Here is a 66,606-nt window from a genome sequence, read left to right as displayed (position 1 = left end):
CCATGATTTATCCCTCTCCTTTCTCTCCCAACAGCCTGGAGCAGTTATTGTGCCAAGTACATCCATGTGAGGCAGGGGGGACCTGCTGGAATCTCCATGCTCCTGGCTGGATACTGCCTGCTCAGCTATGGCTGGAACTATCAGCACTTCAGTAAGACTTCCTATTTCAGGAATTCTTCCTTTTGCAACACTTGGAAAGACTGTTTAACACCCCTGTTAATTAAAGCTCTGAAATAATTGAAATAATTACATTGTTTAAACACTCCCCATTTAATACCAGAGCTCAGAGAGCAGGATTCTCTAGGTGGGCAGAGGAATTTGGTCAATAAAAGTGCTGATAGCAATTGCTGACTCACAGCTTCTCCCTGGGGAGCCCCAGGATTGTCAGGAGCACTTTGAAAAGCCCACACAGGGCAGAGGGAGGAGAAGTTCCAACAGGAGCTGCATTTCCTGACAGATGACCTGGGCTTTGCTGGTGTTTAGGTGGTTCCCCCTGGCAGCACAGAAACAGAGAAGCTGCCCTTGGGCTGGTGACAGAACCCTGAGCTGACCCTGGGATTTTTTTCCTCCCTGTTCTTCCAGAGCAGCACCGCTGGCGAAAATACCACTGAAGGAGCTGGAGCAGCACTCAGGGAACAGCCCCAGCCCTTGGGGAGGCAGCAGAGCAGCCAGGAGCAGGATCCCAGCAGGAATTCCCAGCAGCAGGGGCCTGGCTGGGGCTGGAGCTGAGGAGGAGCCGCTTTGCAGGTCGGCTTGTGCGGCAGAGAGGTGACAGTGACAGCCTGTGGTCACCCCTCCGTGGGTCAGGCAGCTTTTAGTAGTGAAATGAGAAAGCTTTAGAGGCACCTGAGAGATCTGTGGGGGCAGGAGAGCTCCTGGAAGCTGCAGAATCCCAGATCCCTTGTTTGGGACAGGGGACAGCACCTTGTCCTGAGCTGTCATTAGAGATTCATGTCATTAGAGATGAATTGACAATTCTGCTGTAGCTGAGTGGACTTCAACCCCAAGAACCATTCCCTTCAAATTCAGAGCTATGCCTGGCCCAGCCCAGTTTGTACTCACCCCTTGTACTGGGAGGGCTGGCCAGGACCTGTGTGAAGGCACTGGAGCAGCAGCTCAGACCACAACACCCTAACTCTGGGGAAGAAAACTCCATGGGATGAGCTGTTGTGCCCAAAGGGCAAAACCCGTGCCTGCAGCAGGCAAACCAGGACAGTCAGGAGTGCTAGTTGGAGCCTGCCATTCCCAGACATGTCTGGGAAAGGGTTGCTCATGTTCCAGGCATGAAGGGCAAAGAAAAAAAGAGCCAAGAATTAAAAAAGTCTGAGCTCTTTTATTCTGCAGAGTGCAGTAGTGCTGTGACAGAGGTGTTGCACCAAAAACTCTCTCACCAGCAATAAAAACCTGTGTGGATTTTCCTTTCCTGCTTGGGTTGTGATCTCAAACGTGGTGCTTTGTGCCCCCTTCCCAAGGGATGAGCACATCCCCACCCCTGTGCCCAGGATCCTGGCCCCAGCCACTCCTGCACCCCTTGGGAATGCTGCTGCTGCCCCAGCCTGCCCACAGCCAGCTGTGCCAGGAGAGCAGCCAGCTGTGCCAGGTGCTGATTTTCATTGCATGCAGTGATTTCTGTGCTGCCTGTGCCAGCTGTGAGCTGGTGCTGGGCAAACCCTGCTGGCTTTCCTTGCCCAGCAGCTGCCCCGGTGCCGTGTCCGTGCTGTCCCGTGGTGTCCTCCTCCTGCCCTCAGCTCTGTGGAGCACTGGAGTCACTTTCCCAGCAGCATTTCCAGCCGAGTCCTCCTGCTCTGGCTGGCACAGGGACTGGCTGATCCTCTCTGGGGGCACAGGGAAGGGAGGTTGTGCTGGATCAGCCCCTGCCACGTCCCCGTGTGTTTGTTTTGACCCCATTTCCAAAGGAATGGGATCATGGAAACAGCACCCCGAGAGTTCCAACTACACCAAACCTCTGAGCCAGAGGGATGTGTTGTTCCCAGGGTTCTCACCACTGAAATCCCTTCCCCTGCTGGTTCCCACCCCAGCTCCAAGGGGACAGGGCCAAATACCAGAAGGAAAAGACACATTTCCAGTCAAAGAGGCTGTTTGGGAGCACTCTGGGAATCCCCACAGCCCCTGCTGCCCCTCATCCTCCCTCCAAGGTGTGACCACTGCTCCCAGCCCTCCCATTCCCCAAAATCTCTCACCTTGGAGCAGGTGTCTCCTTCCAGCAGGCTCTGAGGGCTCGGGGGGCAGCCACTGGTGTCCCACAGCTGAGCTGCCAGGTGCTGGCTGCCACGTGGAGGTGGCTCCTTGGCTGGCACGTGCTCACCTCCCCTCTCCTCTGCAGCAGCCAGATCCCTCTGTACCAGCCCCCACGGACATCCAGCTTCCTGGGGGAAAGGGGCAGGGGGGGCAGTTGGCAGCTGCTGCCCCACAGGAGCTGGGGGCAGCTGGGGCATCACCCCTGAGGGCACAGGGACAGCAGCTTCACCTTGGATGGGTCTGTGCTGCTCGTCATCAGCCCGGCCTTGAGGCTGGAGGGGACACAGAGGACAGGCAGTTACTACTTGGGGTGTCCCCAGACCCCCTGAGGCTCCCCCAGCCCCTCAGGGGTGTCCTGGAGCTGCTGCAGGCTCCTCCATGGAGACCAGGGATGTCCCCAGACCCCCTCTGAGGCTCCCCCAGCCCCTCAGGGCTGCCCCTGCTGTCAGCAGCACAGCTCAGGTGTGGCTTTGGTTAATTCAGACCCTTTGTGTCCCCATCCCTGACCCTGCAAGGGCCACAGCCACCTCAGAGAGGGGATTTTACCCCCCCAACCACGTTCCAAGCCCCCCCAGTACGTACTGCACGAATTTGCACTTGGGTCCCTCCGGGCAGAAGCCCACCAGGTAGTTGGCACACATCACCCTCCTCGTGTGCTTGTACTTGCACAGGGGACCTGCCAGGCAGAGGGGACACTCACAGGGACACTGTGGGAGCTCTGCTCTCCCTGCAGCCCAGAGCCCAAATCCACCCACCCCCCGGGGTCGTGGGCACCAGCCCCATCCCCGCTGGGCACCCTCTGCCCGCCCAGCCCTGCCCCAGCTCACCGTGCCAGCAGAAGCCTCGGTCGTACCAGGGACAGCCCGCGGTGCTGGCGGTGGCACCCACGTGCAGGAAGGGACAGTCCTTGGTGCTGCACTCCCCTGCGGGAGCAAGGTGTGCCACATTCGGGACAATGCCGAGGGAATCCCTCCAGTATGGGCCGGATGAAAGGAATTGGGGTGCCCTGGGAGCAGCCAGATTTTGCTGGGGTGGGGGGACAGTGACCCTGGCTGCGTGACAGTGGCGCTTCTTCCCGCAGTCAGGAGGTGGCATCAGCCGCTCGCTCGAGGCCGGCCCCGAGGGATGAGAGAGGGCTGGGAAGGGGCTCCCTGGCATGGCCGGCCCCGAGGGATGAGAGAGGGCTGGGAAGGGGCTCCCTGGCATGGCCGGCCCCGCACCTACCGAACTTGGAGTAGAAATAGCACTCGGGCATCCTGCTGGCATCGTAGTCGTGCAGGAAGCCGCAGCCTTCGCCCCTCTTGCAGAGCCCTCGCAGCCAATGCTTGCACACTGCGGGCTTGGCCCCGCCGGGCCGGGGGTGGCCCTGGACATCTGGGACAGTCCTGTCACTGCCAGCCTGTCCCCAGTGTCCCTGCACACCTGGGACAGCCCGGTCACTGCCAGCCTGTCCCCACTGCCCCAGCCCCAGGGTGGGGAGGGCTTCACCTGCAACACCCAGTGCTGTGCCTGTGGGGACACTGGGCACCCTGGCAGCTCCCCAATAGCTTTGCCAGCTGCATCCCCGAGGGAGAAATGCCCAGAGCCAGGACAAAAACCACCCAGGTTTTGCAGGAGGGCAGCAAGGGGAGAGCCCCAAAAGCTCCTGCAGCCCCACCACCCTCCAAAAACGCCACAGCCCCGTCCCCAACTTACTGTCCACCCCAGGGAAGGGCAGGGGCTGAGCTCTGAGCTCCTCCACATCAGCCTCCGAGTCAAACCTCATCTTCTCCACGCCAACCACCAGCTCCTGCATCATCCCTGCTGCAGGAAGAGCCCGCTCCAGCCCGCCAGGGGAAGGGGAAGAGGCAAGGGAAGAGGCAGGGGCACTCCCAGGGAAAACAGAGCTCTCCAAAGGGAGCACCACGCTCTGGAGGTCCCTGCAGCCACCCTGGGCCCCAACAAAACCCTCCTCCTCCTCCCCAGGCAGAGCAGAACCAGCCCCAGCAGCCCTGGAGTGCTGCATTTAGAGGGGGGAGTTGCCCACATCTGATCCCAATTTGCAGCCCTGATTGCCTGCTGCCGCAGCTGGGGAGCTCAGCCCCCGGCCCCAGGCAGCCCCTCTCAGCCTCCCCGCTCCCACATCTGCTTCTCCTCCAGGAAAGGGGGCTGGGGCTGGCTGGGAGCTGGGTTAACCCCTCACTTTGAGGCCTTAGATGGAGACAAATATGGCCAGAGTGCTGGGACTGAGCATTCCAACAGCACGGCGTGGATGCTGGATGTGCTTTCCTGTGCTCTGGGCACAGCAGCACCAGCCCCAGGCCTGCTCTCCAGCACCTGGCAAGACAGACACACATCCCTGGGCTCCTGGAAGGGGCCACACCTTGCATCCCAACAAATCATGGAATGGTTTCTTGTGGAATGCTCCTTAGAGCCCTCCTTGCTCCATCCTCAGGCAGGGACACTCCCACTGGGCTGCCCAGCAGCCCCTTCCACTCCTGCTATGGGGCTTCCATGGGCACCAGGCTCCAGTGGCACATTCTGGGCATGACCAGGGCTCTGTGGGTTTCCTGGAGCCCACCTGGAGCAGGATTTCTCCCTGGATTTATCCCAAAGCTCCCTCCCTGCTCCGTCCCGCGGTCACGCTCAGCGCCTGGGGCTGCCACGGCCCATGGAGCCCTGCTCCCATTCTGTCACTTGCCATCAGAGCACTGGACCAGCACTGCCACAGCGCTGCCCGTGGGTGCTGCAGGGTGCTGGGCACCCACCACCCACCCTGCAGCCGTGTGGGACACCCCGGGTGCCACCCGGCGGTGTGGCAGTTGTCACTGTGCCCACCCCGGGGGGGTGGCAGATGTCACTGTGCCCACCACCGAGGGCTTTGGGGAGGCTGGGGGTGCAGCCTCGCTGCCTGTGGCCGGTGCTGGCCGGACGCTGGCGCTGCTGGTGTCACTCCCCACCAGCCCAGCAGACGTGGCACTGTCCCTGTCCCGTGGAGCGGGGCGGTGTCCCGGCCGTGCTCAGCAGCCCCGCTCGCACTTTCTGCCCCATCAGCTCGCGGCACCGCGGCGCTGCCGAGCCCGAGCCTGGAGCCGACAGGCGTCACAAAGATCAGGGAGGCCGAGTGACAGTGGCAGGCGGCCCGTGAAGTGTCACCCCAGGGCTGCTCCCCGCCCCACAGCCCCGGGGAGCACAGCGGGCAAAGCCCGGGGACCAAACCTCGCTGCTTTGTGTCCGAGCACCCCAAAGGGACAAGAGGAGGCAGGGACAAGGTCCCCCAGCAGCCTGGTGACCTCCCAGGTGACAGTGACCAGGGTCATTGGCTCAGGGGATGGGATATGGGACCCTGGCACAGGGCAGGGGGCACGGTGACCGGGGCAGAGGCAGCCTGCTGAGCTCAGAGCCTCCAGCTGCAGCTGCTGTTGTTCTCCCTGTCCCAGACAATGGCCCAATGTCCCCTGGCCAGGGTGACAGGACAGGACCCCATTGTGTCCCCACTGTGGCACAGCATTTGCCCGCTCCCCTGGCTTCTCCAGGGAGATCCATTTGGGCGGACAGGGGCATCCAGTCCCTCCCAGGGCTGGGAGATGTTTGGGGGGATAAATCTCTCCAGTGAGGCAGCTGGTGCTCAGGGAAAGGCTGTGGGGCCATTCCTGGCCCCTCGCCCCATCTCAGCCCAGCTCCATCCCAGGGGCTGGAGCGGGAAGTCACTCCCAGCACTGGCAGAGCCCCATTTCCCCAGTGGCTGAGCTGTGGGAAGCTGGCTGTGGGATCAGAGTGACTCCCTGCTCGCTCTGCCAGCATCATCCAGGGCCAGGGCAGCCCCACAGCGCCGGGAACCCCCAGGGCACCCCTTGGCCCCCAGCCCGTGGGAGCAGGGACAGCCAGTCCTGCCCCCCCAGCACCATCCCCTCCTCCCCGGCTGGAGAGAGCGGGGCTGGGGGAGGAGAGGGCAGCGTTGGCAGAGCCAGCCCTTGGCAGGAGCTGCCTGGCCCGAGGGTCCCAGCCCTGAGCCAGATCCGGCCAGCAGGAGCTCTCCTGCTTCCTCAGGACACGGGCAGAGAAAGCTCGGCCCCGGCAGGTGCCCGCACTGCGGCCAGGAGCACGGCCGGGATGGGGGCAGCAGGGCAGGGCTGGTGGCAGCACAGGGACACTGGTCCTGCTCGGGCAGCAGGTCCCCCCACGTGTCACCCCTCAGGAACTCAGGCCACTGCAGTCACTACCATTTCCTTTTATTCCTTACATTTGTACATACACGGTATAAAAGCTCCTGTTCCAGCCGCCTGCTCCCACCACTGCCCGGCCCCACCAGGATTCCGGTGCCTTCCAGGAGCTCCTCCCACCAGGGACAGACCCACACTTCCATCAGCATCCCTGGAGCTGGCTGGGAACACCCCTGTGACCCCCAGGCTGGTTGGAGAGTCGAACATTTGGGATGGAACCAACCATCCATCCATCCATCCATCCATCCATCCATCCATCCATCCATCCATCCATCCATCCGAGGGACGGGGAGCGAGCACCTGCCACGGCACTGGGAGGCTCTTGGTCTGCAGAATGTCCCCAAGAAACCCAGGAAGCTGGAGCTGCCCATAGTCCCAGGCCACCTCTGAGCTCCAGAGCCAAGTTCTTCCTCATGGGAAATCTTCCCTCAGTTAAAACCAAAAGAGAGTAGAGAAAGGTAAGTACAAATCAGAAAACAGTAAAAACTGTACGGTGGAAAATATATATATATTACTAAAAGGGCTAAAACTCCAAAGGCTCGTCTTGTTGGATCCTAAATCGCTTTGCACGGGCAGGGGCGCAGGAGAAAGGAGCTAACATCCAAAGTCCAACAGCAAGAACCGAAATCGAGTCTGCTTCCCCCTCCCAGGAAGTGCTGGAGCTGTGTGGGGCTGTCAGGAACGGCCCCGGCCCCGGGAGCAGAGCGCTGTCCTGCCGCAGCACACAGAGGGAACGGGGCAGGAGTCGAGTCCTCCCCAGTGCCACCTCTTGGGGTGTTCAGCCCTGCGTCCAAGCAAGCTCAGTGAGAACCAGACCCCGGGCTCGGCCCTCCTTTATACCCGGATCTCGTCGTCATCTTCGTCGGCGAACGAGAACTCCTTGTCGGGGCGTTTCAGGGCCCCTCCCCGCTGGCTCGGTGGCCTGGGGACAGGGCTGCGCTCCTCGGGCCCCGAGGGGCAGCTGGACACCGGGCTGCTGTCCCTGGGGCTGCGGCCACCGGCGCCACGGGCCGGGCTCTGGCTCGGCGGGGCCGCCAGCGGGGAGCCAGGCGGGGCAGGCTCCCCTTCCTCCTCCTCCTCCTCCTCCTCGCGGCTCTCCTCCGCCTCGGGATCTTCGTCCTGCTCCCACTGATCCTTATCCATGATGCTCAGCACGTCCCCGAGCATGGAGGGCCCCAGGTCGATGTGGAAGGACATGATGGACTCGGCGTGCTTCAAGCCCGCGCCGCCCTTGGCCACCACCACGGGCAGGTCCGTGATGTCCCCGAAGTCGCGCTCGTCCAGGCCGGGGCTCAGCGGCCCCGCGGCCGCCCCGTTGGGGCGCTGCTGCTCTTCGGGGCTCCCCTCCTCGGGCAGCTTCTTCACGGGACTGGAGGAGAGGCTTTTGGGCAGCTGCCCCGCGCTCCTGTCCACGTCCTTCTCGTTGAGCTGGGGCAGGGACACGGCGTTCTTGACGAAGAGCGCCGAGTCGCGCAGCGAGCCCAGCATGTCCCGCCGGTCCCCGCGCGTCACCGACTGCGAGCGCTTGCTGCTGCGGAAGCGGCGGGACAGCAGGCCGGGCTTGGAGGCTCCCGGCTCCTCTCCCGCCTCCGGCACCGGCTCCCCGGCCTTGCTGGTGAGGAAGGACGTGTCCCCGAAGGCGTCCCCGGCGCGCCCCACGTGCATGGTGTGGCGGAAGTCCCCCAGGGGCGCGCTGATCATCTCGGCCGTCAGGTCGGCCCGCGAGCGGCGCTTGGAGTGCGCCGAGTTGGACACGAGCTGCTTGAGGATGGGCATGGTGGCACCCAGGGGAGGCCGTGCCACGCCGGGTCCCGCGTCCGGTGCTCGCAGATGGGGCTGCGCAGCCGGGATGTCACCGGCGGTGTCACCGATGGGTCACTCCTAGGGGAGAGGAGGGAGGGACATGGTCAGGCTTCGAGGATGTGGGTGGGGCACCGGATTTCATGCCAGCAAGCTGCAAAATGGGACCCTGTGCCCGCCAGCTGCTTGGCTGTCCCGGGAATTGGCTCCATGCAGGGCATCATTCCACACGGGACACATCCTCCGACCCCTCTGAGCTCTCCACACCCCCAGACCCATCCCCGGAGCAGAGAGACCTTCAGGAGAAAGACTTGGGCATGGAAATCCCTCGGGATGATCCCTGACTGTGCCCCCATGAATGGGCACCACGGGCACCCTCTGCCCCTCTCTGTGCAGCCCCAGCCCTCCCGAGCGGGGCACGGCAGCTCCAGCCTCTGCGAGCAGCATGCTGAGAAGATGCCTGGGATTTTTTTTTTTCTAATTGGAAGAAAGCGGGGAGGAGCAGACGCCAGGAGGAATTGGAAACAGACGGCAGGAAGTGTGTGAGGAGGGCGTAGAGCCCCCGGGAGGCACCGCCAGCCGAGCAGGGGGACGGGGGCACCAGGATGGGGACCCCTTCATTCTCGGCAGGACGGGGACATGGGGACACTGCTTTGCTGCCGCCCAAAACCCTCCGTGCTGCCCCTCGGAGCTGAGTCCATGTGTGACCATCCCCACCCTCCCCAGCCGTCTCGTGGTCACCGCTGTGACTCAGAGGTGACAGAAATGACGAGGGCTCTGCCCGACCGCAATGGCAACGGGCACCTTACTCCTTCCCTCGGCCACCTCGGGGCCACCAGCCCCGACCCGTCCAACCCAGCGCCCCTAGCCACGCAGGAGGGGACAAGGACAGCGACCGTGTGGCCGCATCCCGTGGCGCCAGGCGGCCCCAGGTGGTCCCGGGAGAGGCTGCCGGCGAGGAAGGGCTCGTGGCCGCCCTCTTCCTCCCGCCGGGCACTGCCGGCAACACCGCGCCCCGTGACACGCACGGGGAAGGGACGGACGTGTGGCCTTGCAGCGAGCCGTGGGACGGGGGCCACGTCCCCGCCGGTGCCCGCCCGGCCCCAGGGCACAGCTGGCAGCGAGCCCGGCCCCACAGCCCACGGGCAGCCATGGCCCCAGCACAGCCCGGTCCTGCCCGGCTGGACACCACCACCGGGAGCCACAGCACCCACCCACAGCTACCAGCATGACCAGGGGACACCTCCACTCCCCTTCCCTCCCCAGAGCCACGCTGTGACACCCCGCTGTCCCCCAGAGGACCAGCAGAAGCGCAGGCAGGCTGTGGCCGGGCAGGACGGACTCTGGCCCCACGCTGGAGCAAAGTCCTTTGCCCAACCCTGCCGTGCCTGGCTCCCGGATGGGCCCGGCCAGGGCAGGAGCACCCCGTGGCATGGCACCGGTGGCACATGGCCACAGTCCCTGTCCAGCCCTGCCCAGCACCCCACCAGCCCAGGGAGGCACAGGCTGAGCCCCCAGGGGGATGATGGCACATGAGGGACCAGCTGGAGAGCCCCCAGTTCACCCCCAGCAGCAGGGAGAGGCCATCCAGCAGCCACACCTCCTTCCCTGCACCTCAAACCAGGAGCCAGGGGAATTCCTTCCCCCGAGCCCATCACTGCAGAGAGGAGCAGCTCGCTGGGCCCCGCTGCCTCTCTGGGATCTCCCGCACGCGTGTGCATGGCACGAACGCTTTCCCCTTCCAAGGTCTCCTTCCAGGCCAGCATTCCTGCAGCCTCTGCTTTTCCATAAAACAAACACTCCCGGCGAGCTCCCCAGCTGGGCCAGGCAACCGTGCTGCTGATTTAGGCCATCTGGGGACTGTCCCTCCCTTGTATTTAGATTTCGGGGCCAAGTTCAGCATTTGTGAGATACTTTGCAAAGGGGCCACCGGGAGGTTGGAGCAGTCCCAGCTGGGCCAGCAGTGCTCCATCACCCTCACAGCCTCCCCAGCAGCAGCACCCCCTCCCCTAAACACTCCAGCCCACAGAGCCTCCTCACAGCAGCCAAAATCTCCCCCCATCCCTCGATGTTTCGCTCCCAGCTCGCCCCGAGAGGCGATGGCAGCACAGATGGACAGTGCTGCCCACACAGCCCGGCCCGGGGAGCTGGACACAGAGCCCTTTTCTCCTCCTGTCGCTCGGGGAGAGCAGATCCTGTGACATTCCCGCTGCCACTGGTGCTTTCACAAAGGAAACCAGGCCAGGGAGGCATCGCTGCCTTTCCAGCCACCTACCAGGGGAAGCTGCTGGTAACCCGAGAGACTTCGCAGGCACCTGGCAGCGCTGCCCAGAGCAGAGCCAAGCCCCAGCAGGGCTTTGGGGCGAGGGGAGGGGACAGGACCTGCACACACGGGTGGAGGACAAGAGGGATAACTGGTACTGACAGCGCTGTGCTGCCTCCCACCTGCCCTCTGAGCCCTGTGGGATCACAGGCTCTGAGGAGTGAGAACCTGAGGCGCCCAGGGACACAATTGTCCCTGGAAATGAATGTCTGCTTGTAGGACAGTGCAGAACTGGGACAGCCCTGGCCAGGCCCACGTGCCCTGATGGTGCAGGCTTCCCACGAGACCCCCCCCCCGTCCATCCTCTCCATCTCATCCTGCTCAGCATCAGTCACCCGTGGGGACCAGAGTGGAAGTGGCTCAGAGAAGGAGGGCAGTGAGTGAGTGCACACAGGAGAAAGGCCAAGTCCAGTGACATTCCCATGCATCCTGCCCCAGCTCTTCCCGCTCACAGCCTGGGAAAGCCAAGCTGGGAAAGCCTCCTGGCCGGCCCAGCCGGCTCCAAACGAGCTCCCCGGCTTCCCCATGCAGAGCCCCCCAGGCAGCACCCTGAGATCAGAGGGTGCTCTCCCTGCCCTGCCCTGCTGGGGCAGGGGCTGTGCTGGACCGGTCGGGTCCCCCACACTGCCCAGGGCCAGGGAGAACCCACACCCGGGCCAGGGAGGCCACCCCGCCTGCTCAGCCTCGCTCTGGGGTGCGCTGCCCCTCAGGGATCCTTTGATCCTTTGATGTTGGAGCCTGGCAGACGGCAGCCGGAGACAGGGCACGGATCACACCCCGGCCCAGGAGGGGACCCAGCCGCTGTCACACCCTCGGTTCGGCTCCCCAGCGAGTCTTCCCAGGGCCCGGGGGCAGGCGGTGCTGTCAGTGCGGGCAGCCCCGGCGCCCGGTGACCGCCCCCACCCCGGCGCGGTGACAGGTCTGGTCCTGTCCCTGGCACCGGGACGCCGCTGCAGCGCAACCCTGGGATGCACCGAGCGGCCTCTGGAAGTGGAAAAGGCACTGGCAGCGAGCTCTAGAGCCGGGGATGGAGAGATGGCACCCGGGGAGGGAGGAGAAGCTTGGCTCCCACCGGCGCTCTCGGCACACGGATCAGCACCAGGCTGGGAACTCGCCGCCGGTGCCAAAAGCAGAGAAGCGCTCCCGGAGGGGACTGCCAAGAGCCAGGAGGTAGCCAGAGTTCAGCAAGGAACCGCTGGCAGGACACGCCAGAACACGCACAGGGCCATAAATCCTCCAGCTCCGGGGCCACGAACCAGCCCGCGGCTCTGCAGGGCCAGGAGGGGACTTTTCCGGGGGGAAAGGTTATCTCCTCGCTGGCCTGGCTCTGTCTCTGTGCAACAGGGTCTGGCTGGGCTGCCACAGGACACCGGGGCTGAACAGACCTCCCGACCTGCGCCGGGCTCCGGATTCCTGCGGTTTCGCTGGGGTGGACGGGAAGTTAGCAGGCAGACTTCCCACGGCGCGGCCCCGGCTCCCTACCTGCCGGGGGCCCGGAGCCCGGCCCGGCCGGCTCGGGGGTCCCTGGGCGGCCGTTTGTGCTCAGGACAAAACGCAGCGAACAAAGGCAGCGAGCGGCACGGTCAGCACAACGCCGGCGGCAGCGGGGCTGGCGCGGGGGGCCGGGGAGGGAGCCCCGCGGCCGCTCAGCCCGAGCACGGAGCCGGGGGTCGGGCCAGGCTCGCTCTGCACCCCCAAACACGCTGAGCCTCCTCGGTGCTAAAGCTCAGCTGGAGTCGCTCCACGGTTTCCGAGGGAGCTGCGTCCAAAACAGATTTGTTTACTGCGTGCCCGGCTGGGGAACAAGCCCTGGGCTGGCTGCAGAGATCGCACGCTGTGACTCAGTTTCCCAACAGAGCCCATTAACGATCCCTTCAGAACAGCTCTCCTGCTCTATAGATCCCAACTCCCTTTGGAACAGCTTCCTGATCCATAGATTCGGCGCTTGGAAACATCTATACTGCGCGCTGCCGCTGCTGCCAAACCGGGGTCAAACCGGGGCGGCGTGGGACGAGTCCAGCGCCCCGCGAGCGCTCGCTGCCCACGGCCCCGCGGTTCTGCGGGCACCGGAGCGGGTCTGGGAGCCAGCCCCGTGCCCAGCGCCGGCAGAGCCAGGCACTGCCTCTCTCCGGGCACCCTTGGCAGCGGTGTGTGCCGCCCAGGGACGGGCGGCAGGGCGGAGGGCAGGCTGCGGTCAGCCGGGACCCCTGTCCGGGGCCACCGGGGAATGAGCGGGACGGGGATTTCGGGCGGCTCTGACTCAGCACCCGCCGGCGCCCAGCCCCGGCCAGCCCCGGGTGCCGCTGGACCCGCTCCAGCCGCCGAGGATCCACCTTCCCGACACGGGCTTCGGGCAGCCACCGCCCCGGCCGCGACCACCGCCAGCCCCGGCCGCCGCCACCCCCGCGCGGGGCTCGGCGGAGCGAACGGGAGCCGATCTCCGGTGGGGCGGGGTGCGGCGAGCCGGGCCGGTGCCCCGCGCTGGGCAAACAGCGCTCCGCATCCTGTTAACCCCTTCGCCCTCCCGCGCCGCGCACCGGCCCCACGGCGCGGCGGGGAATGAGGCGGGGGGTCCCGGCCGCCCCTCTGCCCGGTACCGGAGCGCGGCAGCGCCGGGGACCCCGCCCGCCCGCCGGACAATAGCTGAGCTGAGCGCGGCGGGATCCCGCCACGCCGGGACGAGCCGGGCCGGGCCAGGCCGGACCTGGCCAAGCGGGGCCGAGTCTCGCCGGGCCGCCGCGACCCCCGGAGCCCCCGGTGTCCCCCCCCCCCCGTACCTGCTCGCCCGGGCCCCGCCGCCACCGCCGCCGGTCCATGGCCGAGCCGCGCCGGAACGGAGCGCCCCCCCACCCCCGGCGATGACATCATCGCCCCGCCCGGACCAATGGCACAGCGCTACGTCACGGGGCGGTCCCACGCCCTCCATTCAAACCCTGAGTGGGGCGGGGGGGGGGCGGAACCCTGGGCCCCGCCCGGAGCGTCCCGGGGGTGGGGGGACAGGGACAGGGACAGGGACAGGGACACGGACACGGACACGAGAGGGGTCAGGAGTGGGGGCTCGGCACCCACGGGGATGGAGAGGCCGGGGGCTCACAGGTCCCTTCCTGCCGCGAGTCACGAGTGGGATCCCAGAGGCAGAGCGCGGAGCTGGCTGCAGCCCTGGCAGAGCGGCGGGGTTGAGGTGCTGGCGGGTGACCGACTCTAATTAATTACGGGGAATTAAGAACCGCGCTGAGATACCAGGAGGAGGCGGCTCCAGCCGCACGGCAGCAGCGATGTCCCCGTTCCACTCGTGACACCCACGAGGCTGCACCCACATCCCTCCACTGCTCCATCTCCCTGTCCCCAGCCAGTCCCAGGGCTCGATCCCTTTTGGGAGGGCCCTGGGGTCCCTCCAGGCCGTGAGTGGGCGGTGGCCGGGACACGATGGCGGGAGGTCGGTGGTCACCCCAGGCGCCCAGCGTGGGCGCTGGTGCGGGGCTCCGCGGGAGGGGCTCCACGGCCCCCGGGATGGGCTCCACGGCCACCGGGATGGGCTCCACAGCCACCGCGGCCCCCCCCGGCACTGGCGGTGAATCCCGAGATCATCCCAGCCCCACTGACAGGGAGAGTGCTGCGCTGCACAGCCGCTGCTCGCTCGCTCGCTCCCTCTCTCGAGGGGATTAAGACCAGACCTTTGTGGGAGAAAAGGGGCGGGAGAGCCCAGATTATCCCGAACCTGCCTAATGCAGCGTTTCTTGGCTATTCCGGGGAGTCTGGCTTCTCCGCGGAGGGAGGGGGTGGCAAGTGGGGTGCTGGGATGCTCTGGCCACGCCACTCGTGGGGTCTCGGGTGCTGGGACACGACTCTGTGGGGTCCGGAGGTTTCTCGTGTCACCGGTGCAAGGAGCGAGCTCCGGTCCTCGATCCCGTTGTGACAGCGCTGTGTGGGCAGCAGCGGGCACTGGGACGGCTCAGCTGGGGCTGACACTTCCTCCGTCGGAAGGAAGCGGTGTCACCACGGAGCTGGGCAGCGAGGCACTGCGGAGAAGCTGGGGTTGGCACCCAGGGCACAGCCTCTGCCCCCAGCCCCGGTGCCCGGCACCACCCTGCTCACTCCTGTGTCTCCATCCTGGGCTGCGCTGCTTCCTCCAGTGCCGTTTTCATAGCTCGTTTCATCGGCAAATTTTATTTTCCTTGCTCTCCGTACAGAGAAGCTGAGGCCAGAGGCAAAGGAGGCTGTTGAGGAGGGGCCACCTCCGGATGCAGCAGCGGGTTTTCGGTAGGTGAGGAAGAGGAGGATGGTTTGCCCCAGCCCCCAGCCTCGTCTGGACCCTCTCACCTGAGACAAAGTGGGTGCTGGAAGGCTGCTGGGAGCCGGTGCAGCGCTGCTCGCCTCACCTGACGCTGTCACGGGAGCGTGGAGATGGCTGAGACAGCGCAGTCGGCAGGGATTAACATCACCCGGCTGGTGGGAGCCGCCGGGAAGGCTCCCGCGGGCTGGCCTGGCTCCGGCTGGGAAGAGCAGGCACTCACTCAACTTGAAAAACTGCCTGGGAGAGACGGGCCCCCTCCCCTCGGGTGCCGGCGGAGCCCCGGGGAGGGAACCCGGGCTGCTGGGCGGCTCTGGAGCACGGATCGCTCCCACCCTTCCCCAGCCACCGCCGGCTCCTTTGCTGCCTCTTAGCAGCTTTTGAAAGCAGAGAAGAGAAAAGAAAAGGCTTGAAAAGCGCTTTGAAAAGCAGGGCAGGGAGAAGCGGCCGGGTTCCCGGCAACCCCATCCCCTCCTCCTGCTGCCAGCGCCTGCCAGCTTTGTCTGCCGGCGCTGCCGAGCCAGCGGGGAGCTACCCCCGAGCTGGGGGATCACTGTCCGGACACCCCAGGGTGCCAGAACAAAGCACTGCCCCCACACCTCCCCCAGATCCCCCCAGACCCTGGGCCCAGCGCTGCCTGCTGCCAGAACCGTCCCAGTAACCCCGCAGACACCCCCCAGAGCCAGGGGGGTCAGCCCTTCCCCACAGCGTTCAGGGCTGAACAGGAACCCGGAGAGTCCTGGCAGGATGCCCTGCCCCTCCCTGCTGGCACCTTGGCCAGGTGGGCACCGTGGGCAGCAGGTTCTCCGTGCAGCCTCTCCCCTTTCCCAGCTGGAACCTCTCCCGGCTGGCAGTGCCAGGGAATGGGGATGGTTCATCCTAGGAATCCATCACCTGGCTGGGCTGCAGCCTCTCCCAGGGCAGCTTTTTCCAGCCTGGAACTCGATGATATTTACAGCCCCTTCCAGCCCAAACCTTTCCATGATCCCACCTGGAGTGTGGCTCCTGCAGCGCCCATGGAAAGCCCTGCCCTGGCACGGGGAACCCTCCAGAGGGGTGCCCCGGACACAGGACAGGACAGGGGGCACAGACCTGGCTCCATCCTCTCCTCTGCTCGCCTCTCCTGCCAGCCTGGCACGGAGCAGTGCCCGGGGCACCGGGGCTCTGAGGATGCGCCGAGTCCCGTCTGGCCCCCGGTGTGGCAGGAGGGGCTGTCCCTGTCCCCAAGGCAAGGGAAAGGTGGGGACATGACACACTTGGCTCTGTCCCAGCAGCCGGCAGGGAACCGGAGATATCAGGAGGCAAGGGAGAGCCCAGGCTGCGGGGCTGCTCTTACAATAAATAAATTAAAACAAATCACAGATTTCAGCCCGGCTTTATCGCTCACAACCCTGATTTGGGCACATCAGCATCTCCTCATCACACCTGCAGAAGGGAACAGCGCCTGCTCCAGCGCTGCCCCGTCCATCTGGGGCAGCCTCACATCCCCTGTGCCCCCCTTGGCTCTGCCCTGCTCGGCCCTCGGGAAAGCCACAAGGCAGGAGCGGCGCTCGGAGAAACGTCAGGGCCGGTTTGGGCCGCGGAGAGTGATCGGCGCTGACAGCTCAGCTCAGCTCAGCTCAGCTCAGCTCAGCCTGCCCGGCTGCGGCACGGAGCGCCCGGGGGGGAACGGGAGCACCGGGAATGGGAACGGGAATGGGAAAGGGAACGGGCGGCCCTGCCCTGCCTGGAGCCGCCAGGATGGTGGGGAGGGAATTTGGGCAAGAGCTGGTTGGAAGTGGAGGTGGGAGAGAGGTGGCCGGGCTCCATGCCTTCCCCTGTGAGCCTGGCTGGTTCCACTTCCTCTGTTCCATGGGGAAACTGAGGCAGCACAGCTGAGCAGGAGCTCTCACCAGTGCTGCTGGCACCCAGCCCACACCTGCCATGCCCATCCTCTGCCATGGTGGGAGGTGGGATCTCCCCCCTTTCTCGGGCACTGCATCCCTCAGCCGTGGGAAGCCGCGGGCTCAGAGGGCTCCTCCCACCCTCGCCACCATCGCCACCTGGCACCCCCTGGCACCCGGGCACAGCTACAGCGTCACCTTGGGGCAGGCGCCAGCCCCGAACCTGCCGCAGGTGTGGCTGCACCCTCGGGCACCTCCTGGCAGCCAGGGACCAGCTGGGTCAGGGTGGGTGAGCCGGGCCTGGGCTGGGTTTGTCCTGGTGCTGGGGAGCAGAGACAGATCCCTCACAGGTGGGATCCAGGCCTGCATCCCCCTGTCCCGGGATGGAGATGGGCAGGGGGAGCTCGGTGCTCACTGAGGGCTGGCACAGCCCTCACCAGGGCACAGCCCTTACCCAGGGACCAGCCCCAGTACCAGGAGCACCTCTCTCCCAGTCAATGCCCCCTGCAGGGGTGGCACCCCTGGCACAAGCAGCATTCCTTGCCCTGGCAGCTCACCTGTGCCGCTCCACTCCCCCGACCTGTTCCGCCCGTGTCCTCGTGGGAGGAATGTCCCTCTTGCACAAGCTGGGACGCCTGGAGCTGGAGCTGGGCTGCACACGAGGAGCAGGCACAGAACCCCCTCTGGGCCACGTCACTGTCCCCACCAGTGGGGTGCCAGGGCTCCCCGTGCTGCCCAGGATGAGATGGGCACCCCTGGGGGCTGCACTGCCCTGGGTACCAGCTCCGAGCAGGCCAGAGGAGCCACCCACCAGCAATGCCAGCTGCTCTGGGGACACTGTGGGGACAGAGGGTGACTGTGGCTCAGCAGCAAGGCCAGCACTGCAGCCCAGTTCTCCCAGTCCAAGGAGCAGCTGCAGCCCTGGATCCCCTGGCAGCCCCTTGCCCATGCCAGGGTGAGGGTCCCAGGATGTGGCTGCCAGGGGCTCCCAGGTGCTGTGACAGGGACTGTGCGGCCCTGGCAGCCCCTGGCATGGACCTGGCACTTTGTGAGCCCTCCCCACCCCCAGTCCCCGCTGGTGACAGCTGATGAAACCTGAACACATCACCTGGATTTTCCTGCCAGGCCTGAAGGGCAGAGCGAGATAGTGAACAGCCCAGGAGCCATCCCCAGTGCCAGGGCTGCTGCTGGCAGTGCCCAGAGCATGGTGCAGTGGGGTGTCCTGTGCCATCACCCCATCTCCCCACAGCTCCAGACCCCACTGTGATGGGAACATGCAGGACACGGCCACCACAGCCCCCTGCGCCCTTCTGGGCTGTACCCAGCACCTCTGGCACCCCTTGCCCAGCTCCTCCCTGGTGCCATAGGGCTGCCGTGGGCCCAGTGGGACAGCAGGACACACGGACACATGGCATCGAGCCTTTCTCTGGCAGAGCAAGGTGACAGAGAGGGGACACGCTCGTCCTCAGGCTGTTTATTGGCATCTCCCTCGGCTCAGGGTGCCACGGCCCTGCCGGGCTGGTGCTGGCTCGCCCATAGGCACTGTGGGGGCTGGGCTGGGCTGTGCAGACACCCCCAAAACAGCCAAGGACTCCCCCGGGCATCAACACACCCCCAACACCCTCAGGCCTCGGCACAAACCCCGTGAAAAAGCCCCAAAGCACCAGAAATGCCAAGGGGAGGCTCCAACTGCCCCGTCCGAGTCCTCCCCAGAGCCCGAGGTGCAGAACTGGGGGGTTGAGCACCACCTGCACCCCACTGGGGCTCTCCTGGGGTTCCAGTCCTGCCTTCTCCTGGGGGCTGCGCTGGGCCAGGCACCACGGAGGGCAGCAATCAATTGTCCCCTGGCATCCTTCCCCCTTCTCCCAGAGGCTGGGGGGTGCAGAGTGGGGCCTTCAAGTCCAGAGGTTTTAAGATCAGCAGAGCTCCTCTGGCCCTGTCTCTGTGTCTCCGCTTGTCCCCACGTCCTGGGGGAGCCACGGGTTGGGGGTCCAGGGTTTGGCACAGCAGGAGCCCCTGCCCCAGCCCCCAGCCCCCCCTGGAGTCCAGCAGCAGCTCTGGGGCAGCGCCCACGGGTGCCAGGGGCAATGTGGGTGCACCCCGAGCCCCCCGCCCCACCTGGTCCGAGCAGTCTGTGACACAGAAGCTTTGGCCAAGGAGGGGCCCTGGGTTTGCTCCCCAGCCCCAGGGACAGGTCTTGGCATCCAGCAGAAAGCCCCTGGAGCCTGGGGCTGCTCCCCTTCCTCCTCCTCTTCTCCCCTCGCTGCTTTTTCCTTTTCTCTTAATTTCTTGGGGCGTTTCTTTAATTTCTTCTTTTTTTTTTTTCTTTTTTCCTTATTTTTTCCTCTCCTGTTTCGTTTTTCCTTCTTTCTCTCCGGTTCAAATATCAAACGAAAGAGGAGAAGCCAGCGATGGGGGCTCTGGAGCCGGGGGCCAGGCTGCTGGGAGGGCGGTACAGGGTCCCGGGCTGGCTGCTGGGGGCGTTGCCGGGGGTCTGGGGGGTGGGAGTCCTGCTGGCTTTGGGGCGGAACAGGCTGCCCTGCTGCGTGGAGGTGCTGTTGGAGAGCGGGGTGTGGTCGGGCTCGCCCGAGTCGCTCTCGGTGTAGCTGTAGGCCTGCGCCCGGGAGATGCCCTTCTGCTGCCGCCGCCAGGAGTTGTAGTAGGTGGGGTCGCTGATGTAGTGGTTGACAAAGGAATGCGCCTTCTGGTGCCCGGGGTCCACCTCGTACTCGCTGTCACTGCCCTGGAAAACAGCACGGGGACACGTGGTGAGGTGGGGACAGCTCCCAACGGCCCCGAAATTCACCGGGGTCGGGCTCTGCTGCCAGCCATGAGAGGGAACGGCCCCAATACAAAGAAAAGGCATCCGGGCTGCAGGTAGGAGAGCAGGACCAGCCTGTGCCCTGTGGTGGGGGCACAAGGTGCTGGCACTGCCGAGCTCTGAGCCTGGGCTGTCCCTCCCTGTCCCCAGCCCTGCCCCACTGCCAGCACTCTGCGTGTCACAGGGGCTGCAGGGGCACCTGCGCCACCTCAGCTCTGCCTAAGGGCTCCAATTTCCTAAATCCTAATTTCTTAAACCTTATATCCTAGGGAATCCTGATTTCCACAGTCTCCTTGGAAAGATGGCTTTACTTGCCATCCAGACCGAGTGAACCAGGATGTGCCAGGGGAGTTCAGGACACCAGCAGGAATTTCCACATGGAGAGGGTGCCCTGGCATTGGAGGGGCTGCCCAGGGAGGTTTGGAGTGCCCAAGGAAGGGCTGGACATGGCACTCAGAGCTCTGGGCTGGGGACAAGGTGGGCACGGGGCACAGCTGGGGCTCGGTGATCTCAGAGGTCTCTTCCAGCCTGAATAATTCTGTGAATTCCAGTGCTTTCCTGGTGCTTTCCCAGCGCTCTTTTGGGAACGCTGGCCAGCACATCCCAAAAGTATTTAAAGGCTGGGACGGCTGCAGCATCACTGGGGGGCTTCTGCCTCTTGCTAAAACAAAATAAAACCCCATACAAAAGGTTCCTGAGCGCTGCCGAGGCCGCGCTGCCCCGGGGCCGGCGGGGAGGGTGTTTTTGGGCTCTGCCGGTAATTGGATTCAGCTTCTCCGGCGGCGCACAAAGGGCCCATTGAGGGCGGTGGGAACTGCCCCGCGCCAGCGCCAGCTCCCGCAGCTCTTCACAGCTCCTCAAAAGCCACTCGAGCCCCGCTCGGGCCGCAGCGAGAGGAGCCGGCATCTGCCAAGGAAACAGCCGGTGCGGGCAGCGACGGGGGGGCACGCTGGGCACTGTCCCCTCCTGCTCGGGGACAGCCCTAGGGACCCACAGGACCTTTCCCCGGGTGCCAGCCCCTCAGCGGCCATCCTGGGGGTGACGGTGCCGTGGCCTCCAAGGGGGTTCCAAGCTCCTGCCCGGCCACAGCTGCCCGTGGCCCCGGGACGAGACAAAGGTGGCATTTTGTGGAGTTGGCAGAGCCGCGGACGTTGCCACCGGCGACCGGGCAGCGGGACAGCCCCCGGCCCCGCTGACCTGCCGTCCCCTGTGCCCTGTCCCCAGCAGCCCCGGGAGCCCCCCGCAGTGTCACATCCGCAGCACACGGGCCGGGGGCTGTGCCAGCTTCCCTCGGGCGCTGTGCCACCGAGCCGCGGGGATGCTGCTGCCTCCGGAGCGGGTGGGACGGGAGCAGCAGCGAACGCGCACCGGGACCCGCCTGGTGGCGGGCAGAGGAACGGGCTGATGCTCAGGGAGGGCTCCCAGCACCTTCCAGCCCCGCCCAGGTCCCTGTCCCCGTGTGCGGCTCACCTGGGAGTCGGAGACCTCGGAGGGTTTCTCGGTCAGGCTGCTGCTCTCGGCGGGGATCAGGTCGTTGTACTTGGTCACGTCCTCGTCCGAGTAGTGCAGGCTGCCGGGGCTGGGCCGGGGTGGGGACCTTGGGGACACGCAGGGGGGTGGTCAGCGTGTGTCCCCTCTTCTCGGGGCTGGGCCACTTGGGGACAACCCCAGGGATCCATAGGGCCGGCTCAGGGATCACCCTCAGCCATGCCAACCCCCTCCCAAGAACCCCGATGGACTTTCAGGGGGGACACTGGGCAGATCAGGGTCACCCCTGGGGATCCAAGCCCTCCCCACGCCATGACAGAGCAGGGATGACCAAAGATGCTCCCCGTGCCCGGGGAGGGGGCTGTGGGGGGTCCCTACCGGGTGTAGATGCCGTTCTTCCTGCAGAAGGAATTCTTGACCGAGAGGCGGCGGTTGTTGAGCTCCAGGGCGGGGAAGCTGCCCTCATCCAGGCTCACCATCTCGCCGTGGCTCAGGGCGGCCGCCTTGGAGCTGTTCCCTGGGGGATGGGATGCTCAGCCTCCCCCAGCCCCTCGGCAGGCAGCACAGCACGGCCAGGGGGGCTGGGCAAGGCCCTGGGGGTTGTGCTGGTCCCAAAGTCACCAGGGGACAGCCAGGAGGTGCCAGCCCTGCCCTGCCCCAGCCCCCTGCCCTGCCCCAGTGCCCCCAGCTCCCCACTCTGAGCTGTTTGCTTAACGAGGAGCTCTGGATTTTCCCCACAATTTGAGCCCTTGACAGAGCTAAGAAAACAGAGCTGTGTTTGGCTAATCCCAGTGACCTCTGCGAGCCCCCGGGCTGCCCTGCCTCCACAGCTGTCTGTGGGACAAGCCCTTCATTTCATCTCGAGCTCCCAGCGCTCTCTGGGATGCCACAGCACCGTTATGGGGCTCTGCAGGAGCTGTTCCCAAGGCGGACAGGAGGGGAGGCACCCTCCACTCCACACAGACCCCAAAGGCAGGGAGAGACCCCAAGAGGCTCCCAGGAGCAGGAGGGTCCTGTCACCACCCTCCACACTCCCTCACCCACCTGAGTCCGACTTCTTGGAGTATTTCTTGCTCTGCCCGCGGATGATGAGCACGAAGACGAGGAGGAGGATGAAGATGAGCCCCACCAGGGCAATGACCACCAGGAACCACCACTCCTCATAGAACGGGTTGGTTTTCTGGGCTGGGGGACAGCAGAGAGGGTCAGAGGGGGACAGGGACAGGGGACAGCCCTCTGCAGAGCACAGGGTCACTTGGGGAAGCCTGGATCCACGGAAAGGGGGGATTTGGAAAGGGGGCACTGGCAGTGGGATTGGGGCTCTGTAGCAGCCAGGGGTGGGGTTCAGTGATGGCCACGAGGACAGAGCAACAGCTGGACCCTCCCTCTGGCACAGGAACCCACCTGACACGGAGGGGGAGGGGGTGCTGGGGGTCCCGTAGCCATAGTCGTTGACAGCAATGACTCGGAAGTCGTAGCTGACCCCCTGCTTGAGGATGTCCATGCTGAAGGTGTAGGAGGTCACCTCCTTGGGGATGTCTTTGATGAGGATGTCCCAGAGCCCCTCATCTGGAAGAGACAAGGAGGGCTGGGATTTAGGGCTGGCTCTGCAGGACACCCCAGGGCCAGGGGTGCTGTCCCTCCAGCCCTGCAGGTGCTGCCCTTGCCATCAGCCCCACCCAGCAGCGTGTTCCTCTCAGACACCCCCAGACACTGGGTCCTGACCCCAACCCAGGTCAGCACCCCCTGCCTCAGTTTCCCCTCTCCTGACTGTCACCATCATATTTTCTGGAAAAATCCCTGCACCAGGATTTCTCTCCCAGGAAGCTGAGAAGCCTCACTAAAAAAAGGAAAACAAATCTTATCTCATTTGCTTCTCCTGTGTTTTGCTGCTTTGGAATGTGGTTTGGACATTGTTTATCCAACAGGTGGTTGTTTGATTGGTTTCTTGTGAGTTGTTTTGACTTAATGACCAATCACTTGGTGATTGTTCCAGTCAGGCTGTGTCGGGACTCCTGCCAGAGTCACGAGTTTTTATCATCATTCTTCTGTCTGTCCCCTTTCTCTACTCTTTCCTATAGTTTTAGTGTAGCATTCTTTAATAAAATAATAAATCAGCCTTCTAAGAACATGGAGTCAGACTCATCATTTCCTCCTTCGTCCTGAGGACCCAGCAAACACCACACCTGTCCCCGAGCTGGGGACAGAGCAGAGGCAGCAGTGCTACCTGAGGGCCGGGCCTCGATGACGTATCTGGTGATGGGCCCCTGGCCGGGGTCCCCGCTGGACCAGTGGATGGTGATGGCCGAGCCATAGCGGGAGATGAAGGGCTCTCCGGGGGGGCCGGGGGCACCTGGGGACCAGAGCACAGCTGGAGGCAGAGGCACAAACTGGCCCAGAGCTGGGCCAGCCCCCACCCCATCTCCTCCTCACCCCGCGTGTCCCCGCGTGTCCCCCGTACCTTCCCCGGGCCCCGTGGTGATGTTGGCCTCAACGTCCGGCCCGTAGGCGAAGGTCTTGGCCCGGATTCGGAAGCGGTAGGTGACGCCCTCAGCCAGGTCCTTGACCTTCATCCACAGCGGGCTGCTCCCCTTCACGTCCACTGTCACGATCTTGCTCACGCCTGCGGGGACAGAGGCTGAGCCGGGTCCCCCCGAGCCCTGCCCGCTGCCCCCGGCCGTGCCCTCACCATCCACGGGCGTGCAGGGCTCATAGACCAGCCTGTAGCCCTCGAGGACGCCGTTGGGCAGCGGTGGCGGCTCCCAGGACACGTTCACTGACGTGGTGGTCAGCTCGCTGAAGCGGATGGAGCCGGGAGCGCTGGGGGCTGCAGGGGACAGGGGGACAGGGCCAGCTCCAGGGACACCCCAGCACCAGCCAGCCTCTCTCCCTGCCCCCACCCTAATGCTGATTAATCATCAGCTCACACCCCCCTGGGCCCCATCCCTGCTGCAGCAAAGATTCCATGAAGGAGTGATTCTCCTGCTCCTTGTGTCCTCCCAAAACCTCCATCCTCCTCAAGACTAAACATCCACCTCCGTGTGCCCCCACCCCACAAACCCGCTGGGGTGAGCCCAGCGATGCTCTGCTCGGGATTGCAGCATGAATCCCCGGAGCTGGACCCATGGAAACACATCCCCAGGGAGCTCAGGGGCAGGAGGGTGCGGGGGGAGCCGTGCCACGGGCCCCACCTGCCTGCTGCGTCCGTGCCTTCACGGGGACACTGCGGGGCCCGTCCCCCGCGGCGTTGAAGGCGGCCACGCTGACCCAGTAGGAGGTGTAGCCCGTCAGGTTCTTCAGCTTCACGCCGGTCTCGGGCAGGAAAAGGGTCTTGACCCTCGCGCTCTGGTTCTGCCGCCGCTCCTCCCAGAAGTGGATCTGCGGGAGGGGAGCTGGCTGAGGCACGGCTCCCACCCAGCTCGCCTTCCCTGAGCCCTCACACGTCCCTGTACGGGCTCCAAGTGGCCAGAGGGAATGAAAGAGCCCCTCCTCCAGGAGGGCTCCACGCCGTGCTGGGCGTCAGGCACGGCTGGCATCACCAGGGTGCGCTGAGATCGCCTTCGAGCCGGGCCAGATTCCCGCGGGATGGGGACGAGCAGGAGGAATCACAATGGATGGGGACAAGGAGGTGTCTGGAGAGCTGGGCTGGGTACTGGGGCTGCATCCCAATGCATCCCAACTGCACCCGGGCTGCATCCCGACACATCCCGGCTCTATCCCGACGTATCCCGGCTGTATTCCGGTTATGTCCAGACACATCCCGGCAAATCCCAGCTGTATCCCGACACATCCCGACACATTCTAGCCGTATCCCGGCAAATCTCAGCTGCATCCCGATACGTCCCGGCTCTATCCCGACAAATCCCGGCTGTATTCCGGTTTTGTCCCGACACACCCCTGCTCTATCCCGTCGCATCCCGTCACATTCTAGCCGTATCCCGGCAAATCCCAGCTGCATCCCGACACGTCCCGGTCGCATTCCAGGGCCGACGGCGCCATCTGCTGCCCCGCCGCCGCTCGGCACCGGGATGGGACACCCGGCATCGCCTCGGGACCCCTCCCAGCATCCTCCCAGAGCCCCTTCCCCGAAATCACGCACAGCACCGCCAGTGCCACCCACCCTGTGCCCGCCCCCAGGGGTTCAGCCCCTCCCCAGAGCCCCCCGGGCGGGTGCCAGCCCCCAGGTGACAGGAGGTACCTTGTAGCCCTGTATGTCCCCGTTCTGGCTCTCCACGGGGGGCGGTTCCCAGGTGACATCCAGCTGCGTGGCCGTGGCCGCCTGCACGGCCACCTTCTGGGGCGCTCCGGTGGGCACTGTGCCAAGGGAGGGGACGGGGTCACTGCGCTGATTTGGGCCATGAGAGGTCCCAGGACAGCCGAGCCCCCTTCCTGCAGCCCCAGCAGAGGCAGACCCTGCCAGAACTCACCTGCTTCCCCCACAAACACCTCCTGGGGGGGGCTGGGGGGTCCCTCGCCCACGGCGTTGTAGACGCTCATCCGGATCTCGTAGCGCCGGTGTTTGCTCAGGTCTGGGGACAAAGGGCGAGTGGGACCCTCCCCAGGATGGGGCAGCCCCGCTAGCCCTGGGGCAGCTGGCAGAGCTCCCCTTGTTGGGAAGAAGGGGTGTCCCCAGGGAGCAGCTGGAGGGGACAGAGGGGTTCCAGCTGGCCCTGCAGTGCAGGGACACACAGGGGCGGCAGTGGGGGACACACAGGGGTGGCAGTGGAGGACACAGGCCATGGTGACTTACTGTCTAGCTCATACTGGGTGAGGGTCACCTCGCTGAGGTTGTGCACGGCATAGACAGCTGGGCAGGAGAACAGGGGGTTAGTGCAGGGCGGGGGGGGGTCCTACCTCTGAGCCCCCACCCCCACACAGCCCCCAACCCACTGCAGGCCAGGGCTCCCCAGAAAGGGCCCTGGCACCGCCAGGTGCCAACAGGGCTGTGACAGCCCTGAGGAGCCTTTCCATCCTCCAGCCCCATCCCCTGAGTGCCACCAGCCAGGTTTGTGCGTTGGGGTCCCCACAGAGGACAGGGCCAGGTCCTGCCTTGGGCTCTGCCCTTGTCACTCATGTCCCTGCTGCCACCAGAGTGGATGTGACCCTGTTGCCTGCAGGGGCTGAGGACAGCAGCAGGATGTCACACAGCCCGTGTTAGGAGCAGACACCCCTGTGAGGTTCAGATTTGTGGACACAGTGGGACACAGCCAGGGACAACACTAAAGGACTTTGGGGACCACAGGCCTGGTGGCACAAGGGAACTGGTGACAGCTCCAGGGGGCATAGCCTGACCCTGGTACTGGGGAGACGCTGCAGAATCTGCACTGCTCAGATCCCACCTGCCACCCCCAGGTCACCCCAGCCCCTGTCCCTGTCCCTGGGCACTCACGGGTGGCGCCGGGGTGGCCGAGGCCGCGCAGGGCGAAGCCCCTCAGGCTGTCGTGCAGCAGCTCCCGGTACCGCAGCCGGAACCCCAGCAGGATCCCGTTGATCTTGTCCTCAGCCGGGGGCTGCAGGAAGGGAGGGAAGGCAGTCAGAGGCTGCTCTGGCCCAGGACTCCCTGGCACACTGAGGTGCCACCTTGGTGCCACCTCCCCGGGCAGGGCAGGGGGGACGGTACCTGCCAGCGGATGAGCACCGACGTGGTGGTGTGGGGGGTGATGGAGAGGATGGTGGGAGCCTCCTCGGGGGCTGTGGGGGAGAAGAGGGTGGTGAGGCTCTGGAGATGCCCAGGGCAAAGAAGGGGTTCCCTTGGGCAGGGGGTGCCCGCTGTCCCTGCCCCAGGAGGTGCTGACCCGCCTGCAGGGTGGTGAGGGACTCTGACTCCTCGCTGTACTCGCTGTCCCCGATGTCGTTCGTGGCCTTCACACGGAACTTGTAGGAGGTGAAGGGTTTCAGCCTGCAGGGAGCAGAGCGGGATGGGGACGGGGCAGCCAGCGGGTCACCCCCGAGCCACCTCCCTCCCAGCGCGCCATCGCTCCCCAGCCTCGCACCAGCACTTCTCACGAGATGGGGAAACTGAGGCACGGGGAAACCACCCGGAGCATCAGCACCCACCGCGTCCCCATCCCCTCACCTGTCCACGAGGAAGGCGGTGGCGTTGTGGCTGACGGGGGCGGAGTGCAGAGCCCAGTCTCCGTCGGGCAGCTCGCGGCTCTGCACGGTGTAGTAGCGCACGGGGGAGAGCCCGTCGCTGCCCGGCTCCCAGGACAGCAGCACGCTCCGTGCCCGCACCTCCTCCTGCTGCGCCAGCGGCTTCCCAGGGGGCTGCGGCCGGGCTGGGGGAGGCGAGGGGCTGGGAGCACTGCGGGGGCACCGCCAGCCCCCCGCTGCCGGCCGGGCCCCCCGTCGTTACCTCTCTTCTCGGTGGTGACCACCAGGGCTTCGGCCGGCTCGCCCCAGCCCTTGCGGGTCTGCGCGGTGACACGGAACAGGTAGGTGGCCTCGGGCTGGAGGCCGGTGGCCGTGAACTGCCGGGCGCTGGCATCCAGCACCTCCACGGCGGCCGCGGTCACCGCCGAGGTGTTCAGGCGGTGGCTGACCTGGTAGGCTGCGGGAAGGGAGCGGAGGGGTGACGTTGGGGAGGGGACAACAGCCTTGGCCCCTCCCCGTGCCGCCCTCTCCCCTCCATCCCAACCTTTCCAAAGGGGAGCTCACACCCAGCCCGGGACCAACATCCGAGCAGGGAACTTCACCCCTGAGGGCTCCCAGATGCCCAGGGAGCTGGTCTCTGACAATCCCTGCTCCCACGGGACCTCTGCGGAGCATCCCAGTGCTCCCCACCTACCCAGGATGACGCCGTTGGGGGCTGCCGGCGGCTGCCAGATGAGCCGCACCAAGGTGGTCCTCACTTCAGGAAAGAGGAGCCCCACGGGGGGCCCGGGCACTGCAGGGGGACAGACTGGAGTCACTGGGGAGTGGGGAAAAGATCCCATCCCCTGGGAACCCTGGGTGTCCCTGGCAGGGGGAGAGGGACCGCCCCAGAGAACAGGGATAGGACGGGATCGATCACCCAGGGATAGGACGGGATTGATCACCCAGGGATAGGACAGGATCAATCACCCAGCCCACCCAGGTGTTGTCACCCACCGTCATCCAGTGTCCTCTCGAGGACAGGAGGCCGGCTGGGGGCACCATCACCCATCCTGGTGAAGGCCAGCACCCGGATCTCGTACAGGGTGTACTTGGCCAGCCCGGTGAGCTGGGCACTGTGGGAGGCATTGCCCTCTGCCAGCCAGAACTGGGCACGTGCCTCCGAGCCCTTCTCCTTGTACAGCACCTGCAACACAGCCCGTGTGACACAGCCGGGCCACCAGCTCCTGGGGGTGGCACAGTTGCGGACCCCACAGCCTGCAGGGTGATTCCCCCAGGGAAAGCTGTGGTGCCCACGGGCAGGAGCTCACCTTGTAGCCCAGGATGAGCCCATTGCAGTCAGCCTCGGGAATGTCACTCCATTGGACCAGCAGGCTGCTGGAAGAGGTGGCCACTGCTGACACATTGCTGGGGCCGGAGGAGGGCACTGGAGGGGGGCAACAGAGAGGGTCAGTGGCCAGATTGGCCGAGGCGGGTGCCCAGTGCCCAGGTGGGCAGCGGTACCTGACTCCCGGGTGCGTCCCAGCACCGGGGGGCTCCAGGGTCCAGAGCCGATGGCGTTGAAGGCCTGGACCTGCACCCGGTACTCCGTCCACTCCTGCAGGTCCTCGATGGTGAATTCCCTCTCCACACGGTCACGGATCACCTGCAGCGCCGGCTGCCCCCGCCCGTCCGCCCGCGCGTACCGGATCCTGTACCCCACCGAGTCGGGGCTCCCGTTGTACTCCTGCTCCAGGAGGGGCTGGCAGGGATGGGCACTGTCACTCCTGCTGTCCCACAGCCCCCCCAGCTCCATCCCCCATCAGCCAGGCAGGCACAGACCCCCTGACCCCCCTCACCATCCAGCGCAGCCACAGGCTGGTCTCGCTGGCCGTCCTCAGGGTGACGTTGGCAGGGGCCATGTCTGGGGGGGCCTGCAGGGTTTGGATCCTCCGGGAGGGCAGGCTGGGAGGGCTGGTGCCCACGATGTTCACCTGCCGCATGCGGAAACTGAGGGAGCAGAGGAGAGGGGGGTCACCGTGTGGGCCAAGATGGCTCCAGTCCCCTGGGGAGGACAGTGAGGAGTGGGGGGGGGTCACGGTGGGGGACCCCAGGGATGGCACCGTGGCACCAGCCTGGCACTCGCCTGTAGTAGGTGTAGGGCTTCAGGTTGGGCACCTCCATGGAGCGGGTGTCGGGCTCGTTGGCCAGCTGGTGCACGAGCCCCCACTCGCCAGCCTCGCCGTTCTGGCTCACCTGTGGGGTGGCAGCGGCGCGAGTGGGGTGAGCTGCCCCCAAACACCCCCTGAGCCCCCTCCTGTGCCACCCTGTACCTGTGCCTCCACCTGCCAGCGGGAGATGGAGGTTTTGCCATCGTAACCCGGGCGAAACTGGATGGTGACGGAGCGGGGGCCGATGTTGGAGATGCCCAGGTTGGTGGGGGCACCGGGGAGCTCTGTGGGGACAGGGCAGAGTGGGTGGCATCGGCCGCTTGTCCCTAGAACCACACACAGCCCTCTGACACCCCAACACCACCGTGCTCACCTGGGGGGACCCCCGAGGAGATGGTGGAGGAGGAGACTTGTCCCTGTCCCTTGGAGGTCATGGCGGCCACCTCGATGGTGTAGGTGGTGAGGGCGGTGAGGCCGGTGACGCGGTACTCCAGGGTGACGTTGGGCAGGTAGTGTGTCACCCGCGTGTTGGTGCGGTTGTACTCCTCCCACGAGATCCGGTACCCTGGAATGCACCCCTGCAGTGGCACCCCTGCAGTGGCACCCCTGCAGTGCCCACCCCACGGGCTGTGCGGGGACAGGGGTGGGACAGGGCAAGTGGGAAGAGGACAGGACAAAGGGGAGTTGCTGTGGGGGAGGAAAAGGACATGTGAGGGTGACTGTAGGGCGGCAAGGGGACTCAGGGGACAGTGCTGCAGAGTGGGAATGGGACAGGAAAAGGGGGAGGTGCTGCAGGGTGGGAAGGGCACCGATGACAGAGCCAGTACCTGCTGCTGCTCCCTTACCCGTCAGGATTCCGTTCTTCTCCAGAGGCTCCTGCCAGCTGACCTTCAGGGACGTGTCCAGGATGTCACTGAAGCTCAGGTGTCCCACGGGGCCAGGCACTGCCCAAAAACACCCAGAGACTCAGCGCCCACTCAGACCCCTCGGCACGCGCGGGACTCCCGCGAGGAGCGAGCGGGGAGCGGGCTCCCCTTGGACGGAGCCGGGGGGCGGGCAGGGTCCATCCCGAGGGGGGGTGGGAGCCTCCCCGTACCGTCCTCGTGGGTGCGCACCAGCTGGGGGGGGCTGCGCGGGCCGTCCCCGGGCGTGGTGAAGCACAGCACCGAGGTGAAGTACTCGGCGAACTTGCGCAGCCCCGCCACGTAGCCCAGGTGCACGCTGTCCTGGAAGTTGGGCCGCACCGTCACCACCGTGGCCTCGTCCTCGTGCTCCGGCTCCCAGGCGATGAGCTGCGGGAGAAAGGAGCCGCCATGAAGGTTCCCGGGGCTAAAAACACCACCTCTGGCCTCCTCTTATTAATTAGGCATTGATTAATGATCAATTAACGGTGCGGGGAGCAGCCGATGCCAGCGCTGTTTACGGAGCTGTGATTAACTCCATCGATAACGGGATCCCCCCTTGCCCGCATCCAGGAGGGATGGCTGGGCATTTAATTGGTATTGTGCAAGATAGCCTCTAGCAACTTAATTAAACACTAATTAGGCCCTAAAAATACTAATCAAAAATACTAAGTGGCGTTTAATAGGAATGTTAAATATCCTGCTCACGCTGGTTATCTCATTCAGCGGCAATTAAATTCCCGAATTTCTTTCGAGTGGATTAAAACACAAGTTTAATGTTTTAATTCAATTTCATTAATGTAAATTTGAATTAATTGCAATTTGGAATTAATTACAGAGCGTGGGAGACTCCGAGCCCATGCAAGTGTTAAATAACAGAAAATATTATTTTAACAGGTGGGAGAGAGCCAATTAAAATCGGGGATTTCGGCGAGGAGGAGCCAAGACCATTTGTGAAGGTTGACCAAGTTTTCCCCACAAGCTGTTCCGGTTTTGGGAATCGCCCTCACCTTGTAGCCCTGGTTGATGCCGTTGATGAACTGGGGGCTGGGGGGGTTCCAGGTGAAGCGGATGGTGGTGGAGTTGGTGGCCTCAGCCTGCACATTCCCTGGAGGCACCGTGGGCACTGCCAGGATGAAGGGACAGCTCACAGGGACTGCTCCACGAGGTCCCCTCCATCAGCTGGGTGCCAACCCCAGTTCATCCCTGCCCAGCACATCCCAGTCCCCTCGGGACCTCCACACCCATCCTCCTGCCCCCCATCCCACCACCCCAATGGCCCCTGTTGCTGTCGGGCGCCCACCAAGCCCCTGCCGGACCCTGACTGTCCCCGCCTACCTCCCTGCAGGGTCCACTCTGTCACCTTCATGCTGTAGACCCCCAGGCCGGCGCTGTTGTAGGCGGCCACCTCGATCTCGTAGTTGGTCCAGATGATGAGGTCCTCCAGGAGGAGGTTGTTGACCTCGGCGTTGGTGATGTTCTTGAACTGGTACCCCACGGGCAGCCCGGCCAGGCAGTACCTGGGCACCAGGAGCCATCAGAGCTGCCACTGCCCCCACCAACACCAGGTCTGGGACCCCTGGCCCCCCTGCAGGCACCTACCGGATGATGTAGCCCTTGAGGACCCCGTTCTGGTGGCTCTCGGGGGGTGGCTGCCACTGGATCATGATGGACTGGTTGGTGCGGCCGCTGGCGATGACGTTCTGGGGGGGCGCGGAGGGCGGCTCCTCGGGCAGGGACACCCTGCAGGGACAGGGCAGGGTGAGCACCAGGGGTCACCAGCCCCCCCAGGACCCCCGGCCGGGACTCACCTCTCCGTGTCCTTGCTGAACTGTCCCCTGCCCACGTCGTTCACAGCACACAGGCGGAACTGGTAGGAGCGAGCGGGGACCAAGCCCCGCACTGTCACCGATGTCACCTCGGGGTCCACGCTGGCCAGCAGCACGGTCCAGGGTGCGTCTGTGGGAAGGGGGGACAGCAGGGTGGGGACCTGGCCTGCAGGACACTGGGGTCCCCCACCTGGCTGACCAGTCCCAGAGTCCCCAGGCAGTACCCCCTGCAGCAGGGTGACACTGGGGACTTCTCCCAGTGCCAGCGGTGGCAGGGAGGTGGCAGCAGCCCCTTACTGTTCTCGGAGACCTCCACGACGTAGCGGAGCAGGGGGCTGTTGCCGTCGAAGGGCTTGGCCCAGGTGAGGTTGATGGCCCGTTTCTCCTGCGGGCTCAGGGCGGCCACAGGGCTCTCGGGGGCGTGGGGGAGCTGCCTGGACAGGGGGGTTAGGGAGGGAAGGGGAGGGGGCACAGCCCCAGGTGGGGATGCTGGCAGGGCGAGGGGGGGTCTCACCGGACTCGGAGGTGGGCGCTGCGCGAGTCGTTGCCCCCGGCTGAGATCACCTTGCAGGTGTAGGTGCCGATGTCACCCGACCAGGTCTGGGAGATGTGCAGGGTGCCCACCTCGTCCAGGCGCACCCGGGGGCCGCTCTCAGGGCCCAGCGGTGCCCCGTCCTTCTCCCAGACGTACCTGTGCCAGGGGGAGCCAGGTGTGCTGGTGCCCCGCAGCCCCCCAGAGAGCAGAGGGGACCAGGGGCTCTCTGTCGCAGGGCACCAGGTGGCACTGCAGGACCACCAGCGCGGGGCTGAGGAAGGGGACACCCATCTCCCTCCCCAGGACAGCACTGACAGCAGCCAGGTGGGCAACCCGGTGGTGCCTGGACTCCCCAAACCTCTCACTCACCTGACGTCCACGCTGGGGTCATGGGTGACCCCGCAGCTCATGACAGCCTTGGTGCCCTTGATGACACTCTGGTCCTGTGGCGGGTCCGTGATACGTGTCCTTGCTGTGGGGGGACACAATGACCCACCAGCACTGTGGGGGTGGCACCGGCAGGGACAGCCCCCATTTGCACCCACAAAACCCAGCGCCAATCCCCAGAGAGCTCCATCCCGCAGCACCCAGGGTGGTCCCAGAGCCGGGCAGGGTCCCTCCCTTCCCGTGAGCCCCTTACCCCAGACCACCAGGTCGGCAGAGGCCTCGTCCACGCCGCGGGAGTTGGTGGCCAGGCAGGTGTAGGTGCCGGCGTCGGGCAGGTGCGCGGGGCTCACCAGGAGGCTGCCCGACTCCAGCAGGGTGAAGCGCGGCAGCTGCACGGAGCCGCTGGCCAGGACCCGCTCCCCTGGGGACACGGCAGAGCCCTGTCAGTGCCACAGCCACCGCTGGGGTGGCACCGAGCCCCCGGGCAGCGAGGACAGGCTCGTGCCCCGCCCTTTACCTTTCTGCCAGGTGATGGCCGGGCGTGGTGCCCCCGAGGTCTCGCAGTTGAGGACGACGGCCATGCCATCGATCACCGTGCTGTCCTGGGGACCCCGCGTGATGTTGGGGGCGATGCCTGCAGGGCACAGAGGTGCACAGCCCCCCCTGAATTCCCTCCCTGTGCACGGCCCGGACCTGACCCAGAAGAGGTTCCTGGGCTCCCTGAACTGTCTGTGGCCCACCACCCACACAGGGCACGCCCAGGGCAAGGTGGAGGTGGCACCTACTGGTGACAGCCAGGTACGTGGTGGTCTGCACCTCGCCGGCCGCGTTGCGGGCGAAGCACTGGAACATTCCGGTGTCATCAGGGAGCAGCCCGCTGATCTGCAGGCTGCCATCCTCCAGCAGCTGGAAGCGGGACAGCTTCTCCAGCTGCAGGAGGGCAGCGTCCTTGTACCAGGCCATCTCGGGAGGGGGGACACCTGCACGGGTACAGCCACGTCAGGCACGGGCTGGCGGCAGCGCACGGAGGGTGCCGGGGAGCAGCTCACCCTTGGCTTGGCAGGGGATGGCCACCACCTTCTCCATCTCGGCCGTGATGTGTCTCTCTGGCTCCCTGACGAACTGCGGGGGCTCTGCCGAGGGAACCAGGAAATAGCAACGGGGGCAGAGCCTCTCCCCAGGGTCCTTGGGCTGACCAGTGCCCCTCCTGTCACCTCCCATCCCTGCCCCAGGGCTGAGCTCTTGGCACGCATTGTCTGGGCTGCTTGTGGGCAGGAGATCACCCAGCACTGCCAGGGAGGTGCCAATGGATGGGAGCTCACCCAGCACTGCCAGGGAGGTGCCAATGGACAGGAGCTCACCCAGCAGGGGCAGGAGCTCACCCAGCATGGCCAGGGAGGTGCCAATGGATGGGAGCTCACCCAGCCACGGCCAGGGAGGTGCCCATGGGCAGGACATGACTCAGCAGGGGCAGGAGCTCACCCAGCATGGCCAGGGAGGTGCCAATGGACAGGAGCTCACCCAGCACGGCCAGGGAGGTGCCCATGTGTAGGACACAACCCAGCAGGGGCAGGAGCTCACCCAGCATGGCCAGGGAGGTGCCCATGTGTAGGACACAACCCAGCAGGGGCAGGAGCTCACCCAGCATGGCCAGGGAGGTGCCCATGTGTAGGACACAACCCAGCAGGGGCAGGAGCTCACCCAGCACGGCCAGGGAGGTGCCCATGTGCAGGACACAACCCAGCAGGGGCAGGAGCTCACCCAGCACGGCCAGGAAGGCGCCGGCAGTCACGGCGGGGACGCTGCTGCTGCGCAGCACGGCCTCACACTCGTAGAAGCCGCTGTCGCTCAGGGTGGGGTGCAGGATGGTCAGCCGCCGGCTGTAGTCGCTGATCCCGCTGGACACGGGCACCCCGTCCTTCTTCCAGATGATGTGCAGCTTCATCAGTGGCCTGGGGGGGCCAGGGAGTGTCAAGAGCCAGCTCCAGCTTCCCTGGAGGATCCCACCCCCCTCAGGTGGGAAGGGACCTCCCTGCATCCCACAGGTTCCAGGAGTGTGGTGGGAAGGGGTTTAGGAGCACCCAGCCCCGAGGCTGGGCAGTGCCAACAGGGAGATTCCACATCCTCACCCCCACCCCACGGCTCACCTGGCGTTGGCCACACACTCCATGGTCACCTCCGAGGTCCCGGCCACCACACTGGTGTTCTTGGGAGGGACAATGATGGTGGGTGCGATGGGATCAGCTGGGCCACCCACATCTGGGGAGAGGGAGGCCAGAGGGACAGCCGTGAGCACCCCCTGCCACCCCAGGGTGGCCCCAGAGAGGGCACCCAAATCCCTGGCTTGGAGGAGACAAAGGTGACAGGGACCTGGTGGCACCAGGGTGCCTTCCCAGCTCTCCCTAAGCTGGGTCCTCCCATGGCAAGCCACCAGGGCCACCAGGCTGGTGGCAGCAGGGAGGAGGGAGCAGGGAGTCCATAAAGCAAAATGATGGCAACAATAAAAAACCCTCATGTAGGCGCTGTAAAAACGGGATGGGCTCGAAAGCTGCTGATAGAGCTGAATCCATAAACAGGGCCTGGGATGTTTACGGAGCTCCAGGATGCCGAGGGACAGGAAAACAGATTAATGGGGATGGGAGACAGACAGACAGACAGACAGGGATAACCTGTCCTAACCCTGTGGAGCAGCAGGAGGGGAGATGGGGAGAGCGTGACAGGACTGATGTCACTTCAGGGCATGTCCCATGGGATGGGCTGTCACCACCCAAATGGGCTGGGGGACCCTTGGGACTCCTGGGGAGCCCAAAGGAACTGGAGGGATGAAGCCACAGGGGCGGACCCCAGGCAGGGGCTGCTACAGAGCACCAGGAGCTGACGGGGGATAAAGACAGGGGTGGGGGCTGTCCGTGGGGTGACTCTGCAGCCCCCACCCCACAGCCCATCCCAGGGCACGGCTGGATGATGCTCTGCCTGTGACACACCAGCTCCTGCAGCACAGCCACGAGCACCTAAATAAATTCTGAGGCAGCTGAACTGCTTAGTCAGCAGAAGCCAGAGCCTCCGAAGAGATTTACTGCAAATTAAACCTGGGGGAGAGGCAGGGGCTGGGGAGAGGGGGCTGGTGCCCCCCACACTCACTGGCCACCGTCAGGGTGATGGGCTGGCTCGTCTTGTTGTCCCCGTTCTTGTCATTCACTGCCTGCACGTAGTAACGGCCTGCGTCCGGCGCCACCGTGGACAGGATGACCAGGGTGTTCTCCAGCGTGATGGCTCTGGGAGGAGAGTGTGGTGGGGGTGAACCCATCGAGCTGGGACCTTCACTGCCCCCCCAGCACCCACCTGGGACCCCCAGCCTCCCCCCAGGATGGAGGGACCAAGCCCTGCTCCCTCTGTCCAAGCAGAGCCCATGGGATGGTGCAGATTCAGAGGATTTCTCCTTTTTTTAAATTTCTACTTATTGGAACAACCTAATCTACTGGAAACATAAAATGCTGTGGGGAATATGGTTTTTTTACCATTAAATATGAGATAAAGGAGTTTTATCTCCTCCATCCCGCTTTGCAAATCGAAAGGAGACCAGTTCAATTCCTGCATGATGGGGGTTACAAATTCAATTCCTGCCGCCTGTGGCTGCCCAGGGCTCCGGCAGCACCGGGATCTGCCACATCTCCGTGGGGACACCGGGCACAGGTGTGTGTGTGCTGCGTTTGGCTCTATCCCACCCTCTCCCCCGCCTTCCTCCCTCCTGCTTTCATTTTTTGTGAAGAAATCCCTTTCTCTGGTGACAAACAGAGCCATTAGTCACCGGGCCTGTCCTTGCGCTTCAGCGCGATGTTGGTTAAACATCCTTAGTGTGGGGACAAGGGGAGACGCAGCCCCCGGGATGCTGGGGGGGTTCCAGGGGGATTCCAGGGGTGCTCACACGCGGCTGCTGGGGGAGATCTTCCGTCCATCGCGGAACCAGGTGACCTGGGGCTGCGGGAAGCTGGCGATGCGGGGCGCGCGGATGACGGCCGCCTCGCCGTGGGACACGCTCTGCTGCGTCTCGCTGTCCTCGAAGCTCCCCATGTCTGCAGAACAGGGCAGGGAACAGTGCCAGGGGCCGGGGGTGAGCCCAGGGATGCAGTGCCAGGTCTGGCTGGGCAGCAGGACGGGGTTTGGGCAATGGGCTCCCATGGGATGGTGCAGAGGGGCTGCTCCCCTTCCCCTCCTCTACTGGCTCAGGGTGGGGGACGTGGGGGTGGCTCAGATGCCACCGGCTGCTTCTGGTGATCCATCCATCCATCCATCCATCCATCCATCCATCCATCCATCCATCCATCCATCCATCCATCCATCCATCCATCCCCCCTGTGCTGGGTCAGGGACCCCTGCCCGAGTGTCCCCACCCCAGACAGGCTGCAGCCACAGCAGGGAGGGCCCAGTTTCGGGGCTCCCCAGCCTCTCTCTGCTCCCCAGGGCCTGTCCCAGTGCCAGGAGCACCCCAGAATGACCCTGACTCCAGGGACAAGGCGTGGCACAGCTGCCTCCATCCCCCCTGCCATTCCCAGCCTGGAAACATGCAGCAGATGTGGGAGACTGAGGGAAGCGGGGGGCATGGAGAAGGGGGGTGGGACAGGGGATTTTTATTGACTTCCTTAATTGCTGTAATTAAAAACATGTAAAGAATCCTTTTTTAACGACTTTGCCATTATCATTAGTTGTTAGCACAGCTGCCTTATTAATTTCTCGTTATCCTCCTGATTTGTCACTGCTCCTCAGGAAGTGTTGAAGGGGATGGGACTGGGGATATCCCAGAGGCAAGGGGTGACAGAGAGGGGCAGGTCCCTTTTGGGGGACAGAGCCAATATCCCAGCCCTCAGCACTGCCATCTCCTCCTTAAATTTCACCAGCATCACCCCAGGGATGCTCCAGACATCCCTTCAGCCAGCGTCACCTCAGGGATGCTCCAATGTCCCTGCCAGTGTCACCCCAGGGATGCTCCGATGTCTCTGCCCGGCATCACCCCGGGGACACTCTGGATGTCCCTGCCAATGTCACCCCAGGTTGCTGCAGGCTCGCACGTGCTGGCCACGAGTGGCACCAACACCGGAGCTGTCCCCCAGCGCCCGGAGCTGGGTGTCCCCGTGCGGTCCCCTCGGGGCAGGACGGTCACTTACAGGCCACCTGCACCTCGGTCTGGCGCTGCAGCAGCGCTCCCATGCGGTTGCGGACGATGCAGCGGTAGAAGCCGGCGTGGGTGCGGTCCAGCGAGGTGATCATGTACCTGCGGGAGGGGTACCAGCCGTGAGGGGACATCCGTGCCACTGTCAGAGCGCCCGGTGACAACCTGTGACTGTCACCCTCCCGGTCCGGGGGCTGGATGTGACCCATCGCCACAAGCTGTGAGCCGGGCCCCGCCGTCCTGAGCCCTGCCCCAGCCCCAGCAGTGACACTGCGATCTGCTGGTGTCACCCAGCCTGGAGCTGAGAGCGGCCAAGTCCAGCACTGCTCCGATGAATCCCGGCTAACCCCCCCCTTATCACCCCCACGCCTGCTCTTATCAGCGGCCAGCGCCAGCAGCCGCTGAGGAGATAAAGGAAATCACTACATCTCCACTCGACCGCCCCCCGAGCATCGCCGCGGTCCCCAGGCCGGCCCCTGCTGCCACCAGGCTGTCCCCAGACCTGGAGCTCCAGTTTCGTCCCCCTCGAAGAGCCGGGGGAGCCCCCGGGGGTCGGGCAGGCGCTGCAGCCTCACCGTCCCCGATGGGGAGCACCGCGAGATAAAGCAGAGAGGGAATAAATAAAGCAAACTCAGCTCCCCTTGCCCAAAATCTAATCTTGCGTTAAAACCCGCCGCGGGCTCTTTCGGCAGAGCTTTGTTTGTTCTTCTGAGAACCGAGCGTAAATTAAACTTTCATAAGACCTGAGGAGCGCCTTCCCCGCGCCCACCTCCCCGCACGGCAGAGGGTGACAGGGGACACAGGGCTGTCCCCTGGCCAGGCGGGACTGTCACCGAAGCTGCGGTGACACCCAGCCAGCCGCCCACCCACGCGGCGTGCCGGGGTCACCCGTCCCCGCGGGGGGAGGGTGGGTGCCCTTTGGGAACGAGACCTTGAGTGTCACGGCTGATATTTAAAAACGCTCCCCAGAGGCCTTAAATAAGATATTTCAATTCCACGGAGCTGTCAGGAAGGGCTGCAGACGCCAGGAGTAATGGGCCCGCTCTCCTTGCCGTGTCCTCGTTAATAAATCACACCGTGACTCCCGAGCGCACGCACGCCCACGGATGGATGGCCGGACGGACACACAGCAGCAGAGGGACACGCGTGTCCCCAGACAGACCCGCGTCCTCGCTGCCGCGCCCCCTCCAGATGGGGACAATGCAAAGCCACCAGCGCTGGCACAGCCCAAGGGACACAAACAGGGTCACAGGGAGCACCTTCAGCGCGGTGTCCCTTAGAGGTGTCCCCACGGGCAGGGCACTTCCATGGGCACAGGCAGCCGTGCCCCCAGCCCAGCAATGGAGGGGGGCTGGTCCCCACCCACGGGAGCTGGAGTAGTTATTGAAGCAGCAGCACTTGCACACACACCTCAGCAGCTGAAAATAGCCCGGAGAAAGGAAATCAATTCCCGGCGCAGCCCAGCCCGCAGTCATCAACCAAACCGGCACAGACTTTTTTCTCCCCGCTCGCCTTCACCGAGCCTTTCATCCAAGAGCGCTCGGGTTCGATTTCCTTCCCCCACCGCGCCTGGCTGGGAGGGGACGGGAATTGATTTCACCCCAATGTCACCCTCCTGTCACCCCTCACAGGGGATGCGCTGCGGGCAGGAGAGCTGGATGCCGCCCCACCCCCCAGTTTGTGCCACGGCTTCGTGGCCAGGAGTTCCAGGGCCGTTGTTCCACGCTAGGAAGGAGCTCCTCCAGCTGGGACCGCTCCCGGTCCCCGGCCGGGTGGCTTTGTCTCCCCGCTCTGCTCCAGCCGGGACCGAGGTGAAGCTGGCCCGGCTCCCGGCGCAGCCCTCGCTGCTGACTCCGCTGTTCCAGGGGTTTGTTTGGCTTCTCTGTGAAGACGGAGCTTGACAGGGCATGGTCCGTGGGGAGAGGCGAGCGCTGACCCCCCTGGCCCGGCAGGAAGCGGCTCCGTCCCGCTCAGCCCCGGGGTCAGGAGGGGGCTCCGCGGGCAGGAGCCCCGTGCCGGGGGAGCGCTGAGTCCGCATCAGCAGCTTTGGCACCGGATCTGTCTGACAGATGGATGGCTGCATGCTGGGAACGACAACCTGTCCGTCCGTCCATCCTGGTCCGTCAACCGGGCAGGGCACAGCAGCGTGCCCAGCTCCTCCCCGGGCACAGCTCCCGGCCGTGCCCAGCTCCTCCCCGGGCACAGCTCCCGGCCGTGCCACCCTGCAGGTCTCCTCCCGTCTCTCCGGCACAGCCCTGCCCCAGCCCCGGCTGCCGCCGTGGCTCTGTTATTGTAGGGTTGCTGAGGAGCTTGGGGCTGACGCTGCCGAATTATTCTTAGATTGAGGGGGTGGAGAAGGGCCGGGAAAAGCAGCAGCCAAAGGATTTGATCCATCAAATTGAAAGCCAGAAGAGCGCAGAAATCTGTGAGGTTCTTCCAATGCCGCCCAGTAACAGCAACAGCTGGATCGGATTTGGGATGGAAGCGCGCTGGCACAGTCCCCTTTGATTAATATCCTGCATAACGACTAATTAATTCTGGAGGGGACGCGTGTTTGAATAGTTACTGCGGGATAATGAAATGTCAAGTGAGCATTAAAACACACTTAGCAGAGGTTTAACGACTCGAAGCATCCGAGCAGTGTCCCGGCCCCTGCTCCGGGCCAGCGCTCGATGAGGCTGCGAGCCCCCCCTGGAGCGCCATCAGCCCCGCTTAACTGGGCTATTGGATCTCAATTAGCTCCCGATTGGAACGGATTCTCTTTGGATCCACGTGGCCGCTGCCTCTCCTCCTGCCCGGAGTGTTTTCCCTCGGCCGTGGGAATTGGCAGCCCCGTAAATCGCTGCCTCAATTGGCCCTGCCAGAACAATGAGCCATTTAATAATTAATGCCCGTGTATTAATCAGCCTCCTTCCTGCAGAGCAGGGACGGAGCGAGCCTCGATCCGTGTTGCGGCATCCGGAGGGCTCTGGTGCATTGCTAAGCACGAGCTTGGCCACCTCCCAGCTCCGGTGGCATCTCCTGCCCTGACAGTCCCCTGTCCTCCCCATCTCAGCCCCTCCAGGATCCCTGCAGGGAGATTCCCTCCTCTGCCACCCCAGCACGTGCCTCCTGCCAGCCCTGACACCGCTGTGGTTCGCTGGCACCACTGCCCTGTGCCCACAGCTCCTCATGCCAACCTTCAAGTGCCCCCAAAGCCCCAAACAAGGCACAGAGACAGGCAGGAGCCTCCCCAGCACAAACATTCCCAGGAAAAACCACCCCCTCCATGCTGCCCATGCTCCTCACCAGCGCTCCTGGGGCTTTGCCACCTGTGGTGGCACCAGAGGTGACACAGGCCAGGCTGGAGCCACAAGAACCAGGAAAGCCCTGCTGAGCTCCCACCCAGCCTGGGTGTAACCCTTCCAATGTTCTTCAGCTCCCGTTAATTAACTCATTGCATGGTAATTAGCCCCCCAAGGCAGAGGGATGGGCTTCACACCTGGGCTGGCAAAGAGCTGGGCCCACCAGAGCAGGGATGAGCTCCCAGCAGGAATCTGGGGGTGATCCATCCTCTTTGCCCCAGGCCTGGGATTTTCAGAGGCTCCTGGTTCCGTATTTCACATAATTTGGGGATAAACTCTGGCCATCAAACATTTGGGATCCTCCCCAGGCCATAAAGGCACGTCAGAGTCCTCTGTGTGCAGCCAGTTGTGTCCCTGCACCCCAGGGGACACCCCAAAACAGCCCAGGGAGGAGCAGGGCTTGAAAGGGCCCCAAATCTGGGTGAGCCCACACAGAAAGGCTCCTGGAAGGAGCAGGAGATGGATCAGAGACACCACGTGCTGGAAAACCCACCCCAGGGCTGGCATGGGATGGCACGGGGAGGCTCAGCTGTGCCAGCCCTGCTTGGCAGAGGGGAGCTGGGGCAAAGCCAGCCCGAGTCAGAGATGGAATGACGCTGTTCCAAGCTCCAGCAAAGGGGATCTGGGCTCTTGAGAGGAGGCAGGGAATCCTTCAGAAGCTGCTGGACTCCTACACCAGCTGTGGAGGCCCTGAGGGGAGGCACGAGGGCTGATTTAGGAGCCAGAAGATGCATCTCTACGGATGGGAGTCTGTCCAGAGGTAATCTATGTGTAAGGTAATTTCCGAAGGCAGCAGGACTCGATGCAGCCCTTAATAGGACAATCTCATGTGATAAATTACCAGCCCCAACTAATCTGCATGTTAAATTTCTTGTATGAGAAATAAATATCCTCAATTCACCAGAGAAGCGCTTTCCTTCCGAGGATTTCATTAAAGACATCAAGCTGCCTGATTTGCATGTTGTGATTCCTCATCCGAGCAGCTCCGGAGAGCCCGGCACTGGAGAGGTCCTGGAGGCAAAACCAGAGCTGGGCCAGGGCACCCGAGTGCACCCAGCCTGCTGTCACCTCATGGGCACCAGAGGGGTGTCCCTGAGGGGCCCCTGGAGCGGGAGGCAGCAGGGATCCCATGGGAAACAGCCTCGTGCACCCCATGCCAGCAGCAGGGCGTGGAGGGAGGGGAGGGCAGGTCCCTGATCCCATCCCACCCACCAGGAACACTCTGGGATCACAGATCTGTGGGTACACACAGAGCCAGGCTGATCCTGAGCCCCCCCACGGTCCCAGGGGAGGATGGCTCCACACACACCCAGAGCCAGGCTGATCCCTGAATCCCTGAGCCCCCCACAGTCCCCAGGGATGCTCCCAGGGGAGGATGGCTCCACACCCAGAGCCAGGCTGATCCTGAGCCCCCCATGATTCCCAGGGATGCTCCCAGGGGAGGATGGCTCCACACACACACACACACACACACAGAGCCAGGCTGCTGCTCAGTCCCTCGGGGCTCCCTCATCCTGCTCCATCCCCCAGCATCCTCCTGAGGGAAGCAGCTCTGCATGCTCGTAGATCCAAGCTGGGATGCTCCATCCCCAGGGATGCCCCTGGGGGATGAGCCTGTGGTCACACACAGAGCCAGGCTGGTGCCCAATCCCCCCAGCCCCGCGGGCTGGGTCCAGGGGGGGATGGCTCCACAAGCACACAGCCCCGGGCTGCTCCCCAGGCCTCTGGAGTCCCTCATGGCACCGGATCCCCTGGCTGCTCCTCGGGGAGGTTGGCTCCGAATGCTCGGAGAGCCGAGTGATCCCGCCGCGCTCCCCGGGGATGCTCCCGAGGGATCAGCTCCAGGCACGGGCACCGCCGCTGCCCTGCCCGGCTCGGGGCCACGGTCGGGCCCGGCCCGTTGCCCACCTGGGCCTCGGCGATGGCCGAGAGCCGCTCCGGTGGCGGCGGAACCGCTGCGGGAAGGAAAGGGCGGTCGCCATGGAAACGCTGCCAAACTGGGAGAGCGGCTCCTTCCCTGGAAACGTGGCGTGAGCTCCTCCGACCACCGTGAGCACCGAGAGGCACCAGGGGGGCGGGGGGACAGCCAGCCCCTGCCCACAGCCCCCAAACGGGAAATGCAGGAGTGCCACTGCAGCCGGAGGGATGTCCTGCTCAGGAGAGGGTCCAGGGAGCAGCAGTGAGGATGATGAGGGTGGAATGCTTGGAGACACAGCCCTGGCTGGGAACCATGAGTGATGCCACCAAGCCTGGCTGGGAACCATGAGTGAAGCCACCAAGCCCAGGCAGTCCCTGGCACAGCCCCCACAGCACATTGTCCTCTCCAAGGCCTTCCTCATGGGCACAGCCGGGCTCTGGGAATGTCCTCCTGTCCCTGGACAGACGGACACACGGCAGCACTGAGCTGGGAGGGACTGCTGCACCCCAAACCCAGAGCCATCCCCGGCCCCAGATGGCCAAGGGCATCCCTGAGCCTCCCTGGCCATCAGCACCAGTCCTCCCCTCTCCAAGGATTGCTCTGTTTCTAAACTCGTTAACTTTTAATTACAACCTTCCCACTGCCTGAGCGGGCTGGCTCCGCGCCACCGACAGCTCTATTAAAATTCAATTTCTGCCCATCATAACTAATTTTGGTCCTTCTCCTTCTCACCAGCAGCCTCCAGTGCCAGGCACGACAGCCAAGCCCTCGTCTCCACACTCCAAATCCCCAGGGAGCCTCGGGCAGAGCCAAGGGAGGCTGGCAGGTCCTGGGGGAGCCCAGCAGGGATTTGGGATTTGCACGGTGCCTTCTCTGCTCGGGCGGCTGCGCTGGGTCTGTTTGGGTTTTCCCCACGTGTTTGGTTGGTTGGGTTCTCGCTTCCTTCCTTAATCCTTTCTGCCTGAGTGCTGGAGCTGGGGGCTCCGGGGGAGGGGAGTCACCTTGGAGCAGGGAGGCAGGAATGTGGGGATGAGGGGATGCAGGGATGCAGGAGTGCAGGAATGCAGGAATGCATGGACTCAAGGATGCAGGAATGCAGGGATGCAGGGATGCATGATTCAGGGGTGGAGGGATGTAGGGATGAAAGGATGCAGGGATGCAGAGATGCAGGAGTGCAGAGACGCAGGAATGTGAGGATGCAGGGATGCAGGTATTCAGGGATGCAGGGATTCAGGGATGCAGGGATGTATCGATGCAGGAACTCAGGAATTCAGGGATGCAGAGATTCAGAAAAGCAGGGATGCAAGGATGGAGTGATGCATGGATAGAGGGATGCAGGGATGCAGGAATGTGGAGCTGCCTGTCATCCCAGAGCACAGACACCACTGCTGTGCCCTTCCCTACTGAAGGGTGAGCTGAGGCACTGATCAAACCCAGCAGAAAGTCAGGAAAAGGAGTCAGAGTGCCCGTTCTGGGTTTGGAGGTGACCCCCAGGCACCACAACCCATTCCCAGGGCAGAGCAGGGCCCGGGATCAAGGTCCTGGCTCCTTTCTCCTGCCTGGCAAAGAGCTGCACTCCCAACAGGAGAGAGCTGTGGGAGCTGTGGGGCTCAACAGGTCCCTGAACTTCCACACCGTGGCAAGGGACAAGGGTGCCCCACAGCCAGGGGCTCAGGGCATTGCAGAGCTGCAGCCAGCACGGCTCAGGAGGGGACAGTCCCCGAGGAGGGCCCTGGCTCCAGGATCCCAGCAGGGCTCACATCACCCAGGCGCTCCCTGTGCATTCCCGGCATCCCGGAGCAGCCCCGCGTTGCTACAGCAACACGAAGCCTTTGGATTCGATGCCTGGGAAGGGGGAACGGCTTGTCTCAGCCTGAATTATTGATTAAAACAGAGAGGATGACACACACACACTCAGAGGAGATGGCGAGAGGTGCCCGCCTTGATTTAAAGGCCATCTCCAAGGGGCAGGAGCCGCTCCGTGCCAGGAGCGGTTGGCACAAGGGGCTGGAGCTGGGCACTCTCCCACACCAGCCTGCCTTGCTCCCAGGGAGCCCCGAGGCTGTGATGCACAGCCCGGTGTTGAGGTGTTAATCTGCTTGTGCAAACACCTCCTCCCCGCTGCTGACCTGCTTAAAGTCCCGTTTGCTCTGCAAACAGAGCCTCGGCTCCCGGGCTGCCAAGTGCTGCCTCTGTGCCGCCTGCCAGGATGGCAGCCCTGGCACTGGCACCTGCCAGGGAGCAGCATGACGGGCAGGATTTGCCACGGATGCTTGGGAACACTCAGAATCCAGAGTCACTGAGGCTGGAAAACACCTCCAAGGCCATCGTGTCCCAGCTGTGCCCCATCCCCGAGCTGAGTGCCACCTCCACTTTTCCTCCAGGGATGGGCACTCCAAACCTCCCTGGGCAGCCCCTGCTGACACCTGACCGCCCTTTCCAGACTCACCTGTACTCCAGGGAGAACTTGGTGAGCTCCTGGCTGTTGTGCAGCCACTTGAACTCCAGGGGCCAGCTGCCCTCGGCCATGCAGGTCAGCACCAGCCTGTTCCCCTCCAGGTGCACCTGGCTCCGCACCGGCTCCGTCTTGAAGTACGGGGAGACATCGTCTGTGGGGAGAGGAGGGGCAGGGATCAGAGCCCCCCATCCTGCCAGCCCCACGGAGCACTCAGCACTGCCGCCCCTGCCCCTGGCAGGCCACGGAACAAAACGATTTGAGGTCCCTTCCAACCCAGAGCATTCCATGATTCCCTTGGCATCACCCCGCTGCCGCCTCCCCGCCCCAGCCAGGCCACCCAGCCCCCTTCCCTGTCCCTTGTCCCCCCCTGAACCCTTCCAGCAGCCCATCCACAAGGGCTCAGCCCGCTGCACGTTTATCTAAGCTGCTGCTGTGCTTTATTCCCAGCTCCCTTTGTAGCATCTCGGAGCTTTTAACTCGGGGGGCGAAGGGGCGGAGGGGCTGCGAGCCGAGCGAGGCAGAACCACTTACTCCTCTCCTGTTTTATTTGCTAAGTAAAACTATAAATCGAACCACACAGCTCCATTTTCTGCTTAACAAATGGAAGCCCTTTTACTTCAAAGGCACATTCATATTCCCCAGCAGCTTTCAAGTGCACGTTCAATCACAGCTCTGGGTTTTTTCTTTGGGGTAGGGCTTTGCTTTCTTGTCTGCTCGAGCTGGATTCCTGCCGTGGATCCCTGTGAGTGGCACCAAGGCGCTGCCCAGCACCCTGGGGGTGTGACAGGAGTTTGTGGGAGCCACAGACACCCCCAGAGCTGCACTGGGGGTCCCTCTCCTCGCTCCCGGCTGCTGCACTACCACATGGAAATGCCCGGGGGATTTACACCATCCTGCCTGGCAAAGGGCAGGGCACGGTGGTGCTGGGTGCCAGGCGAGTCATTAGGAAGGGAAGGAGCAGCTTGTGGCTCATTAATTTAATCTTCCTCTCCGACCTTCAGCAGCACCAGCTGGAAGGGGCAGCCCTCACTCCTCCTGGAGTCCCTGCCAGGGATCCAGGATGGATCTGGGCATTGGGGCACCAGGGCACGGCAGCCCGGCACGTCCTGGGTGGCACAGGGGCAGAGTGGTGCACACGGGCAGCTCGGTGCCAAGGCTGTGGGGTTTGGCACCACTACCCAACCCATGGCCCCACTGTTCCCAGGCCTGGGGAGCTCAGGGCAGCCCTGCTACCCTCAGGGTGCCCAGAAGTGGGGACACAGGTGCCACAGGGCTCACGGGAACACCCCAGAGCAGGATCTGTGCCACCTGTGCACGCCACATGTCCCCACCCCGCGGCAGAGCTTGACCTGCAGCGCCAGGGCATCGCCCACGCCACCCCGGAGACTTTGGGATTATGGCAGTGCCCAGATGGGGATGTGGCACAGCCAGATGGCAGCTCTGGATCCAAACACCTCCTGCATGAAACCGGTAAATGAGCCATGCCCCAGACTGGCATCCACTGGGCACGATGCAGCTGCAGGCAGCATCCAAGCACGGCACAACGGGCTGGTCCCCAGGGAATGCTGGTCCCCAGGGAATGCTGGTCCCTCAGGACCACCAGGCTGTGCTGGAATTCTGATCCCTCAGGACCACCAGGCTGTGCTGCCAAGGCCCAGCTGAGTGTTCCAAGGGCACAGTGGTACTGAGACTTGGCGTGCCCAGGGCACCCCCTACACCCAGCCAGCAGCCAGGGCCTGGGAGGTGTCCTGGAGGCATTTGGGATGCGTTTGGGATCAGGGTGCTGCTGGTGCACCTTCCCCTGGGCCCGCCCGCCGCTTGCATCCATCCTAATTTGATTTTAAGCAGCTAAGGCTCATCACGCTTTGAAGCGCCCGAGCCATCTGTTCTGCATTAAGGGGTGAAAAACGGCGCAGAGGAGGAGAGGCGGCTCCTCATTCCGCACGGCTCGGATCGTTCCGTGGTGATCCGCCCGCTGAGGGCACAGCGGAGCGGCCGCCCCGACCCGGCCCCTGCCGTGCCCCCAGAACGGCAAACCCAGCCCAGCCACGGCGGGGGACAGCGGGGGTGCCCTGTGAGGGGTGAAGGTGGCACCGAGCTCGAGCGGAATCCTCCTCATCCTCCTCATCCTCCTGGGAGCCCCGTGCCCCTCCAGGGAGGTGCCAGGGGTGGCTGGAGGAGAGGAGGGATCCAGGGAGGGGAAGGTGCCTCGTTAATTCCAGGTCTCCAGGGAGGCCTCCAGGGACAAGACCAGGTGTTCCTGGTGTTCCCAGGGGGTGCCCACACCAGCTCTTGGAGGGGAGAAGAGTGGGGGGCCCCAAAGCTGAGCAGGGCTGTCCCCCTCATCACCAGCCCCTTCCTCAGTTTCCCTCTCCAGCTGCACCAGCCATCCCAGCTCTGCTCCCTGGGGACACCAGCGCCCCTGACAGGCGCTGGCACCCCCAAATCCATCTCAGCTCTGCTCCCTGGGGACACCAGCGCCCCTGACAGGCGCTGGCACCCCCAAATCCAGGCTCACGGCGCTCTCCCCGTGTCACCACGGAGCTGGCAGGGACCGGAGCTGCCGTTCCCCCGGCCCCGGGCCCAGGGGGAGGTTTGGCGGTGGATGACAGCCACGTGCCCCCAAACGAAGGGTCATTACTGCTCATTCCGCCTCTCCCCCATCTGTTGTGACTGTTTACACTCCGCTTGCTAATTAGAGGCTAATTAGTTGGTGCAGAAATTCATCACTTTCCAAACACAGGCGGCAGCGAGGGGCGTCTCCGGGAACATCTGCACATCTGCCGGCGGCACGGGACACTGCGCAGCTCCTGTGCCACCCCCTGCCACGCCAGCAGTGTCCCCTCCACAGAGAAAGGTGCCACCAAACCCCTCTGTCCCCATTCCGCCCTCGGGGCTGAGCTGCGGGCGGTGGCGGACGGGATTCCAGCAGGGAGGGGGGACAGGGACAGGGACAGGGACAGGGACGGGGACATTCCCTCCCCTGCCAGGCCCTGGCACGGCACTAATCCCGCCTAATGGGATCGCAGCCCCGGCCGCTGCACTTTAGTTACATCAGGGCCGGCGGGGCTCTGGAGCCGGGATGTAGGGCAGGGCTCCCTAAGAGCCGTAATGGATCCTAATTCCCGGCCCTAATGGGCGAGCTGGGCACTAAGCTCCCCTCTCTCCGCCTTCAAATCCCTCCTGATGGGAAGGGACGGGGAGTTTTAAGCCGGGAGGAATGCCCGAGTGGCTGCCAAGGGCACGGCAGCTGCAGCCGGGGGGCGGTGATGACGGAGGGTGCAGCCCCCTCCTGCCCCCGTCCCTCTCAGAGGCAGGATGGGCATGGGGGCAGGAGATCCCATTCCTCAGGCCACCCCCGAAGCACCAGCGGCTCGTGGGACAGCCGGGTCCCCTCCTGCCTGGCGCCACCACCCAGGGGACAGCACAGTCCCCACGTCTGCTTGGGGGGACATCCAGTCCCTCCCCTGCCCAGCTCACCCACTGCAAGGTGACCAGCTGATCACAACAATTCAGGAATCCCAATGGAAATGATGCCCTCTGGGGCCTGGGGGATGTCCTGGACCCATCCCAGCTCCACCTGCGGCCTCCAGGTACCCAGCAGAGCCCAGCCAACACCAGGGACAGCACCTGCCTCAGGGAAAACAACCCCATCCTCTTCCTCCTTCCCAACAACCCCATCCTCTTCCTCCTTCCCAACAACCCTCCTGGATGCAGCCCTGGACGTGCCCCCTGCACTGCCCACACCCCACCTGGAGCACAGAGAGGGGACAGAGCCGTGTCCCTGCTGCCCCCACAGCTTCCCAGGGCCCCCCATCCTTCCTGGGACACAATCACCCAAAAAGGAGGATGCCAGCCTGGAAAGGAGGGTGCCAGCCCAGTAAAGAAGGTGCCATGAGTGGTGGCACAGCCACCTGGCACTGCCACCGAGCAGCTCCCACCACGGCCCCCCCAGCACGGGGAGATGGAGCTAAATCTCTTCGGCATCAGGCTCTCGCTGGCTCCGCAGCACGAAGAGATTAAAAAACAATAAAGAGAAAGCGAAACCCTCCGCTATAATTACCAGCCTTTAGCCGCCAGCGGAGGCAGGAGGGAGGGAGGCAAGGAAAAAGGGGGAAAAAGAAACAGAGGAGAAGAAGAAATCCACTAAAATTTTAATAGGAACCACTGCATTTAATTTAACGACACATTTTTTCAATTACCAGAATAATTGTTTTATTCATAAAACGAGTTTCAATAAGAGGGTAATTTTCCTTTGTTTTTATTATTCATTTGTGGAACATATTCGCCGCTCGGGTCCCCGGCGCCGCCGCAGCTGGGGGGGCTGGGGAGGGGGAGCGGCACCCAGGGCCCCCCAAAACAGCACCCATGGGGTGCAGAGTGTCCCCGAGCACTCCGCGGGGGTCACAGCCTCAGGTGGCGCGAGGAGAGGTGGCCCCAGGGGATCCTTCATGGCCATCCAAGGGGTGACGGGGACATGGTGGCCTTGGGGACAGGTGAACCCCTGCCCACACAGCCACCCCTTGGCTATGTCCCATTCCCGACCTGTCAGGTGCCAGGTGAGGTCGGGATGCATCAATTTGTCAGTGGCTGCTGGTAAAGCCACCAGGTGGGTTCGATGGCCCTCGTGTCCCCAAGGGCACGGAACCACCGCCACGCCCAGGCACGGCTCTGGTGGCGCTGCCGGTGTCCCCCGGCGGGGCCCTGGCGGGGTCCCCGGGGGCGGGTGGCAGTGCAGGGGGGTGGGAGGCTCTCTCCAGCGCTGCCAGAGCCATTAGTATTCCTGAGACACCGCTCCAGCCCCTTAATAAAAAGCAAACACGGAATTGAAATGCCGAGCGCCGCCGGCACCTGGGGAGCCACGGAGCGCGACGGCGCTGCCAGGAGGGGACCGAGGGGACAGGGCTGTGGCTGGCAGTGCCAAGGAAGAAGCCAAGAATGAGTCAGCGTGGTTTGGGAACCTTGGCTGAGCTTTGTTCGCCCTCCTCCCGACACCTGGGCAGGTGCAGGGCAGCCTGAGCCACACCCTGCAGCCTCCGAGGGGATCCCAGCAGGGCGGGATGGCTCCATCCTCCTCATCCCAGCTCCACCACAGCCAAAACCGCAGAGTCACCCAATGCCAGAGGGGTTTGGGTTGGGGAAGTCCTTAGAATCCATCCAGTGCCACCTCTGCCATGGCAGGGACACCTTCCACCATCCCAGGGTGCACCAAGCCCTGTCCAGCCTGGCCTTGGGCACTGCCAGGGATCCAGGGGCAGCCACAGCTGCTCTGGGCACCCTGTGCCAGGGCCTGCCCACCCTCACAATAAAGAATTGCTTCCAAGAGATCCCTCCCAGCACTGGCCCTGGTGCTGAGCCCAGCAGAGCTGGCTCTGGGGCAGCCACAGGGACACCCAGCTGTCCCCTGCTGTCCCCCCAGGCTGGGACGGAGCAGTGCCAAAGGCACCCGGCACAGTCCCACCCATCCCATCCCCAGGGACCAGCCCGGCTGCCCCACACACCCCCACCCACGGCGTGTCTTTTGATGTGGGTTTTCTTGCCCTTTTTACTAAGAAAAAGATTTCTAATTGCAGATGTGACCATTAATCCTCCCAACTTACTTTGTTCCCTTCCCTCCCTGCTTTCCCCTCCCTCCCCTCTCCCCCCACTGAGACCAAGAGCTTTAAAACTCTCCTTCTGGCTATTAATTAAAAGCAACCTCTCCACTGCCGTGAGTGTACTTGCCATAAATTAATAGCAGCCTTCTTAATCAAATCTTATCTCCTCTCCAAGCGCGGGGCCGGGTGGGTATCCCAGCCTGCCCAGCCATGAAATGCAATTCCCCATGCTCCAGTGGCCGCGGCAGCTCCGCTCCGTCCCCTCCTCCCTGGCTGCCGTACCTGGGCGGGCCCGGAGCCGCCACCTGGGCCAGCGGGGAGGACAGGGGCCCGGCCACCCGGAGCGGAGGTGGCTCCCGGAGGACACGCTCCATTTCTCAGCCATTTACCGCGTTTATCCGCAGCCCCTGCGGACGGCGCTCGGCTTCCTGAATTATTTAGGAGGGGTTCGGTGCTCCGAGGCGGCGGGAGAGCCGTGCTGGGAAGTTCTGCTGCCGGAGCTCGGGGGTGGGAAGGCGGCAGGGACACGGCACAGCTTTTGGGGGTCAGTTCCCGCTGGTTTCCCACAGAATATTGGAGAACACCATGCTTCCATTGCCCCATTCCACATCCCCATCCCTGTCCCACCAGGTTTTCCTTCTCCCCACCTCACCCCCAGCCCTTCCTCGGAGGTGCCGGTTCCCCAACCCCACAGAATTCCCACAGAATTCCCAGAGAGCAGGGACAGAGCGGGACCTGGACGTGCTGTCCTGCAGCTTCTGGGGCTGCTACTCCAGCCCTCTCCTTTGCCACGTGGAAAACAGCGCTGGACATGATTTTCCTTCTGATCTCTGCCCCCCGGTGGGCTGAGACGGGCATGGGGGGCTCGGGCCGGGGTCCCACAGCCCCACGGCCCAGGAGACACCGGGGGAGCAGGGGGAGCCCCACTGAAAGGAGCTGAGGGGGTTTTCAGCCGGGGCAGAGCGGCCTGGACAGCCCCTGTCGCCCCAGCTCCGATCCCAGCGGGATCACTGGGATAAAACCACCCTTGTGGAGCAGGAAAGCGTTGCAGGAGCATCTCACAGCGGCCACGGCCCTCCGGCAGCAGAGCCCCGAGCCGTGCCAGGTGCTGTGCCCGTCCTGCCCATCACCAGGAAGAGCTGGGAGGCTCCAAGACTGGCACCCAGTGCCCTCCAGCCGTCTGCCACCAGCAGTGCCCCGCGGTGACCTTGCTGCCAGAACACATCCGTCCTTGCTCTGGTGCCTCTCTGGGCTGCTCACAGCTCTGGGAGCTGCTGCTCTGCCGTGGGGAAGGGGCACGGGCAGCACGAGGGGGCTGCTGGCCATGGGCACGCTGTCCCTGGCTCAGGTCACAGCTCCTGCCCAGCTGGAGATGGGCAGCTCCTCTCCATCCAGCCCCCCCCGTGTCCCTGTGCAGCTGCTTTGGCAGCTCCCTGAGACAAGAAAAAGGATTTGGGGGTCATGGGGAGCTCTGGGGATGTGGGGACACCTCCCATAAAGGGTGCAAGGATGTGTGCCCGTGAGCCCAGGAGGGCTGGCAAAGGAGGGACCTGGAGCTGGCCTTGCCCTCCCAGAGAGGAGCTGGGCTGAGCCCAGAGCTGCAGCACTGCTGGGCCGCTCCCTGTGCCTCCCTCCGAGGGGATTTGGGGTTCCCTACATGCCCTAAGCCGATTGCAGAGCTGTGGTAACTGGATTAGGGGGGAGGCAGACCTGGAGGAGCTGCTCAGCAGAGCACGGCTCCCGCCCCTGTGACACCGCAGGATTTGCAGAGCTGCAGCTTAAACTGATTTCCTTCCCCTGAGCCTCTGGAAAGGTGAAGCTGCGGGAGGAACGTGGGCTCTGCCCCCTCCTCACCCCACAGAAACCTTGCAGGGCCCCGGGATGGGCTGGCAGAGGGGTCATGTCCTCACAGTGACCCCCTCAGCCACCCTCATCCTCACACAGACACTGGGTCACATCCCCTCCTTGGACCCCACAGCCAGCCCTGCCCTGGCACTGGGTCACATCCCACAGCCACCCCAACCTGTGACACTGGGTCACATCCCACAGCCAGCCCTGCCCGTGACACTGGCACTGAGACCTCCAGGTGACCCCACAGTGCCTGGGGGAGCAGCACAGTGACCACAGTGACCCCAAACCCCTGCAGGTCCCCTCAGCGCCCAGCAGCTGCCCCTGGTGACAATCCCCACTGGCAGCAGCCACCGCCCAGGGCTCTCAGTGACATCCCTGTGGGTGACAACCCTGTGGGTGACATCCCTGTGGCTAATCCAAACTGACCACTGCAGGGCACCGCCAGGGAGGCCACGGCCTCAGCACCCCCTCCCTGGCAGCAGCCAGCACCCCCCAGATCTCCTGTCCTGGGGCACAGGTGACACCGGTGGGGACCACGGCAGCCCCTGCACGGGGATGCAGAGCAGCCCCCCAGCGATGCCCCCCAGCACTGTCCCCTCCTCCTGCAGTCCCCAGTGTGGCACCGATGTCACCTGCAGGCTGCACGGCAGTTCTGCCCGTGTCACACCTCATCCATCTCTGCTGGAGATCTGTCCTGGCATTCCTGGCCCAGGGTGGGGGTAGAGGTCTGGGGGAGATTCCTGGAGCTGGCCATGCTCAGGAAAAGCACAGGCAGGAGCCCCAAGGCCAGCCAAGGTGGCCCTGGCAAGGGGAACGTGGCCAGATCTGTCCTGGCACTGCCAGCAGGAGCCACCTGCATTCAACGGCTCGGAATGGGGCTGGCAGTGCCCACCCAGACCATGGCAGCCCCCAGGATGGATGGAGGGATGGATGGATGGATGGATGGATGGATGGATGGATGGATGGATGGATGGATGGATGGATGGATGGATGGATGGATGGATGGATGGATGGATGGATGGATGGATGGATGGATGGATGGATGGATGGATGGATGGATGGATGGAGGGATGGATGGATGGATGGAGGGATGGATGGATGGATGGATGGATGGATGGATGGATGGATGGATGGATGGATGGATGGATGGAGATGGATGGATGGATGGATGGATGGATGGCTGGCTGGTGGATGGATGGAGATGGATGGATGGATGGATGGAGGACTGGATGGCTGAGGGGTGGATGGATGGACGGCTGGACTGGATGGTGGCGATGATGGACATGGATGGACTGGAATGATGATGGATGTGGGATGGATGGATGTCATCCTCCCTCCCTGCATCCCACCAGGCCAGGCCAGTGGGGCACCCCGACCACGCTGCCACCTCCCCTTCCTCCTCCCACATCTGTCTCCAGGCCCATACTTATTTATTTATTTGTTAATTAACTGCTGTTTCCATAACAAACGCTCCAGCTTCTCCCAGCCTCCAACAGCCCTGGGGCTGGATTGTTAACTAGGATTTTAATTTGTTAATTAAAAGCAGGATGGCTCCATAACAAGCTCCTCTTCCACAGCCAGGGCTCTTGGCAGGCTCAGGGGGCCAAGGGCAGCCTCACCATGCCCGATGAGTCCCTCCAGGGATGGGGGACGTGAGGAGGGGGCAGCCAAGCTCCCCCAGGACAAGGGGTGTTGGGAAAAGGCCCAGAATCTCCTGGTGCTGGAGATGAATCCCCTTCCCCTGCAGTCTCATCACAGCAATCCCTTCCCCAACTGCTCAGCAGCTCCCAGCCCCAGTCCCCGGCCATCAGAGGTCCCAAAGCTGGTGACAAACCCTCCTCTGCCCGCTGCAGCAGAGCCAGGGCCATGCCAGCATCATCCCCTCAGGCCTCCCACGGACCACAGCCCGGGACAGCCCTCAGTCCCCATCCCTGTGGCACTGGGGACACAGCCAGGTGACAACGTGGGTAAGGTAAGGCTTGAACTGCTCCCAGAGCCAGGGGAGAAACATCAGCCCTGGCCTGGAAACAGGGATTTATTCATCCCCACGGCTGGGAACAGAGTGGGGCTGTGTGCTGCCCATCCGTGCCGCTGGAAAAACCAACATTTCCCTCCCGGGAAACCCCAAACAGTCAGACACACACACACACACACACACACACACACACGGCTGCCTTGTGCGTGCCCAGCCCCGAGCCCCGGGGCCACAAGAAGAGCTTTGTGCTCCGAGGCACCGGGCAGCCCCCGCGGACCCGGAGTGCGATCCCAATCCTGGCCCCGGGGCACGGAGCTCCAAAGCCAAACACGTGGAGCTGCCAAGAGCTGGAAGGGACAAGGGACAGGAGCTCCCTCAGCTCAGAGGGGAAAAGGGACAGGAGCCCACCCAGCCCAGAGAGGACAAGGGACAGGAGCTCACCCAGCCCAGGAGGGACAAGGGACAGGAGCTCCCTCAGCTCAGAGGGGAAAAGGGACAGGAGCCCACCCAGCCCAGAGAGGACAAGGGACAGGAGCTCACCCAGCCCAGGAGGGACAAGGGACAGTAGCCCCTCCCAGCCCAGGGGACACCCCCAGGGCTGCCCTGCTGCGGTGGCACGGACAGGCATTGTCCTGCTGAGCCTGTCCCCGCGCAGGACACAGCCCCGTCCCCAGCTGGGGATGTTGAACGAGGATCCCGACAAAACTCCTTCCCCAGCAAACTCCTTCGGACGGCAGAAATGCTCTGAAGCCCGCGATTACGCAGCTCCGCCGTATCTGGGTCACTGCTGTGAGTCACGGACACCCGGAGAGTGACTCAACGCTATTAGAGGGGCCGGATCCTGCGGCTGAGTCTCCCGGGAGAGGCTCCAAAACACGGAGGAAGGGAAGGACGGACGGACATCACCTCCAGACCCCCCCAGCAGGCAGCAGCCGGACTCTGCCCGGGCAGGAGAGGGGTCAAAGTGCATCCCCCGTCCTGCACTTCAGCCCTTCCCAGCCCTTCCAGCCGAGCCCGGAGCTTCCCCACACGGATTTGGCAGGAACAGCTCCACACCCCGCTGCCAAGAGAGCCAGAGGTCCCAAGAGCCTGGATCCTGTCCCCAGTGTCACCCACCCCAGGGAGTGACACACAAGCCCGGGGCCGGGTTTGGCCCCACGGAACACGCTGAGTGCATCCTCGAGGAATTCCTGGAAGGACAGACACCACAGCCCTGCGCTGTGGAAACTCCGGGGTCACAGCGGCCGTGAGGACTGGGACAGCAAAGCCACCGCAGGCCTGCCCTGCTGGAGCCACAGCAGCACCTGAGATGTCCCTCCTGCCAGGGACACCCGTGTGCCACCCTCCCCCGGCCCCTCAGGATGCTCAGCAGACGGACAGACAGACACCCAACAGCCGCTTCCCAGACTGGCCCCGAGAATCCCAGCGAGGCCCAACCCAAGAAACGGCAGGGGAAGAAAAGCAGAGGAGAGAAACCACAAGAAAAGCCCCGCTCAGCCCTTCCCAGGGCACTGACGCAATGGAGTCGCCAGCCCCGCGGGATGGAAAAGGCTCTGCCAGCTCCCCCCTGCCCGTGCCAGGCGGGATGAAGGCTCTGGTGGCCGGAGTCCCCCTCCCCGCGGCACGGCCCGGAGCCAGCGGGCCGCGGGCACTCGCCCATTTACTGGGGAGTTGCCCAGACCTCCTTTTTCCTAAGTATTAATTAGTCGTTGCATTGCTCACTCGAAACAGAAATAGCTGCAGCATGACGGCGAGCATGAGTTTTCCTTGGAAAAGCTTTTTTTTTCCAAAGCTTTTCCTTCCCAGCCAGCCCTGTGGTTGGCGGGGTGGGGGAAGGACAGGCAGCCTGGCATTCCCCCGCCGCCCCCGGACAGCACTGAATTTCCAGGGCAGCGCAGCAAACTCTGGTCATCGCATTTCTTCACACACTTGTGGCTCTCCCAGCCAGAGGGGCTTTTCCAGCCAGAGCCAGCGATTCCAGCCTGACGTGAAGCTTATGGGGAGAAGCCAAGCGAGCGAGACTCCCCCGGCGCCCCGGGCAAGGGCTCCGGCAGCTCCGTGCCCTGCTCCCCGCACGCCTCTCGCTTCCACTGCCCCGCACAGCCCCGCTGCCCGCCAGGAAAACGGAGACAAGGAGACGAGGAAGGCACCCATCCTCTCCCTCCCCGCCGGGGCCGGGTGCCGAGCGCTTCCAGGTGCTCAGCCCGCGGGGAGGGCTCTCCCGACGGCGGCAGAGCTCGGAGTGAAACATCCCACCCTAATGAGTTGATTTTATTAGTTTGCGAATGCATTGAGAGCTCATTATCAAAATAAACATCAGTTCACTCCAGCGAGCGCGGCACCGCACGCCCCGGCAGCGCCGCAGCTGCGGCCGCGCCTGGCTCCCGCCCCGGGACACCCGCGGGTCCCCGGCACCCACCGGGGGGGCCAGGGCAGAGGTGCCCACCCTGCCAAACCCCTTCGAGCCACGCTGTTCGCGTCTCCCTCTCACTGCGGGGCTCCGGGTGCGCGCTGGAGTGGGACAGCCCCGAGCTCCCGTCACCCCAACAGCTGCCCTGGGAGCTGCTCCGTGCTGGAAGCGGCTCCGAGAAGCCCCCACGCCATCCCGGCGTCTCCAGCACCGCCGGGAGCCTGTGCAGCACCCAGAGCACGGGAGGGTCGGAGGGTCCCCCCAGGGACAGCCAGGGCAGGGGACAGCGCCGAGCCCGGGGCAGAGCTGTGGCGGGGCACAGCGGGAGCATTGTCCGGCTCGGCAGGACGCGCTCCCTGTGGAAGCAGCAGCTAATCCCATTTCATCCCCCGGCACGGCCATCAGCTGTTTTTCAGGCATGCAGGAGGCGGGGTGCTGAAACCAGAGCTATTGTGTCCGCCTGTCCCCAGCCCCCTCCATCCGTCCATCCATCCGTCCATCCATCCGTCCATCCATCCGTCCATCCATCCATCCATCCATCCATCCATCCATCCATCCATCCATCCATCCAGCCATCCATCCATCCATCCATCCATCCATCCATCCGTCCATCCATCCGTCCATCCATCCGTCCATCCATCCGTCCATCCATCCATGCCCCACACTGGGCCCAGAGCCTGCATCGTGCCCCCATCCTGCTCCACCCCCAGCCAGCCCTTCACGCACTGCCAGATCCAAGCAGGACCCATCACCTCCCTCTGAGCTCTGAGCCTGACCCCTGATCAGCCCAGGCAAGGAGGAAGAGGAGGAGGAGGAGGAGGAGGAGGAGGGGAAACACGGAGCATCCCAACCTGCAGAGACCCGTGGGGTCACCCAGCGTTCAGTTCCTCCCTGCAGGGGGACACGGGCTCCTGGAAGGAGCACAAATGTCCCCACAACTCCCCAGCACAGCCCAGCCCATGCCCCAGGTTCCAATCCAAGAGCTGGGACGTGCTGGGGGGTGGCCCTGCAGGATGGGGACAGAGGGACAGGTGCCCCAGGCCATCCCGGGAAGAACTCATCCCTGCAGCCAGGAGCAGGGAGCACACAAGTGTGTCACACAAGGGACACTGCTCAAAGCTACAGGACCCTGCCAGGCACCCAACCCCTCCCAGCTTTGTAGACCCCAATGCCCCAGAGAAACCCCTGCAGGGCCCAGTGACCCCACAGAAGAATCCCCATCCCTCTCCCTGCCCTGGCAGGACCTTGGTGCCCCCGGGCATGGAGCTGGGAGGGCTCAAGGTTAGAGCTGAGGACTCGCAGGTTGTGGGCTCACCCAGCAGTGCAGAAAGCAATTAGCTACCAGGGCTAAAATTAGCTCAGCGGCTTCTTCTGCTAATGGTCAAAGTCATCAAGGCTTCCCTGCACCCGGGGCTTCCTCATGGACAGGGAGAGAGGGATGGGAGCTAAAGGAGCAGCTCACGCGTGCCTGTGTCCCCTTCCTGCTGTACCTGGTGCCACCAGGCAGTGGGACACCAACCAGCCCCCCTGTCCCCTTCCCACCATCTCCACCATTGCCCTGTGCCTCAGTTTCCCTGCACCACCCAGGCTGGAGGGAAGCTCCTGGAATGTCAGGGTGGGTGGTGGGGGACCACGAGGGCTGGCAGGGAGGGGAGTGGCTGCAGCACAGGGGACCCCAGCATTCCTGGAATGGCCACCGTGCCATCCCTGTGGCCAGCCGGGATGCCCAGCTGCTGGCACGCAGCAGCAGCTGATCCTGGGGCCTTCAGAGGGTCATGGGATGGACTGGCTTGGAAGGGGCTTGAAGCTCTTCTCATCCCACCCCTGCTATGGGCAGGGACACCTCGAGGTTCCTCCAAGCCCTGTCCCAGCCAGCCTTGGTCCCCTTGCCCAGCCCGTGGTGGTGACACTGACCCACATGGGAAGGTGACACCCCGGAGCATCCCCAGCGTCCCCAGGGATGGCCCTGCTCGAGCCGAGAGCCCCCAACCCCAAGTCTCCATTCCTGGGGGCCCCATCAGAGCAGAGAGACAAAGGGGGCCGGGGACCAGCTGCAGCCCAGGAATGTCCCCTGCCCTCGGCCCCCGTTCCCAGGGATCAGGTTTCCCAGTTCCCAGGCAACCCGAGCCCGGCATGGCTTTCCAGGCAGGCATTCCTGCACCCCCGGGGCTGGGGGCGAGGGGAGGGTGGGGCAGGGGCCACCAAAGGGGCCACTGCCTGCCCGGGGCACAGGCAGGTGCTGGGAGTCGGGCTGGGGAGAGGGGCTGCAAGGTGAGGCAGCGCTGGGAGAGGGGTGCAGGGCACACCACCAAAACTGGGAAAGGCACCCCCAAGAGCTGGTCCCCAAACACACCCACGGAGGGGGCTGAGGGCAGTGCCCACGCCAGTGGCATCACCAGCATGCCCGGGGTGTGAGGGATGCCAAGGGGGGCGGGAGGGATGCCAAGCATGGCCAGCACAGCAGGGAGCTGCTGCCAGCACATTCCTGCCTGCTGGCTGGGCAGAGTGATCGGAGCTCGTCCTGAGGCTGGATCCACCTCCATGGATGGGGGGAAGCCCAATTCAGAGCAGCAGCCGTGGGGATGAGGGTGGTCCCTGGCATCACCACCACACCTGAGTGATGTTGGCACCACGGCCTTTCCAGCAGCTCCGTGCCATGCTCCACTGCCCTGGCAGAGAAGCTCCCAGGACACCCCAGTGCCCCCCCACCCTGAGCCACTCCGGCTGCCCAGGGCTGCTGGATCCCCTCGGCTGCTTTGGAAGCCCAAGGCCCAGTGCCACGAGGCACCGGTGGAGCCACCAGCCCTGGCACAACCGCGGGCACGGCGGGGGCTCAGCTCGCCCTTCGTTAGCACAATCACATCACCACTGACAGCAGCATATTTCTCCCCGGCCGTTTCTCACCCAGCCACACGCCAGCCACTCGTTAACGAGCTTGGGGCATTAACGAGGGCTCAGAGGGGAGGGCACCTCCACCACCCACCCACCCACCCAGCGGGTTCTGCTCCCACATGGCGCTGCCCCACGGGGCCATTTCACCCCAGCCTGTGCTGCTGCTGCTGCAACCAGCACACCCCAAACCAGTTTGTGTAGGGCCTACAGTGATGTGAGCGTGGCTGGAGCTCATCCCCATGCAGGAACCAGCCACAGGCACAGGCTGGGGACAAGGACACGGCCCGTGGAGTGGCAGAGGCAGGGTCACCCCTCGTGGCAGCACCGCCAGCCTCCCTGCTCGCGGTTTAATTATCGGCGCTTTCCCAGGTTCTCAAGCAGCCAGGCATCTGCCTGCTGCTCTCCTCATCCCTCCTTGCCGCTCTCCTCGAGCTCCTGCCTGCGCTCCCGCCGAGCGGAAATGCCACCGCAGCCCAGTCCCCGTCACCAAGGGACGAGCAGCACTTGACGTTGTCACTCACCCTGGTCCCCGGATGGCACCGGGGCAGGAGCTGCTCAGCCGCCGCCAGCTCTCCCTGCCCACCAGTGCTGCAGCTGGAGGTGGGTACGAGCTCCCATTTCCATCCCAGCTCTCATCCTGCCTGTTCTCCTCCTCAGCTGGCACCCCTAAACCTTTGGGGAGCAGCGCAGTGACAGGCACAGTGACACAGCCTGCCTGGGACCGGACCGTATCCCCCTCCCTCACGGTGATCAGGTCATCAAAATTTCATCATCGCTGTGCCCAGGCACTAATGGCTTCCCAAGCAGCATCAAAATTTAATCTTCCCTTCCTCTCCCCTAAAAGCCACTCTCCTTCCCGAGCCGGTGCCTTTCACGAGGCCACCAGCGAATGTGGCAGTGCTGGAAGGGACAGGAGAGCCAGGGCCATCCCCTCCTGCCCTGATGCCACCGGCACAGAGGAACCAGCAGCTCCCATCGCCAAAGTCCTGGTGTGAACACCAGCGTCACATCCCTAGGAAGGGCAGGGGCTCATCCTTGCCCCTCTCCTGCCCAGCCCCACAGGGCACCGCGTGTGCAGACGTGCCCAGGCTCCACGCACGGGCACAGAAGATGCTGGAACTCCCCTGCTGCCACCTCTAATAAGCTTCTTTGGTGGAAGCTGCCCATGGCAGGCCCCTGCCCCAAATCCCGTCTGGAACCTTAAGCTGCCCAAATCCCTCCTGGGACTGGCCACAGCCTCCTCAATCCCATTAGAGGTGCTGTGCCAGCACGAGGGGTCCTGGGCTGTGCCCCCAGCACTGGATGTGGGGAAACTGCATCTCACAAAGAGTGAGCGGGAAGGGGCTGGGGACCCCCAGCCTCCCTCCAGCTCTTGGGGTTCCCTTTATTGCCTTGTTCATCAGTCCAAGGGGCCTTTGCTGGTGGGCTGCCCGTGCCCCCAGCCCTGGCACAGCCCCCAGGCCCGGCACAGGTCGCACTGCGACAGCTCCCGCCCGGGCAGCGCTGCCGGCTGAGCCTTCCCCCGGCTCCGCATTGGGCTCCGGGTAATTAGCGCGAGGCCCCCAATCAATAAGTTATTTTTTGCCACGGGTAATTAATAATTACACAGCACAGACGGGCTGTAATTAAACTTCCATCCTGCCTCTCACGGGCAGCAAGGGGCCTTTTTTCACCAAGCACAGGTATGGAAGTGCCTCACCCCGTGCCCGGGCAGCCCCTGCACCCTGGCTGGGGAGGTCTCGCTTCCTCCTTCCCTCCGCGATTGATCCCATTTTCCTCGGCTGCCAGAATCAATAGCCCTGGCACAAAGCGCTGCTGCCCCTCGCTGCCAGCCCTGCCAGCCCCACCGCAGTGGGACAAACCCGAGCCTGGAGGAGCCCTGTGCCGGGCCGTTCCCAGCTTCATCATCCCGCTCCCTGTCCGCGCCAGCGGAGAGCGCCCCACGGGCACGGCAGCCGGGAGGTGACCCTGCTGGCGTGTCCCCAGTGCCACCCGCGGCAGGGGAGGCGGGCACGTGCCAGGCTTTGGGAATGATCCCTCCAGCACATCCAGCTCGCTGGTGGCCGCTGCCACGCCGGAGCCGGGCACCGAGCAATGTCACAGCGCCCGCGAGGACGTGACACGCGCCGCAGAGAGCCAGAGCCGCAAAGCTCGGCTCCTGCGCCAGGGGAGCGGAGAGAAGCCCCTTCCTCAGCCCTCCGGAGCGCTGGGGCACAGGCAGCCCCTCATCTCCCACCCCACAGCCCCACGGAAAAATGGGAGGAGGCTGGGTCGCCCCAGGAGCCCGTCCCGCGGGCAGGGAACAAACGGATCGCAGGGGACCCGGCAGCCGGAGACGCCAGCCAGGAGAAGAGAAACTCGGCAAGGGAGTGAATCAATCAAAGAGACCTTCAGAGCTCCCCACACAGGGCCTGCCCGGATAATATACTGCCGCTTTAGATGTTATGTTCTGAACTTAATTACTGAGAAATTATAGCAGAGCTGGGGGAGGCTCAGGGGGAGCGGGAGCACGGGAGCGCTCGGGGACTTCTGGCTCCACTTGCTGCCACAAACAAGGGCAAGAAATGTCGTGGGTGAGGACCCCCGGCGCTGCGCTCAGCTGTGCCCCCCCATTTCCCGTCTGGATCTGCTCAGCCCAAGCGCAGGGACAGAGGCAGCCACGCTGCAGCCCTGCCAGCCGGGATCCTCCTCTCTGGGCCCGCAGCAAAGGGCACCACAGGGTCCCCCCGGCCCCTCTGAACCCCAGCTGCACCCCAAAGGGCCACAAACTATTTTTATATCCCTGTGGGCTAGCGGAGCAGCTAAAAGCAGCCTGTGCTGTGCCCAAACCCCAAAGCAGCAGAGAGGGGCTCACCCTGCCCTGCAGCCCCCAGGGCTTGTTGGGGTGCAGAGGGAGCCCCAGGCACCCACAGGGGCTCGGGGGTGCAGACCCCCCCAGCCCCCTGCCAGTTCGTACCAGCGGCTGGAAGTCGACAGGACCAACATCAGGGTATGAGCTGCTCCCTGGGAATCCCCCAGACTTGCACCCCGGGGTCTGTGCTACAGCGGGGGTACCCGTGGAGCGGAGTGGGGGTGGGTAATGAGCAGCGCTCACCCCTCGGGGTTGCTCACTCTCCCGAAGGCGGTCCAGCGCAGACTCTACCTCATGCTCAGAGCAACACGTTCCCCCCATCCCCAGCCTGAGGGCAGTTATGGGGAAGGGGGAGGCAGAGCAGAGCCATGCTGCTCGTCCCTCTGAACCACCACTGACACCGCGCTGCACCCGGCACCGGCGGGCCCCGAGTCCTGGCTCTCGGGAGGCTTTGCGAATATCGCGGATGCCGCTCTTCCCCCGGTAGGAGCTCCGGAGCTGCCTCGCTCCCATCCCCCGGCTGGCACACCGATCTCCCAGCCTGGGCTTGCGATAGGCTCGGTTTCGGGGTGCAGCGCGGGGTCCCCCCGTCTCCCGAAGCCCCCCGCATCCCCTTACCTTGGGCGCCGGCTCCCGGGGGGCCGGGCAGGGCTAGCACGGCGAGGCAGAGCAGCCCCCAGCTCCGGAGCCGGGCCATGGCTCTGCCGAGACAAGCTGGGGAGGTTGCGGGGGGAGAACTTCCCCGACTTTATAATCCGGGCGGCTCCGGCGCAGGGATCCCCGCAGCAGCGCTGCTCAGGGGGAGGCGAAAGCGCCGGGGTGAAGGGCTCCTCGTGGGGCTGGGGGCGGTCCGCAGGCAGCTCCCCACCATCGGCGGCTTCCCCAGGGACGTGCGGAGCCGGGACCACCAAATCCGGAGCGGAGCCGGCAGCCGAGCCCCTCCCCGAGCGCTGCGCCCCGCGTCAGGGAAGGGGACGGGAAGCGCAGGGCGCCGCGCCCCCGGCCCCTCCTGCCCGCCCGGGCTCCATGGGGGCCGGGTCCCCGCCGCTCCGGGGCCGAGCGAAAAGTTTGGGGGCGGGGGGAGGCCCCTCCCCGGCGCTCAGCTCTTGCCGAGGGACATCCCCGCCTAGGCGGCTCCGGGCGACAGAGAGAGGATTCGTCCCCGGCGGGGAACGGGGGAAAGTGCGGCAGCGGCGGGCGGCGGCGCGGGGACCAGCTCGGAGCCGCCGGCGGTGCGCGGCGGGCGGGCTGGCGGCGCCGCGCCGATCCCTTTCGGCGCTCCGGCCGCTGCTGCTCCTCCTGCGCTGTGCGGCGGCGGAGTGAGCGGCGGCGGCGGGGCTCGGCAGAGCCGGGGGCAGCCCGAGCCGGGGAGGCGGGGAGACGGCGCGGCCCCGAGCGCTACCCAGCGGCCGCGGAGGGAGCGGGCGCGTCCCCACCGGCCGCCCCCGGTTCGTGCCGAGCGGGCGGGTCCCCCCCCCTCGTTACCGATGCCCCCGCTGTGGAAACAGCGGCTCCTGCCTGCAGCTCCCACCCCAACCCACCCGTCGCTGCCCCAGTCCCTCCGACAGCACTCAGAGCATCAGCACTCGACCCCTGAGAAGGGGACACAACACATCCCTCAGGTGGCTCTAAGGTAGAACTCAATGACACAGGGTTACCAAAGCAAACGTTTTAAGGTTCTCAAAAAGGAACCCCAAAAAACCCAACAAAACCTTTAACCCCAGAGATGACCCAGCAGCACCTCCCTGACAACACACCACCTCATCAGGCCTGATCCCGCAATTCCTCAAGCCCAGAGCTCCCAACAGGATCGCACATCCTTCAAAGATGTCTGTGCTTTCTGCTAGCACAGTGCCTTGCATTAGGTGGGGGAAAGCAGCTCAGTCACGGCTGCTACCGAGCATTAACACCCAAGGACCTGCACCATCTGCGCAGGAGGAAATACCCATCCGGAATTCTGGATCAGCCTCCTGAGCACACGCGGCACCTCTGAGCCAAGGGGCCCGCAAGGATCAGGGTGAAACGAAAGCATGAGCAGATTAGCCCGGAGCCAGCCCCGGCAGTGCCGGGTCACACCAGGGCAGGGACGGAGGGAACGCTCTCCCACAGGCACTGACAGAGCTGCGTATGATGTCCCCGGTGTGCATTTCCACTGCAATGTAACCCTCACGTGGAAATCCTGCTCAGCCCTTGGGGGGGACAAGGCCTGTGAGCACGTTGTGTGTTTGGAGAGCTACTGCCAAATTTCCCATCGACCTCTTGAAGAGAGACTGAACAATAACCCAGCTCTTGCCCACCCCGGCATTAATCAGCTCCGTGGCTGGCATTCTCAGCCGAGATGACGGGATCAATGTGCTGTGGGAGGCAGCAATCCTGGCTCACCCCTCAGGGAGGTGTTTCCCGATGCTGGAAGGAGCAAAGGGAGAGGCTGCCCTGCCAGGGGTGGGCTCAGCCCCCATCGCGGGTTCAGACCCGTTCCCCAGGCGCCTCCACACCCGCTGCAGCCACAATAACGCTCAGCATGCTCCCAGGCCCCTGCAGGATCGGGGCTTTGTTCCATGAAGAACAGGAATTCCTGTCTCCAGGGCCATAAATCCGGGTCTGACCCTGGTGCCGGCACTGATTTATGGTTATTACCATTAATCTTGCTGAGCTGTGAGTGGTTTATTACCCACTTGCACAGGTACCTGGTTCCCCACGGTCACCCAGCCTGATTGAGTCTGGATCTCACATCAGAGCTCCCACCAGAGCACATCCTCCCCTCCCTGTCCTGCCCCGCTCTGTGCCAGCTCTCCTCTGCCCAAAGCCCTCCAAGCAGGAGCAAGTTCCAGCAGGTAACACCACACCTGTCTCCAGGAGCGTGTGGAAGAGCCTGGAGCTGCTGGCACAGCCCAGGGATCGGAGAGGGCAGCGGTGGCCCCACGTTGCCACCCACCCGTGTCCCTGAGGACATTCCAGGTGATGCCTGGGTGTCCTCCCTGTGCTGCTGGGTCACCCCTGCCCCCCACAGGGCGTTTCTCCATCCCCCATGGGTTTTGGGGCCCCCCCTCCAGGAGCATTACCGAGAATCCCAGCTTAGCCTACAATTTGGGGCAGCACCACTCGTAATTACACCAGGAACGGTGACAGCTCATCCCTACAGACCACCGTGAGCCACATCGCACGACTCCTGCCTCTCCA

General features: G+C 64.1%; 3 protein-coding genes and 1 non-coding gene across 8 annotated transcripts; 1 reads left to right on the top strand and 3 right to left on the bottom strand.

Moving 5' to 3' along the window:
• The first annotated feature begins 8 nt into the window (after window positions 1–8).
• On the top strand, window positions 9–1,418 carry LOC103819753 (uncharacterized). Its single transcript, XR_007779024.1, has 2 exons — window positions 9–151; window positions 583–1,418. It is a non-coding gene; the product is annotated as an uncharacterized LOC103819753 (transcript).
• A 148-nt stretch (window positions 1,419–1,566) lies between these two features.
• On the bottom strand, window positions 1,567–4,293 carry CPSF4L (cleavage and polyadenylation specific factor 4 like). The gene is made up of 7 exons (XM_030231183.2): window positions 3,955–4,293; window positions 3,484–3,633; window positions 3,087–3,182; window positions 2,842–2,935; window positions 2,489–2,531; window positions 2,202–2,387; window positions 1,567–1,835 (listed from the first exon to the last, which is right to left on the bottom strand). Exons 1-7 carry the CDS (start codon window positions 4,262–4,264, stop codon window positions 1,767–1,769), a joined length of 948 nt encoding a protein of 315 aa, XP_030087043.2. The 5' UTR covers window positions 4,265–4,293; the 3' UTR covers window positions 1,567–1,766.
• A 2,160-nt stretch (window positions 4,294–6,453) lies between these two features.
• Window positions 6,454–16,169, bottom strand: CDC42EP4 (CDC42 effector protein 4). Of its 4 annotated transcripts, XM_050981528.1 has the most exons (3): window positions 14,905–15,821; window positions 14,303–14,779; window positions 6,454–8,342 (listed from the first exon to the last, which is right to left on the bottom strand). In XM_050981528.1, the coding sequence occupies exon 3, from the start codon at window positions 8,235–8,237 to the stop codon at window positions 7,296–7,298; it is 942 nt and encodes a 313-aa protein (XP_050837485.1). In that variant the 5' UTR covers window positions 8,238–8,342; window positions 14,303–14,779; window positions 14,905–15,821; the 3' UTR covers window positions 6,454–7,295. The 4 variants fall into 4 exon arrangements, with proteins under 4 accessions (XP_050837485.1, XP_018774409.1, XP_009092554.1 ...); XM_018918864.3 differs by lacking the exons at window positions 14,303–14,779; window positions 14,905–15,821 and adding an exon at window positions 15,867–16,169; XM_009094306.4 differs by lacking the exon at window positions 14,303–14,779.
• Window positions 16,170–18,216: 2,047 nt separating this feature from the next.
• On the bottom strand, window positions 18,217–64,398 carry SDK2 (sidekick cell adhesion molecule 2). Of its 2 annotated transcripts, none has more exons than XM_050981501.1 (45): window positions 64,045–64,398; window positions 45,842–46,001; window positions 38,126–38,232; window positions 36,889–37,036; window positions 36,105–36,238; window positions 35,111–35,222; window positions 34,725–34,915; window positions 34,013–34,096; window positions 33,749–33,943; window positions 33,481–33,597; window positions 33,217–33,384; window positions 32,946–33,048; window positions 32,556–32,732; window positions 32,339–32,475; window positions 32,024–32,171; window positions 31,815–31,955; window positions 31,551–31,732; window positions 31,223–31,338; window positions 30,407–30,602; window positions 30,156–30,254; window positions 29,684–29,875; window positions 29,473–29,594; window positions 29,286–29,395; window positions 28,999–29,149; window positions 28,664–28,901; window positions 28,471–28,586; window positions 28,157–28,346; window positions 27,855–27,953; window positions 27,423–27,617; window positions 27,144–27,345; window positions 26,863–26,966; window positions 26,688–26,758; window positions 26,457–26,577; window positions 25,818–25,874; window positions 25,495–25,596; window positions 25,266–25,381; window positions 24,259–24,445; window positions 23,757–23,894; window positions 23,529–23,669; window positions 23,295–23,420; window positions 22,472–22,636; window positions 22,112–22,252; window positions 21,446–21,584; window positions 21,050–21,176; window positions 18,217–19,501 (listed from the first exon to the last, which is right to left on the bottom strand). In XM_050981501.1, the coding sequence occupies exons 1-45, from the start codon at window positions 64,121–64,123 to the stop codon at window positions 19,145–19,147; spliced, it is 6,501 nt and encodes a 2,166-aa protein (XP_050837458.1). In that variant the 5' UTR covers window positions 64,124–64,398; the 3' UTR covers window positions 18,217–19,144. The 2 variants fall into 2 exon arrangements, with proteins under 2 accessions (XP_050837458.1, XP_050837457.1); XM_050981500.1 differs by having other exon boundaries at window positions 23,529–23,690; window positions 64,045–64,397.
• Between the last annotated feature and the right edge of the window lie 2,208 nt (window positions 64,399–66,606).

Source organism: Serinus canaria, chromosome 18 (assembly GCF_022539315.1).
Source record: "Serinus canaria isolate serCan28SL12 chromosome 18, serCan2020, whole genome shotgun sequence".
NCBI classification, from domain to species: domain Eukaryota; kingdom Metazoa; phylum Chordata; class Aves; order Passeriformes; family Fringillidae; genus Serinus; species Serinus canaria.
This window is presented reverse-complemented; position numbering and strand designations above follow the sequence as displayed.

Excerpts from the sequence above, each read along its gene's own strand:
- CPSF4L (XM_030231183.2), bottom strand. The coding sequence starts at position 4,264 with ATGCAGCACTCCAGGGCTGCTGGGGCTGGTTCTGCTCTGCCTGGGGAG. Across the intron at positions 3,634-3,954 it reads GCCCTTCCCTGGGGTGGACA|ATGTCCAGGGCCACCCCCGG; the intron begins GTAAGTTGGGGA and ends GGACTGTCCCAG. Across the intron at positions 2,936-3,086 it reads CCGAGGCTTCTGCTGGCACG|GTCCCCTGTGCAAGTACAAG; the intron begins GTGAGCTGGGGC and ends TCTGCCTGGCAG.
- CDC42EP4 (XM_018918864.3), bottom strand. The coding sequence starts at position 8,237 with ATGCCCATCCTCAAGCAGCTCGTGTCCAACTCGGCGCACTCCAAGCGC.
- SDK2 (XM_050981500.1), bottom strand. The coding sequence starts at position 64,123 with ATGGCCCGGCTCCGGAGCTGGGGGCTGCTCTGCCTCGCCGTGCTAGCC. Across the intron at positions 38,233-45,841 it reads AAGTTCTCCCTGGAGTACAG|GTACATGATCACCTCGCTGG; the intron begins GTGAGTCTGGAA and ends CCCCTCCCGCAG. Across the intron at positions 31,339-31,550 it reads AGAGTGGACCCTGCAGGGAG|TGCCCACGGTGCCTCCAGGG; the intron begins GTAGGCGGGGAC and ends TCATCCTGGCAG.